General features: G+C 39.2%; 2 protein-coding genes and 1 long non-coding RNA gene across 3 annotated transcripts; all 3 read right to left on the bottom strand.

The window, feature by feature from the left end:
• Positions 1–32,547: 32,547 nt before the first annotated feature.
• On the bottom strand, positions 32,548–36,543 carry LOC134795214 (uncharacterized). The gene has a single exon (XM_063767045.1). The coding sequence runs from the start codon at positions 36,541–36,543 to the stop codon at positions 32,548–32,550; it is 3,996 nt and encodes a 1,331-aa protein (XP_063623115.1).
• Positions 36,544–36,657: 114 nt separating this feature from the next.
• LOC134795213 (uncharacterized) lies at positions 36,658–38,986 on the bottom strand. Its single transcript, XM_063767044.1, has 2 exons — positions 38,113–38,986; positions 36,658–37,049 (listed from the first exon to the last, which is right to left on the bottom strand). The coding sequence occupies exons 1-2, from the start codon at positions 38,984–38,986 to the stop codon at positions 36,658–36,660; spliced, it is 1,266 nt and encodes a 421-aa protein (XP_063623114.1).
• A 9,883-nt stretch (positions 38,987–48,869) lies between these two features.
• Positions 48,870–50,172, bottom strand: LOC134794778 (uncharacterized). Its single transcript, XR_010144722.1, has 2 exons — positions 49,627–50,172; positions 48,870–49,324 (listed from the first exon to the last, which is right to left on the bottom strand). It is a non-coding gene; the product is annotated as an uncharacterized LOC134794778 (long non-coding RNA).
• Positions 50,173–72,089: the final 21,917 nt, after the last annotated feature.

The raw sequence follows: 72,089 nt of genomic DNA, 5'->3' as shown, positions 1-72,089 counted from the left end.
CACCCAAAATTTGTATGAAAAACTGGGGACACTTTTTTTCTTTGTCTCATTCAATAGTAGGCTTTCACGTCGACGTCGACGATGACGTCCTACTAAACCTTGTGGAGCTACTACTATCCCCAAATCCTGTTTCTTGAGAGCCCACTCCCTCCGAGCTCGCTGTTCCGATTGCAGATAGTACCAGCTGGTCATCTTCGCAGACCGCTGGCACCTCCACCACATTGCCCGTCCTTCCGCGAGCACGGTTCGCGGCCCCATTATGTTGCCGGGTTTTTCTAGTTATGTCGCGCCACACATGTTGGTTCACAAACTGACACCCAAAATTTGTATGAAAAACTGGGGACACTTTTTTTCTTTGTCTCATTCAATAGTAGGCTTTGGCTCTTGGTGAGCCAACATGACGTCCTACTAAACCTTGTGGAGCTACTACGATCCCCGATTCCTGTTTCTCGAGAGCCCACTCGCTCCGAGCTGTCCCGATCGCAGATAGTACCAGCTGGTTATCTTCGCAGACCGCTGGCACCTCCACCACATTGCCGGTCCTTCCGCGAGCACGGTTCGCGGCCGCATTATTTTGCCGGGTTTTTCGAGTTATGTCGCGCCATGTCTGACATTAAAAATACGCTAATATTTAAACCTACACATTCAGTAGTAGCTATTGTTAGCCTATCTGCGCATCTGTGATAGTGGGTATTAATCTTAATAAGGACTAATGTTTTTTCATTTTCTTCAAAAAGGCGTCCGCCATTGAGGGACTTCCCCTAATATAATAAATTACACCGTAATTATTTACCACCTTCCAGGCCTGTACGGATTTGTTTGGCCCATAGTTATGTAATTCTTCGGCTAGTTTGGTCCACTGGGCTTCGTGCCTAGCCGTCCCGAGAGGCCCGCCGTATTCACCATTGGCGAATAAGTGGCTCGCCATATACTCGCATAATATTCTTTTTTGTTGCGCAGCGCATTATTTACTAATGGTATTACCTCCGAAATTGTAACACTCCTCTCCGAACTCATCTCCTCCGTAACGGCCTTGAAGTACCCGAGGATTTCGGTTGCCCTTTTTAAAACTTCCAGGTCTTCCCCCGTCAGACCATCCACGTCCGTGTATCTAATGAATGTTGATCGTTGTCTGCAGACTGTATTTTTTTTTGCTAATACGCGCTCGAACATATCAAACGGGGAGTTCCACCGGGTGACGACATCTTGTTTTAATTTCAGTTTAGGCTCTCCCAATGTAGCCTTTCGCACGCCAAAGTGCTGCGTTTAAATAATTCCACTACACGCTTCACCTTTTGATGAGTGGTCTTTATTTCATCGATAGCGGTTTGAACAACAAGGTTCAGCGTGTGGGCACAACATGACACCTGTTTCCATTTGTTTAGCCTTACGGCAGCTTTAACGTTGTTGGCGTTATCAGGACGATTTGTGGGGTTAAGTGTTTTTGGCACAAATGGAATGTTATTGGCCTCTAGGAACTGTATCGTTTTTTTGGCACAGTGCGAAGATGCTTTGTCAGACCAAAAAACATACTGTCCATCTGAATGATATTTACGAATAAAAGGCAGACTGCGCGTTAAATCCGCGGTAATCAGAAACAGTACATGTCTCATTGTCATGTTTGTCTCATTCAATTTAGCTCAATTTGGCTTTGGCTCTTGGTGAGCCAACATGACATCCTACTAAACCTTGTGGAGCTACTACGATGTCCAATTCATATACAGGGTGATTTCGGGGTCGTGATCCAGAACCACTTTTTCTGACTCTGTAAATGATCCACATTATCATATGGTAGTATTTGATTAAAAGATAATGACTTGAATTATTCTTATTTTTCAAGTAATATTAATGTTATACTAAGTAATTATGGTCACCCTATGACTTTTGACATAAGCTGTATGGAAAGCGACAAGACGTCACATTGAGTAGGGTCACCAAATTGTATGCAAAAATGTTTTTTCCTACTTGTCATCTGGAAAATAATCATCATTATTGGTGATAAACAATAATTAACAACATCATTAGGCTTATCTTTGGATTCTGTATGATGTCTGGCTCTCTTGCTCCACGACCCCGAAATCAACCTGTATATTCATAGATATGTAGGTAAACTGAATACTGGAAGTTTTCCAGTTTTACATTTAGTAGATGTTGTTTCTCTGGTCGTGGAATGTTCGATTTTAATCTTCAGCTCACTCAGGTCCACCTCCGCTTCTAACTGATATGTAGATATATTTGATATATCATCTGCTGATGGATTGTTGACGTATTTGAAGTAATTGTTTAGATCATTGGTTAGTTTCAGTAACACGCTTTCTAATCTAGACGCGACTACCTCGGCATTTAATACCGCTTCTTGCAGTGACTCCCTATTGATAGTTTCGCTTATTTGTTTAGCTGAGGCAGTAAGCTGTAAGAGTCTGTCGGAAGTTACTTTTAATATGTTTTCCCAAATTTGATCCATATTTAATTTGTTTGTAGATCTGTGAAAGACCGTAAATATTGACCGTGTGTACAATTTATAACAATATTATATCGTTTTCACATGAAATCAAGCGCAGTGAATAATGTTCAAAACGAATTCACTTTGCACTTACCATGAAAGCAATAACGCTGCGTTTCGCTTTAGCCAGAATGAACACAAAATATGTGTAGCTAGTTATAAAACCAAGTACCTCCTGCCACTTATTACTCAATGTTTTCGTTTTTATTAACTTTTACAACAACTTTGAGACAAACTTAGACCGGTAGAAGACAATTTTCGTTTTGACGTTTCGAGGGTTGTATTTTCCTAATAATAGATTGGAAATACTATATCAACCATTTTCCTCGTGTTATACCGGCATTTTTAACCACGGCTCATGGGAGCCTGGGTTCCGCTTGGCAACTAATACCAAAAATTGGCGTAGGCACTAATTTTTACGAAAGTGACTGCCATCTTACCTTCCAACCCAGAGGGGAAACTAGGCCTTATTATTCCGGTTTCCTAACGATGTTTTCCTTCACCGAAAAGAGACTGGTAAATATAATTTCGTGCATAAGTGCCGAAAAACTCATTGGTATTATTTTTACAAATAAGTACTTACATTCATTTTGATACGAGTTATAGCTTTCAAGCTACGGTGCGCCAAAGTTTACTAAAAATCTACCATTAAGAAAAATGAAACATTTAATGCTCGGGAAACAATAATGTTTATTAATTAATAATGTTTAAAAAGTAACACAACACAAGAAATGCGTTTAAGTATTATAGGTACTTATTATCTTAAGCAGATCAGTGTCGTCATCATTATCTTCTAGAGTTTTGTTGAAGCAACTAAGGCCCTGACAATATTTGCACATGGTGGAGCAACGCAATCCAGCTTTGTCACATCCACATCTTTTTCCGCAGCTACATGACACAGCCGTAGTTAAAAATGCCGGGATACCGCGAGGAAAATGGTTGATATACTTATTGTTTCCCGAGTATAAAATGTTACATTTTTGTCAATGGCAGATTTTTAGTAAACTTTAGCGCACCATAGCTAACTATAACTCGTATCAAAATGAATGTAAGTACTTATTTGTAGGAAATTTATTAATAAATAATTTAGTCTTTGACCATTTTATCTTAGCTTGTATCGTTTTCCTGAAAATTTAGAAAATCTGTAAAATGGGACACTTTTCACGGGGCGAGGGGGTGAAGCCGAAGGTGCCCCCACCTGTCTGGGGGGAGAGTAGTGTTTTATAATGTACTCACCTACAGGTATAACACAGCAGCAATAAATATTAATTACAAATTTTGCCGTAAAAAAATCTAGAATGAATATATTATAAGTAAAATATAAAAAAAAAACAAAATCGATAATCGTGTCCATTTTTTTTTTATTATTTAATTGAAGGCCCGGGTGTGTGTGACATATGAAATTGTTTCTGTTTTCCATTATATCGTCGAATGCAGGTTCGAGTTGCGACCAAGTAATTTCCAGCAGTGAGAAAAGTGTTCATCAATAAGTCTGTTTCTGAGTGAGTTTTTTCGCAATTTCATGGTGGAAAATTCTTGTAGGTATATCTGCTTTTTTCGTTTTCGTGTTGGGTATTTTTTCTAGTAACACTGAATGGTAACTGGCATTGTCAACAATTATAACGGGTGGTTCCTCAAGAAGTTTAAAAAAAAATTCAAACCAATTCATGTATACTTCGTCATTTATCTCACAATGATAGTCAACATTTTTTATTAATTTAACTGCTCTAAAAAACAATTTGGCTTCAGAGTACGAAACCAGTCTATGGCTGATCCATCATGGCAAAGAATCAATCTTCCTCCTTTTCCTGTCTTCTGGTTCTTGAGTCCACCTTCGTCATTTTCGTCGTGCCAGATACGCTTTCTTGAATGGTTTTGATTAACCCAAGTCTCGTCGAGGTAAAATCGAGGTCGTGAATCATTTGTCCTTATCAGATCTTCCATTTTTCTTAAAAAATCAATTCTGGCACACACAATATCTCTTCTCTCCATTAGATATTTTCGTCCATCGTCCCTTTTTTGTATTTAAAACCAAACTTGTCAAATATTCTCTTCATAGAAGTCGTCCTGCATTTAAATTCCAGCACCACTTCCTTATACTTATTTAGTACTTTATCCACTGTAAGATGTTCACGACTAACATAAAATGACTTAATAGTGCGCCGTAGCAGGTCGGTATCAAAGCTGTCCAAATTAATCACAATCGTGGGCTTGCATGTACAATTTTCTTGGTGTCCCGAGTCTGAAATTTCTTCCTTGATTCGGCGAGCGTGACTGAAAACAAGAGTGCAAAGGCGAAAGCACAGTGTTTAAATTTAAGAACTCATATTTGTTTAGACGTAAGATTGCTCTGCAAAACGTGCAGGCGCTTTTCCTTTTTATTCCCATTCCATGTACCAATGTGTCAATTCACACATTACACTTGTGCTAAAATCAGGAAAGCCGTTTTTAATTTATACTCCCTGTAATACTCCACAACATGGTCCTGGAACGAGCCGGATTAAGAATATACAGAAAATAATCCAGATTATATAATAAAAGGAGTTGACGAGTGAATACATTAAGAAATTCGTCCGAAAATCAAGAGATCAAGCTGACTTGGGAAAGGAGGATCGTGTTCACGTGGGCTTGCCGGACTTGAAGACAGAGTTAAGCCTTCAGTATTCTTAATTTTCACCCATCACTCGTCATACAGGTAGTAATTAAGTATAAGGATACGATTTAATACGGTTAGTATCATTTTAATTGTTTAATTTAACCACGTAACTAACCGATAGGTTAACCTTTGTCACGTCAGATTGCTACTTCACTTTAATTTTATTTCGTAATTAGTTAATCTGTATTAGTGATTCACTGATATTTGCCTAGGCTTTTAATTAACTAATAAATCTACGAACTGTGAAATAAGTAAATCATTAAATACACTGGACGATTAGACATAGGTATTAGGTGTTAAATAAAACAATAGGTTAGCTTTCACCTCGAATCATATTAAATAATTCTTACAAAACATTAAATTTATATACAATTATTAGTGTTAAAACTTAAACTAAGTAAATAAAATAAATGTACACTTAAATAAACTGTTAACGTAGTAAAAATTAGGCAACAACTGTACTTTCATATATTGCTTATACATTTAAGTTAATTTTGCATTGTATAACATTTCAGTTGACAACACACGCCTCTCAAAATGTCCGAAGAAAAGGAATTAATCAAAAAACGTGGCAGTTATAAAGGCCGGCTAACTAACTTTTCAAACTACATAAATTCTTTGGAAAGCTCTTCACTTACCTCGGTTGCCGCCAATGAGTTGCAGTTAAGAATTAGTAGAATGGAAACATTATTTAGTGAGTATGATGAAGTGCAGTTAAAGTTAGAATGTTTGTCGACAAGCATGGATATTCAGTTATCTGAGCGAACTGAGTTCGAAACCCAGTACTTCGGTGCAATTGCTAAAGCGCAAGATATGTTAACTTCATTTAATAAAAATCAAGAAGACCTGGGTAGCGAACGTGCAAGTATCTCAAGTGCTAGCAATCATAAGCTAGTTAAACTTCCCGTCATACAGTTGCCAAAATTCTCAGGTTCTTACGAAAATTGGCTCGAGTTTCACGACACATTCCTAAGCTTAATTCATTCAAATGACGAAATTGACGAGATAAATAAGTTTCACTATTTGAGATCGTCATTGGATGGTTCAGCGGCAGTGGTTGTTAAATCGGTCGAATTTTGTTCTAAAAATTATCAAACTGCATGGAAGCTCCTATGTGATCGTTTCGATAACAAGCGTTTATTGCTACAAAACCATGTTTCGGCAATTTTTAATATCGAAACAATTATCAAGGAGTCTTCATTTGCGTTAAAACGTATGATCGACCAGTTAAACAAAAACTTGCTTGCCTTAGAATCACTAGGCGAACCAGTAAAACAATGGGACACGTTACTTATTTACATTGTGTCACATAAGTTAGATGCTAAGTCGTATCGGGAATGGGAAGAATACAAAGGTCGCTTAGATAAAGATAAGCCAATTACTCTCGAAGCGTTTTTAACATTCATGCGAAATCGTTCTGATTTATTAGAAACGTTGGAACTGTCCACAAATAACACTGCCGGTCGAGTTAACACTTCTCACAAAAACACACCGAAACTGAAAACCATGTCCGTACAAGATACGAAACAAAACACTGTCGCTAAGTGCCCAAAATGCAGCGGTGAACATTATTTACCTAGTTGTTTACAGTTTCTCGCCCTTAGCAACGCTGCGCGATTGGAATTGTTACCCAGTTTAAAGGTTTGTTATAACTGTTTACGCGGTGGACATTATGCTAATCATTGCAAAAAGCCGGGGTGCAAGTTATGCAAGCGAAAACATAACACGTTAGTTCATGTTACCGATTGCAAATCTAGATCGAGCGGTGACTGCGCGTCCGGCCGCGGCGAGGAGGATAATTCAACTAAAAATAATAAATCGATTTTTCCTAGTAATCAATTATCACCTGCCGCGCCCGTCGCATCTCATTCTGGCTTAGGAAATAGTTCATATGATTCCTCGCCCGCCTCTATACAGTTAATTCGCGACAAGGGAAACATGGTATGCTTGCGACGGCATTAGTAAAGGTTTACGATAGCAACAATAAAGAGCATGTCGCTCGCGCCATGTTAGACAATGGTAGTTTTGCATGTCTAATATCTCAGAGTTTTTGTGAGAAATTAAATTTACCAACGAATCAAATTAACACGTCTGTTCTTGGTAAGTATAAATAAACAGACTACTAACATAGGAGAAATGTGTCTACTTCCTATTAAATCTTTAAATGACACATATTCAGTAACAGTAAACTGTTACGTTATGCCATCTCTTACTGATGACGTTCCATGTCGTCAAATTGATTTGACGGATCTTAATATTCCAAGTGACATTTGTTTGGCCGATCCAAACTTTTATAACCCTGCACCGGTCGATATAATATTAGGATCTGAAGTATTTTGGGACTCGTTTCCTACTCAGCCTCAGATCATCAGACTAGGTACCGGACTGCCGATGCTCTGTGAAACTCGCTTTGGCTTCTTGGTTGCTGGTCGGGCAATTACCGACTATCTGCCTTCCAGTATGCAGTGCTTTTTTGCTTCTGGTCTCTCGCACACAGGTAATAATGATTTAAAATGTAACGACGACATCCAAACCCAATTAACGCGGTTTTGGCAACTCGAAGAAGTTAGCCATAAGTCGTCTCACTATTCACCTGAGGAGAAAATGTGCGAAGAACATTTCGTTGAAAATACTACGCGGCTAGCCGACGGACGATTTTGTGTCAGGCTTCCTTTAAAACAAAGCGAAAGTGTATTAGGCGATTCATTTCAACGCGCGAAGCATTGCATGCTTTCATTGGAACGCAGAATTAAAACCAAGCCCTCATTTAAAGGTTTATACACTGATTTCATGGCAGAGTATGAAAGTTTGGGTCACATGTCGCAAGGTAGGCAGGTCTCAAGGGAAGAAAAGGGCTATTACATACCCCACCACGGAATTTTGCGTGATAGCTCCACGACAAAGCTCCGTGTCGTATATAATGCTAGCAGCCCGTCTACCTCAGGTATCAGTCTGAATGACATTCAGATGGTCGGACCCACTGTGCAAGACGACCTTCTGTCTATCCTTATTAGGTTCAGGCAGCACCGGTACATCATTTCTTCAGACGTGGAGAAAATGTACCGTCAGATATGGGTGCATCCTGACGACCGCCACCTTCAAAAAATTCTTTGGCGCAGTTCGGAGACCAAGCCACTATTAGTGCACGAGCTCAATACTGTCTCCTATGGGACAGCCAGTGCTCCGTTCCTAGCCACCAGGTGTCTCAAACAAATAGGCTTAGATTGTGACGATGAGAAGGTCAAAGAAGTCATCGTTCACGATTTTTATGTAGACGACCTGCTGACAGGAGGAGATGACCTTACTGCGGTGGAAGAGATTCGCCATAAAGTGACTCAAGCACTGTCTTCAGCAGGAATGAACCTGCGTAAGTGGAAGTCAAACGAGCCTCGCCTCCTATGTGAACCCTCTCAATCCTCTGTGAATTTGAATATAGGATCAAATGAGCCCAGCAAAACGTTAGGCTTAGGCTGGCACCCTGAGTCCGATGAGCTGTATTTTCCAATAGGAAAACTAGTTCCCAAAGGAAATACCATACGCGACATGCTATCGGTGATTGCTCAGATCTTCGATCCGTTAGGTCTTCTGTCTCCGTTTGTAATCACCATGAAGATGCTACTGCAGCGGTTGTGGCTTCAAAAGATTACATGGGAAGAAGAACTGCCTCCAGAGATCACCAAACAATGGGTAGAACTCTTGGAAGGATTGCCGGCACTGAATGATGTCAGAGTCCCTCGTCATGTCATTTGCAACTCACACGTAGCCTTCGATTTACACATTTTCTCAGACGCATCTGAACGCGCGTACGGCGCTTGTGTGTACGTACGTAGTGTAGACAAAGAAGGTCAGGTATTAGTTAGGTTATTGATCGCAAAAAGTCGAGTCAGTCCGATTAAACCTACGACTATACCTAGGCTTGAGTTGTGTGGCGCTCTCGTTAGTGCTCATCTGTATGACAAGGTCATGACTTCACTTAGAGCTCAGGTTAGAAACACGACATTTTGGACCGACTCGACTATAGTGTTAGGTTGGCTTAAGATGATGCCAAGTAGGTTGCAACCTTTTGTGAGGAACCGAGTGTCGGACATTCTAGAAATTACCGGCAGTTGTACTTGGAGGCATGTTCCAACGGACCAAAACCCAGCGGACTTAATTTCCCGTGGATTGCATGCACGTGTTATAGACTCGTTAGATTTGTGGTGGTCGGGTCCCAGTTTCTTGCAACAAGACGTCGCTCAGTGGCCCTCGAATCCTACCACAAAGCACGGCGATGAGCTGCCTGAAACCCGCGTTGAGGTTTCATTGCACGTTAACATAATTAATGAGCCATTAATAGATTTCAATCGTTTCTCTAACCTCTCGCGGCTCATTCGTGCTTTTGCGTACGCTCTTCGTTTCATTAAAAAATGCCGCAAAAATGCAACGTCGACGTCGTCCACGTACCTCAATCGGATCTATATCTGAATCCCTAAAGTCTTTTCTCCTATCTTTGCATTCCCTAATATTGTTTGTCATAATGATCAGTTGTCCTAACACTCGTATACCCTAATTTTGGTTTCCCTATTATCGAATGGCCGATTTTTTTTTGTCCTAATATGGTTTTCCCTAATGGCACTTTCCATATTGAGTATTTATCCTAATGTTATGTAGCATAATTCTTTTTTTGCCTAATTATTGTTAGGCCTAAAAATTATATATCCTAACAATCATGTTACCTAATTTTACTTAGCCTATCGTTGATTGACCTAACACTCGTATGCCCTAATTTTGATTTCCCTCCTAACCTAACCCACTTTTGTGGCAGCAATTCGTTTTTGCGAGGATCACAGTTCTAACCTAACCTAACCCACTTTTGTGGCAGCAGTTCGTTTTTGCGAGGATCATAGTTCTAACCTAACCTAACCCACTTTTGTGGCAGCAGTTCGTTTTTGCGAGGATCACAGTTCTAACCTAACCTAACCCACTTTTGTGGCAGCAGTTCGTTTTTGCGAGGATCACAGTTCTAACCTAACCTAACCCACTTTTGTGGCAGCAGTTCGTTTTTGAAAGGATCGTAGTTCTAACCTAACCTAGTTTTAACAGCAGTTCGTTTTTACGATGGTCGCAGTTCTAACTTAACCTAACCCAATTTTGTGGCAGCAGTTCGTTTTTACGAGGGTCATAGTTCTAGCCTAACCTAACCCACTTTGGTGGCAACAGTTCGTTACCATTCATTATGGAAAGTAATTGTTATAATAATTGATCAATAGGAAAAGTAACTGTTATGACAATTGATAATTAGGGCAATAGCCATTAGGTCAAAACAGTAAGAGCATATTATTTTATGCCAAACATTGTTAGGGATTTCGAAGAATATGGTAAAAAACATTAGGGATCTTGATAGTTATGGTACAAATGCTTAGGACAAATGAATCTTAGGCTAATCATTACATTATGGAAAATAATCGTTATGACAATTGATCGTTAGGGCATGTGCCCATTAGGACAAACCAGTTAGGGCAAGGGACTTTAGGATAAACGTTGTTAGGGATTCAGAATGACACCCACCTCAATCATGATGAATTAAATAATTCATTAAAGGTGATTACCAAATTCAGTCAGAGCGAATCATTTTCAGAATATGATATATTATTAAAAAAACAAAATTTACCAAAAAAGAGTAAGCTCTTGAAATTCAACCCATTCCTAGACAACGACAACTTAATGCGTGTGGGAGGCCGTCTTTCCAATTCAGAATTTCCGTACGAGAAAAAACATCCCATTATTATACAGTCCACACATCGATTCACAAAATTATTATTTAATCAGGAACATAAAAGGCTTCTCCATGCACCGCCCCAGCTGTTGTTAGCAACGATTAAAGAAACCTACTGGCCCATAGGGGGTCGTAATTTGGCAAAGGCTTGCTACCATCAATGTGTGCGATGTAAAATCATGAAGGGACAAGTAATTGCTCCATTGATGGGGAATTTGCCAAATTCTCGGTTGTCACCTGGAGGCTACCCGTTTAGGAATGTGGGCGTGGACTACGCAGGTCCACTCATGGCAGCCAGCCGTCAAGGTCGTGGTTGCGCACTAGTTAAAGTTTATGTTGCTATTTTTATATGCTTCACAACCAAGGCGATACATTTAGAATTGGTGGGAGATTTAACTAGTAAAACTTATTTGTTAGCACTGTCTCGCTTCATGTCTCGACGGGGACAGCCAGACAACATTTATTCCGATAACGGCACTGCATTTGTCGGAGCCTATAACGAAATTACAAAGTTTCTGAAGGAAAGCTGCAACTCTTTGGCTGAGACTTTAGCTAGTGAAAACACTAGATTTCATTTTCTGCCTGCTTACGCACCTCACTTCGGGGGTCTTTGGGAGGCGGGTGTCAAATCAGTTAAATTCCATTTGCAACGAGTGTTGGGCAATTGTAACTTGACTTATGAACAGCTTAACTCTACACTCATCAATATTGAAGCCCTGTTGAATTCTCGGCCACTCACGACTATCATTATAAATGGCGTGGCCGACAGTCACATTGATTATATACAGGAGGAAAAGACGGCGTACAATATGATGCAAAAAGTAGTAAAACAATTTATGAAGAAAGGTACACGCAGTTAACTGTTTTTAAGACGCCAACTTAACGACATAAAATACAAAGAAGGTACATTGTCGGAACATTTTAAGTTGCTATTTTCCTACATTTTATGATAAGGCCAAGTGACAATTCGTCTCAGGTTATGGGCCCAGTGCCACTTTTATGGAAATTTGAGAAAAGCTACACAACGAGTGTTTAAAAAGATCAAGTGTTATTGTTTGGGCTTTTATATACTCCATCATTACATCGTCATAAGGGACTCCGTCGCCGTTGCGTTGAGACCTAACCTCCCACACCACGTGTCTGCATTTGAGAAACTACAAGGCTCCCAGATTTTTTTCTCACGGAAGATTACAACGAAAAACGTAATGATTCTCGAAGGCCGTGACGCGGATGGTGATCGGAATAACCGTACGTATTTGTTTTTCATTGAATAAGGATTTTTCATATCTCATGCTCTGAAAGTTGGTCGTTGTTGTTCTAAAAGGTGCGCAGAAAGTGATACGTTTATGCTCTAGCGCAGAAAAGTGGTGTACTCCACTTTTCCCCCGTCCCACGAACAACTGGGTAGAAACAAAATGGAAAAATAGTGTCTTTATTTCCTCGCCTGGAACAATTGGTAATTGTTTAATTTTACTAATCCCACGTTGATCCATTTTTTATAAAAAATATGTAGGTAAATTGTTAAAAACAAATTATTCTTGATTTCTTTCGTTGAATTCTATTTACTCGATTTCATAATGCGGGAACCAAAATGAATACACCAAAAATATTTTTTTAAACCTTACACTTGCGTAAATGAGCAAAGGCAGAATCTTATACAGCCACAGTAAAACTTTTGTACGATATTAAATTGGTTTTTAAAGTTATTTAGCACTATATTCATGAAAATAGAATAAAATACAAGATAAAAAATTCTTATATTATTAATTAAATTGTTATTTAATATTTAAAATACTTTTATTATGTTATTACCTGGTGCGGCGCACCAAGGTCGCGGTGCGGTCCGGTAGTCTATTGCGGCTTTTAGAACGAAAAAGTATAAAATTAAAAAATAAGAGGCAATCCCGCTGATTTTCATATTATAATGAACAAATAATTTAAAAATTACTGCAGTTTGTTAAAAAATGTGTGTTTTCGTAAATATTTCAATCTAAATGATTTTCGCTAGGGATTATTAATCTCCACACATGTAAAGTCTCCGATTGCAAGTAAGTCCAAGGAAAAAAATTATGGCCGTAGGTCTATTAGGTACTTCAATTACTGATTTTGCTAAATTGCCTTGTCTTGTTTGGTTTCCTCGCATTCGATATGAAAAGTAGAGTGTTTAACCCTTGGTTAACAATCTACTATATACCAGTATGATAGAAATTGTACGACGCCAGCTGAAGCTTGGAAAAAATTATGCAGATATTTTTGAAGACAAAGGGCTGTACTACCGAGTGCTACTTCTGAGGAAACTTCACAGAATACAGTTCTAAGAACATTCGTCCATGGCGAGCTACATTGAGAGTGTAACTACAATTGTGCAACAACTGCAGGTAATCGGGCGAACTATTGAGGATGCCGAGCATAACGCTACCGTAGCTGAAATCCTGTTAAATGGCTTACCGGTTGAATATGATACTGTGGTTTCAAATCTATCAACTGCGGCAGCAGCAGACAACTTGACCAGTGAGGTCATAAAATCCCGCTTCCCGCAAGAATATAAAGTCTTCGGTTGAAACTACAACTGCTCTTATAACAAAGAAGACTATCATCTGTGATTTCTGCAAACGACAAGGCCATACAAAGGCCAGATGTTTCAAGCTTAAAGCGAAGAAGAGGAAGGCGTCGAGCTCGGATTCTGACAGAACTAACATGGTTACTGCGTTTATGGCGAGATGTCCAGATCCACAAGAAAACTTCTACTTAGATTCGGCCGCTACGAATAGTATGGTTAACAATAAGAAGTTTCTATCTAGTTACCCTACCTTGCCAGTCTAATGTCATGGTTGCAGACAGTAACTATTATATCGTGAGGTGTACGTACGCAGAGTGCGCGTGAGACCCCGCAGACTCGGGGATGACTTCCGTGATGCATACGAAGGAAACTGCAATTGACTCAGTATCAGTAAACTTATATTCGCAAATACATTAAGCAAAAGGCTTGAATAACACCTCTGGAGTTGCAGGAAAAATTGATTCGTATTGGAAAAAAGTGGACTAAGTATATATTTGTGTTTTGCTATCAAAGATGACTGAAGCTAAATAAAAATGTGTAATAATAAAAATATCTACTGACGTTTATAAAATCAAGAAACAACAGAACCAACTATACCTACCAAATACTACAATATTACAAGAGTTGTTTTTTTTTGGAACAATAAGAATTTAAAAATAATATTTTATTCATTTTTTTCGGCTTATTTAAGCCGGTTTCTTCTTTGGTTTGTAAGGAAACCGGCTTTAGAAAAAAGTCATTCAGATGACACCGAGGACGCTGGTATGCAAAAATATTTAAACGCCATTTAACTGGGGCTTGGAAAAAGTTGCTGGCGCTCTGCCCAGATTTGCAGACGATCTTGTTTTCTGTCCAGATACGGCGTCTAAAATTATTGCTTCAGCAAAGATATTGCCGACGAGATCGGAGTTTGCTGTCGCTGTCGGTTAACTTTCTGTCAAAGTCCTCCCAGATCTCGTCGGCGTTGCTTAATGGTGGTACATTGGTGGCACTCGTGTCTGCTACTGGCGGCTCAGATAGGACGTTGTCTACCTCGCGAGTCATGTAGTACGCCAATTCCTCTGTTACGTACTTAACTGCATTTTCAGCCGTGCTATCAAGGCCGAAAGCCTTTTTCTTGAAGCGCGGATCAGGGCTGCCAGTACATAATTCTTGATTATACGATCCAGTGCCCGCAATTATACGAAATTCGATTTCATTATACGAGTACAAAATTAAAAAAAAACTAAAAATTTTAAATCGTTTTTTTTTAACTGGCGAATTTCGGTTATCGCGGTAAACCCGTAAGCCCCCAAATTGCGGGGATCTTTCTCTTTTACTCCAATGAAGGCGTAATAAGAGTGTCAGAGAAAGATGCCCCCAATTTGCGTACCTACTTGGTTTTTTCGGTTATATTATAGCCCATGTTGAGGTGTATTTAAGTAGTTGCCGTTCCGTTAAATCGTATGAGTATTGGCACACTGATTTTTTAAAGCATTGTCAGCAGTTTGACATCGATGTTTTTTTTTCGTATCCAATTATACCGATTGACCAACTATACATAAAAAATTCGATTATACGAATTTCGTATCTAATTCTACGATCTGGCAGCCCTGGCGCGGATGGCTTGTTCCTCCCTACTAGGGAATGCAATAACCGGCCAAACTTCATAACCGGTTTCGGTTACGGTTATGCCCGAAAAATAACCGAATATCGGTTATAATCGGTTACGGTTATTTTCGACGAAAAATTATAAATTTACAATGAAGTAATTAAAAAAATACAAAAATCTTTATTTAGTACCTACAGTATTAGGGAATGTGAGTAAAAGACTTCGTTTTTTAATAAAACACACCAAATACAGTAAAAGTAAAATATGACCTTGGACGTGATACAATATTTGGCAGCAGGCAACAACTGGCTGGTGTCAGTATATCAACGGATGTTACGTTAATGAGTACACCGGTTGAGAGGGTATATGAGGCGCGTAATTTGGGTCTCATAATGGATTGTGGACTACGTTATGAGAAGCATGTCTCTGAGGCCATTAGGAGTTGTTTTTACAAGCTTAAGGTTTTATATAAAATTCGGCCATATTTAAGCGAAAACCTCCGCTGTCAACTAGTTGAATCACTTGTCCTATCAAAATTAAACTATGTGGATGTAGTGTTTGGGCCTAGACTTCTAGCAAAAACAAAAAGACTCATTCAACGTGTTCAAAATGCCTGTGCTCGCTTCTGTTTCAATATTCCGTTGAGAGCTCACGTAACTCCATTTCTGAACAGCCATAAGATCCTCAAAATGCAACACCGTCGTAAACTGCATTTGGCTTGTCTGCTCTTTGGTGTGCTTAAGTATGGAACCCCGCCATATCTCTTCAATAAGCTTTCTTGTATTAAGCTCCGCGAACGCCGTAACTGTGGAATTCAATTGTTAACGCCGCGCCATGCCACAACAGCTTTTCGGGGAAGTTTTCGCTATGCCGCGTCGAAAGTCTGGAATAATATACCCCCGCCTTTGAGAAACCTGCCAAGTATTCATAGTTTTAAGTCAAAGACTAAACAGTATTTACTTAATCACCAACTTAGCCAGGAAACCTTCAGACTTGATACTAGCTGCCTGTAGTTTGTAATTTTACTTATGCCTATACCTCAAGTGTTTTGTTCCTTTGGCCTGACAATCCATCCAACCATCATTCCTTATACGCCATACTTAGTAGAGTGCTGTTATGTTAGTACTTCGTACATTTTCGTAAATTCGTCATCCTACAATGCTGTTTTGTTAATAAGCTAATCTTACAAGATTTTTTAACGTAGATTTCATGAACGCTCGATACAAGCTCGATTGGTTTGGTCTGTCATTGCTTTTTAGTTAGTGTAGCCACCGTTGGCGCTAGGAGTATATGCAGCTGTAATGCTCAGCCAAGGTATGGTCGGACCGGATCGATACAGCGATTGCGAGCACGATGTTTGTTTTATGTATTAAATAATCTTAGTTGTAAATAGTAGTTATGTTGTAACTTCTTGCTGTGTAACTTTTATTATTTAATTTTTTTTTTCTTATTTGACTATTTGTTTACTGTATGTTATTTCTATGTCTTTTTTCTTCTTGTCTGTTACCTCCCGTGATTCTTCTCACTTGATGGTCTCATCGGAAGATCAGCGCTGGAAGCCACCAGCAACATGCTGAGATGGGACCATTTCGTGGCACTTTAATCTTATTTTATGTTTTCTTTTATATAATGTTATGTATTGTACCGATTGTTTGTGCTTACGAATAAATTAATTCTATTCTATTCTAGGGAAATAAATTTGGTATATTTTAGTTATTAAAGTCCACCCATGACAAAAAATATAGTCAGAGGCGTCACAGTCAAAAAAGGCAGGATTTTGTAGTCATTAGATGATAAAAACATACAATTTAAGTCATAAATAAATAAACGAAAATAACCGTAACCGGTTATTCGAGTTTCCAATATTCGGTTATGAAATTTTGTCAAAATATTCGGTTAACTATAACCGAATATTTCGGTTACGGTTATAACCGATTTGCATTCCCTACTCCCTACGTGGTCGGTTCTTCTTGAGCTTGAAACGTGCTTTTGTGTGACCTGGCCGCTAGCAGAAATGACATTTCCCTTTAAAGTGCCTATTCTTTGATAAGAATGCGGTGTTGTTCTCAACTTCGGATTTTCTTGGCTCTTCTTGTTGTGGTGTGCACTGTACGTTACACAACTGGCCACTTTACATGTATGATTTACGTAAAATTTAATGTCCTTGTAATTATCATTGGTTTAATTTTTATTTGAGACGTTATCTATGAAAAGGGACCTTATTGTCGATAGCGCTTACGCCATTATTACCGATGCTCCGATATAAATACAATGCAGCGCGACGTTTTGCGGCGTAAGGTTCGTTTTTCATAGATAATGCCCCATTTTTTCTTCTCGGCCTTCACTGGCTGGCGCGGCGCGCCGCCAGTGCAGCACAAGGCCGTACTGGCAGGGTCGCCATGTGATGTGTGGCGTCAATTGATACAACTTGTTCGTTGAAAGTATGATTTAATTCTGAAATATGATCCTTAACATACGGAATATATAGACAGATTATGTGAAGGTGTGTGTAACGTACAGTGCACATATGGATATAGTATATGGTCCACGACTACTCACTAAAACAAAGCGGCTGGTGCAACGAGTTAAGAACGCTTGTGCCCGTTTTTGCTTCAATATTCCGTTAAGGGCACATGTAACTCCATTTTTAAACAAATGCAACATGCTTAAAATGCTACACCGACGTAAGCTTCATCTGGCAAGTCTTCTTTTTGAGGTAGTACACCAGCGGTCTCCTGCGTATCTCCTTGAGAAACTTTCCTTCCGTAAGACTCATGTAGCTAGACAATGTGGGTTGCAGTTGTTAACGCACCGTCACTGTTCGGCTGCATTCCGTGGAAGTTTAATATTTGGCAACAAAATGCTGGAACAATCTGTCTCCGCCTTTGAGGAACCTGAAAAGTGTACACAGTTTCAAAGTTACGCTAAAAAAAGAGATATATGAACATCAGCAAAGACAGGAAAGTTTAAGATGTGATACTAGTTTTATCTAAGAAGCCTTTTCACATGCCTGTAGTTGTCCCATGAGCCAACCATTTCTGCACTATTTTTTGTCACTTTATTTTAATTTGTTCGTCTTTTCCAAATAATAAATTTAGTTATATAGTTTGGTTTGTTTAAAGCTTTTACGACTAGAAGTTTTTAAGTTTTCTGCACAAAATGTACACGTGGCTTGCTAGCTATGTCATATCACAACAGTGGCGGCGCGTGGAATTTTTTGCTAGACAACTCGGAGCAAAAAAAAACACCTACCTTAACGTTATGTATTTACTTATTTATTCATGATAAGCGAAGGTAAAGTAAAGCGCTAGGTGTGTCTTTGGGTGCGTCCTTTTGCAGTTAGTGTATAACCACCTTTGCCATACCTGTCATCACTGACGTCACGTAAACAGTCTATGTCGAGTATGACAAAAGCGGATTCCTACTCCTAAATTCCTAACAATCCTAACTAAAAATAAGGACTGACCTTGAAATACCTGCACGAACAATACGCAACACTTATAACACTCAAAAATTCACTGGTTTAGTCTTTATATATAAAATATATGCACAAAACTAAGTAAAATCTCATTAAAACCTATAAAACTCTAATAAAAACAACATTAACAACAAGTCTTGGCAACAACCGAGACGGAAGTGTTGTCATATTTTATTCCATTTTCACCCACGACTTTCAAAACCTATTACTACAAATTTATAAATAGTACTTTCTTTAAAGAAACGCTCGTTATCATATTACCTTAACTAAACTTGCGACTCCATAAGATTCTTGGATTTTGTAATAAAATTTCTTTTTATTTAAAGGTTTTTTGAAAATTTGGTATTAATGATAGCAAAATACAATAAAATTTTACCCATTAATTCAGTTCAATGTTTTGGTATGGCAACATTATACACATGCGCGGCAAACGCGACTCGATTCAAAATTGTGAAACATTACACTCCAATATAAACCTTACTCCGTTTTGTATTTAAGGTTTAAATTCAAATGAAGCAGCAAGTTAATACACCGTTGTCGTGTACAGTACTTGCGCCACTCGCGGACTTTGACTGTTTGTGTGCATTTTTCCAATATAAACCTTATATTGTTACGTTTAAGGTTTTTATTAAAAAGAATAACTCGATACAAAACCGAGTTACTTTGGAGCTTATTTACGCGGACTTTCTATAGCGAACTTTATGAGCGTGTGCGTGAGTTTTCGTATGTGTGTGGTGGCTCATGAATGAATAGTCAAGCTTAAACTTAGTCGCCCGCGCGCCCGCTATGATTAGTTGAAATTTAATCAATAGTGAAGCTTTAGTAAATCGTTTTATCAATTCCAAGGTAATACGTAGTGTTTTCATTATGAATTATGTAGCAATAAATTTAAGGCAAGCCGGTGGGAATCGGGTTTTTTTAAATTTGTTTATCATAAAGTTCACAACAATTTTGTAACAAATTATATTACTCGCCAAACTGCGATTCCAGTTTTGTATGAAACCGCCGCTACTGAGCACAAATATGGCCGTGCTGGTGCCGTGCCTAGGGCATGCTCCCGGGAATTCCCGGTTCTCAAATTCCCGGGAATTCCCGGGAATTTTATAGTGTCAAAAGAACCGGTACTGAAGACCCGGTACCGGTACTTCCCGGTTCTCATCCTATGGCTATTTATTCCCATTTCAATAGTAGTAATGTTTTAATACTTTAGCTCGGGACATTAAATAACATTTAATAATGGTGCTATTTCATAATAGCACTCCACCAGGACCCAAATAACCCGACATACTAACCTGGTAAAGTAGGCATTTCAATATTTCCAATCGATATTACGGATAATGGTAAATTGTAAAATTTCACCTAATTTATCTATTTCAATTTTATCTGAAACATTGCTCAGTACTTTTATGCCAGTTACATAGACGGACGTTGTTATTTATTAGCAATCTATCCGTTCTCGGGTCGAAATTTTAATTTATGTATGCCGTGCCGTCATAGTGCTGAGTGCATCGACTACGCTACGGCCGTGTGGCTCGGCCCAGGCGGAGGCAGTGTGCCGGTTAATTTAGTAAAATAGGTTGGAACGCCAATTAAAATGTTTTATTTTTATAAAATAACTCATTTATTAATAGTTATGCAATTATTTATATGAAAATAAGTCTTCATGAAGATTGTACGCTAACACAAACAATTTCTTAAAAATAATCATATGATGCCTTGAGAACCGGGAAGAACCGGGAATCCCGGTTCCGGCCATGCCCAGAACCGGGAAATGAAATTCTTGGTACCGGGACCGGTACTGCATGCCCTAGCCGTGCCGTGTGACGTGGCCATGGCGTGGCGGCCAGCTGTCACTTGGCTGTCAGGGCTGTTCGAGATACGGCAATTGCCGCAATGTTGGAGTTGTATATTAAATAGTTTTAGTTTCAATTTTATGTTTTAGGTATAGTTCTAGTTTTTAATTAGTTTAGTAAATTATAGCATAACCGCCTCGTCGTCGAACGGCGTACGCCTGGGTCACAACGGAAGAACAGCGCTGGCTTTGCCAGCTACATGCTGAGTTGTGACCCTTTTATGGCATTTTTCACTAAATGTATACATTGTATATTTGTCAACATGTTTTTGTCATCTGTTTGTCATAAATAAATGTATTTCTATTATATTCTATTTACACCACTAATAGGCGAGCCCTGACGATTTCCCTTGAGAGTCATGCCTACCGTTTCTAAATCATAAAATAAAACAAGCTAGTCATATTCCGCTGGCAGGCCGCTGAGAAGCATCTCTGTAACTTCAGTGTCTAGTTTTACTTTTCCAATATCTGCTGCACTATTGTCATCACATTTTCTATGTACTCTGACATGGAGCTAAATTGATTAAATTCTGACCTGTGCAGCTGCCGAAGTAGTATTACTCTTCTTCTCACAAGGTAAACTGCTGCCTTGTAATACCACTACGAAGTTAAATAGTGTTCATTTAGTTCTCTTTCTTGTGTTTATCAACATATGCGTTGTATTTGTTGTTATTTAGCTAATATTCATTAGGACGATCTCAATAATATTGATTTTCTCTTGTTTTTCTGTGCATATTCGTTGAACAACTCAACTATTCTTGTACGCTTTGTCTCTAAGGCAAAAATTGCACTAAGGCCAACCTCATTTTCTTTGTATTAAAATTGTATAGGCGAGTAATCGAAGCTTTAGTGTAACCTCGTGACGCTCCCAACTGTCTCAAATCTTCCGATGTCGAAGCCATTGTTGATGGTTGTGACTTAAAGAACCACATAAAACTTTACACAACTAGGTACTTACGCTATCTACGCTATGTACGCTATCTGGGTTACTGCAGTCTGTAAGAAATTGCACACTTGGTTACATACATTGACTGATGTGATGTTTCTGTCATAGGAACAGGCCGCGTAGCCAACATGCCAATCGCTTACGCTCCGTAGCGATCGAAACATAACTGTCACTGTCGCGCTAATATGGAAGAGTGATAGAGAGACAATGCTTTTCGTTGTCGAAGCGATAGCGATTGTAACCTTGGTTAAGCCGGCAGGTTCTATATCTATTCTTTCTTAGTTTTCTGCGGGCACAAAGCTCTGTTGTGTAATAATATATATATAGAAGAAGAAGCTGAAGCAGTTGTTGATGTTTGTAAAGTTTGTGGTGTCATATTTATTCGTTCCATGGCAGTTATGACTTTATCTAGAGCTTTCTTGATGTTATCTGTAGTTTCTTGTTCTGCTATTAATAATTTAACCTGATACAATACAGGTTCGGGATATATGTCTAATATTATCTCTCTCAAATAACTTGCTTCCGTATGCAGATAACACCCGTATGTGAGTATCTACATTGTTCAATATTTTGGGCACTAAGAAGTAGATTGGGCTCTTTCAAGATTTAATAGTGCTTTGTTGTGAGCATCTATTACGTTGTTTGTCTTTCCGAATCTATTTTTAAGAATTAGAGTAGTAACCTAATATTTGTCTCCAATCCTGTAAAGATCCTATTAAATATGATAACTTCTCCACGTCCGCTATATTTTTATTCTCTACGTTGGCCACAAATCTGTCCCAAAATGAGTTCCATTTCAAAATATCGCCATTAAATTTGACTAAACTCCTCTTTTTAAAGGAAAAATGCCAGGTGAACGCTGGGCTCGGACTTTCTTAGTTCGACACAATTTTTCCCAAAGGGCAACACAAAATATAAAGAGAAGTCGTGCTGCAAAAACAGTCGAGGAAATGGATTGCTAATATAAGAATCTTGAAACTTCTCTTAAAGATGTACTCGCCAGCAATATTCTCAACTTCGATTAAACTAATCTGAGTGACGACCCTGGATCTAAAAACTGTATTTTTAAAAGAGGGACAAAACACCCTGAAAGTGTAATTAATGCCAGCAAAAGTGCACTGTCAATTATGTTTTGCGGCACTGCTAACGGAAATTGTCTACCACCCTACGTTGTCTATAAGGCAGATCATTTGGTCCAGATGGTGTCAAAATGGTCCAAAAGGTGCTCGATATAACCGCACCAAATCGGGGTGGTTTGATATGATATGTTTTGAACAACTCAACTTTTCTTGTATGCTTTGTCTCTAATCCAAAAATTGCACTAAGGCCAAATTATCTTTTATGAGCTCCAGTTGGAACGTAATTAGAATAATAAAATGTACATTAGCTACAGATATTAAGTATATTAGAAGACTTTATTTACCAGCTGATGCAGGGCAATCGTCACTATCACATGTTGCATCAATGACATTATTATTTTTTTTCATCTAAGTGAACTGTCACAATATAATATTTTTTCCTTAATTTGGTATCCGGTACAACTTTAGCTCGAAGAATACATTCTGTGTTGCTCCTTTTAACTTCGACAAAGCTTACATTATTTTCCACATATCCATCTCTTGATGCCCGAAAACAATAAAGAATGAATTAAGTTAAGGTGCATATGGACAAAAAATTGCAAGTAAAATATAAATAACAAAATGTTTATTGTATGTATTACACAGATACGTACAGGAGGGCCTTTGTTCCTCTAATTTCAGCGGCATTGTGCTTATCACTGTCATGATAATAATTTAAAATCATAACTAGGTCCATGTGGGGCAAGTTTGTAGAATCTGCTCGGATGAACTCGCTCATTTTTCTTGCAGAACTCAGTGCAATGGTCAGCGCAGGGGTCGTCGTGTAGGGAAGAAAACGTTGTCCAGTATGCATTGCCAAGTTTGTAGTGAATAAAAATAGAATTTAAAGCTAGGTAGAATGTAAGGCATGAAAGGTGATGTTTTTGACTGATTTCACTAATTAATGGAAATAGTGCCACAGATAGGATTTGCCGTAAAACATCGGACTTTTGGAGTACAAGGGTCCTCTTGTTATCCTAACCTGGTTAATGGGGACTTGGTAGGATACTGAAAAGACAAAACCAAATATATGGCATGCGTTTTTAATAATCCATACTAGGTAAGTTACAAGGCACTCCGCTTCGGGGCGGGCGCTGTCAAGAATACAATTTATTTGTACAAGCCGTCAGCGGCTGTGGGCCGACACTATGGTAATTCCTATCCTACGATCGCGAGACGGGCGAAACGCGGAGTTTTGGCCAAAACCTAGGATAAAAGTCTAGTGCACTCACGGGTACCGAACGTAGCTATCATCCGCAGGCCTACTGGTACTTAACGCAGCAGGCGGATCACTATCGGTGGGCGGCAGGCGTTCCTCAAGCTCCGGCTTTGGCAAGACAGGGCGAGAACAACCCGCGGCGCTCGGAGTTCCACAAGAGGGACCCGCGTGATGACACCTTGGGGTCGTCGGACCGCGGCAAGGCTGTCCGACACACTGCTCGCGGGTCAAGGCCGTGCCCTACGGCTTGGTGGCGGCGCCAACATGTCGCGCCGTGGAGTCGACAGGCCACACCAGTGGGGGAGAGACCTGCGTGAAGCACCTCGGGTTCGCCGGGCGGCACGCCGTACCGCTCGACACGCAGTCCACAGGCCTAGAAAACTGCGCCCTGCGGTGAGAGACAGCGTCAACACGACGCTCAGCAGAGTCGGGGGCGCGCAACGACGCTCGGAGAAGCACGACTATCGGCCATGCTTGCACTCGCCGGTGACGTGGAACGCACTCGGTGGGCTACGCCCTTTTCGCGCACAACACACACACACGGCGATACACGCACTTTACATCTAAATCTTCCACCGGCCGGGCCAGGCGGCGGAAGGGGGCGAAACTGGTTTATTCCAATACTTAATTAGGAACTATCTAAATGCCAGCGAGACCCAATTCCGACTGACACATCCATCACCAAACCTCAACTACCGCAGCGCCCCGTTTCGATCCATATCAACGCATCAAACTTCAAACCAAATTAAATCTTTCTAAATCAAGTGATTCTCGAAAAATATTGATGCTCATTAATACTTGCAATATTTTAAGTGGTCAATAATAATTATGGACAATTACATCTTTTATTGCTGTTTTCTACATTGCAGTGTTGCCAGATGAAATCTGAAAGATTCAGTAGAAAAAAAATCGTTTTAGCAGTAGATAGGAGAAAAAAGCAGTAGATTTAAAAAGTGATGTCTGCATTAGGTAAAATTGAAAAAAAATATATTTTATGCTCTGACCTGACACCAACCTCCCATAGAAAATTTGTATTTTAGTCCTTTTTCTGCTGACAAACTGGGTGTGATTGAATAATTGAGTATAGCTGGCAAATCAAATTGTCAGTAACAGTAAAATGAAGAGTATCATTCTGTCTCTTACTTCTGTTATCATAATTAATAAATGAGCACAAGTTTTTTTTTCTACTCATCATTCGCTTGCCCTTATCCCATTCATTTGGCGTCGGCGCAGCATGTTTTTTCTTGCATAGCTCTCTCTCGCCCGTCATCTCATTCACTTGCATTCGTTTCATTATTATCTCTCACACAGTCCATCCACCTTTTCCTCGGTTTTCCTCGCCCGTTAATTCCCTCCACATTCATTCGTAATACCTTTCTCGTCACATGACTTTCATCCTTCCGCATCACATGCCCGTAACACGCTAGGCGATTCGCTCTTACTTTTTCTACTATGGGTGCAACTTTCAGGCTTCCTCTTATATACTCATTCCTTATCCTATCCATTCTTGTCATACCACACATCCATCTTAACATTCTCATTTCCGCTACATGCAATCTTTTCTCATCCGTCACCTTTAGGGCCCAACACTCTGATCCATACATGACGACAGGTCTTATGATGGTTTTATAAATTTTACCCTTCAATCGAAGAGGCATACGAGCGTCACAAATGGTTCCAGTGACCTGTGCTAATCCGGTTTTTTACGTCACGATCAATACTACACGTAGACGCACTGTACCAGCGAACCGAGGTACTTGAAGTCGGAGCAGACAGGCAACGTAACGCCATCGAGTTCCATGGCAGCGAAACTGGAGAGACTGCCGAAATCGCAGAACATATGTTCAGTTTTAGATCTACTCATCTTCAGGCCAAAATTCTCCAGTTTTCGCCGCCATTTCTCAAGTCTGCTCTGTACCTCGAGTCCGTCTTCACCCACAAGCACAATATCATCAGCGAAAAGGATACACCAGGGTGCCTCCTCCTGTATGTCCGAAGTTTTTTTTCTACTATTACTATACAATTCATTTGCCAGGCTATAGTGGCGACGACGCCGACCAATATTACCAACCTACCTACCTACCACAGATAGAGTAAAATGAAGCCTAATCACACTATAAATAAATAATAACCGCGGTTTCAGAAAACTTCGTATGTCATAAAGGCTAAACGACACGATACGACGGTATAAAGTAACTAGATGATCCGGTCACGATGAATAATCATTCGTTTTCGAAAAATCAGTAGCTCAGCAGCAAAAAGCAGTAGATCAGTAGATATTTTTAAAATCAGATAGATCTACTGCTTAATCAGTAGATCTGGCAACACTGCTACATTGTTTCATTCAGAATATCTTCCTTCTGATGCGGTAACTAAACGCGTGACTTTTTTCCTGACAGCTTATCTGTCAAGAATCCCGACTCCTGGACACCGTCAAAATCGCGATTTGTGTTTCGTAAAAATTCCGAAAATGATTCCAAAATACAAATTAAACTAGCAAAAAGCAGAGCTTTGTAAGGGCTCGCGGAATTTTTCTACCTATATAGTTATAATTACTAAGGTAGTTTTTAATAAGAGATTCATCTTAAAAAACCGGACAAGTGCGAGTCGGACTCGCCCGCCGAGGGTCCCGTACAAATTTAACGTATTTATTAATTTATTTACAAAAAAAATAGTTTTCAAATATTTTCCCAGAACTTGTAGTGACGATATTACTTGCCAAATTTCATAGTTCTAGAAATTCTAGATCAACGGGAATTACCATACTTAAGGGGGCCCACAGATTACCAGTTCGCCGGACAATATCAACCTGTCAGTTGTTCGGAGCTGTCAAATTTTGCGTTTAACTGACCGGCTGATATCGTGCGGCGAAGTCCGTCAGTGGGCCCCTTTATAGGTACATTTTGATTCCTTTGAGAGTTTCGAAATATATTTTTTTTGCGGCATAAACGGCATATCTTTTTTTCCGATCACTTCCACTCTTAGAAGTTTAAATTTTTCACAGCTTTTAGGACCTATGTTATGCTTTTAAGTTCAACTCGATACATCCACGCGTTCCCGAGATAAAAGGTCTTAGTAGACAGACGGACGGACAACAAAAGTGATCCTATAAGGGTTCCGTATTTTTCCTTTTGAGGTACGGAACTCTAAAAATGATATGATATGATATAAGGGCTTCTATAAATAATTAATACCCCAAATAATTTTGTATTATATTATATCAAGAGTGTTTGTATTATATTATATCAATAGGTACTTAATTTAATAGTTTAACTCCGAGCAAGCCTTACAAATGTCCGGAGCACCTATAGCTTCTTGACCGGTAGACATGAATATGGGATGTGACAACCCCATCGCGTGCTGATGGACCAGTACAATCAGTCAACGCAGGGCAGCTTGTGGAGAGCTGTTGGGAAGAAACATTCCCACGGCTCCTGGGAAGTGGGAAGTTCTGCCACCCGATAGAAGGGTGGATAAAAAGGGCCCTCTGCCTCTGTCTTGCTTTAGCCGGTCGTCCAGAGTGGAAAGCGACATCGATTTTGACATTTGAAACGATAAGGCAGTAATATCGCGCTGCAATACTGCTGCCGACTGCGATATTAGTGCCGACTATATTACTGCAAATGTCAATAATACTGGCAGCGACATCAATTTTGACATTTGCAACAGTAAGGTAGTAATGTCGCGCTGCAATACTGCTGCCGATTGCAATATTACTGCAGACTACATTACTGTCGCAAATGCCATAAACCCTGGCAGTGACATCGATTCTGTCTTCTGAAACAGTAAGGTAGTAATATCGCGCTGCAATACTGCTGCCGACTGCGATATTACTGTCGACTGCATTACTACCGCAAATGTCAAAAACCCTGGCAGCGACATCGATTTTGGCATTTGAAACAGTAAGGCAGTACTATCGCCCTGCAATACTGCTGCCAACAGCGATATTACTGCCGACTGCATTACTACCGCAAATATCAAAAATCGTGGCAGCGCCTGTCATTTGCGCGCTGCAATACTGCTACCGATTGCAATATTACTGCAGACTACATTACTGTCGCAAATGTCATAAACCCTGGCAGTGACATTGATTTTGTTTTTTGAAACAGTAAGGCAGTAATATCGCGCTACAATACTGCTGCCGACTGCGACATTACTACCGCAAATGTCAAAAACCCTGGCAGCGATATCGATTTTGGCATTTGAAACAGTAAGGCAGTACTATCGCCCTGCAATACTGCTGCCAACAGCGATATTACTGCCGACTGCATTACTACCGCAAATATAAAAAATCCTGGCAGCGATATTGATTTCGACATTTGCGCGCTACAATACTGCTGCCGACTGCGATATTACTGTCGACTGCATTACTACCGCAAATGTCAAAAACCCTGGCAGCGACATCGATTTTGGCATTTGAAACAGTAAGGCAGTACTATCGCCCTGCAATACTGCTGCCAACAGCGATATTACTGCCGACTGCATTACTACCGCAAATATCAAAAATCCTGGCAGCGCCTGTCATTTGCGCGCTGCAATACTGCTACCGATTGCAATATTACTGCAGACTACATTACTGTCGCAAATGTCATAAACCCTGGCAGTGACATTGATTTTGTTTTTTGAAACAGTAAGGCAGTAATATCGCGCTACAATACTGCTGCCGACTGCGACATTACTGCCGACTGCATTACTACCTTAAATGTCAAAAACCCTGGCAGCGACATCGATTTTGGCATTTGAAACAGTAAGGCAGTACTATCGCCCTGCAATACTGCTGCCAACAGCGATATTACTGCCGACTGCATTACTACCGCAAATATAAAATATCCTGGCAGCGATATTGATTTCGACATTTGCGCGCTACAATACTGCTGCTGACTGCAATATTACTGCCGACTATATTATTGCCTCGAATGTCAAAAACCCTGGCAGCGAAATCGATTTTGGCATTTGAAACAGTAAGACAGTAATATCGCGCTGCAATACTGCTGCCGACTGCATTACTACCGCAAATGTCAAAAACCCTGGCAGCGACATCAATTTTGGCATTTGAAACATTATATAAGGCAGTACTATCGCGCTGCAATACTGCTGCCAACAGCAATATTACTGCCGACTGCATTACTACCGCAAATATCAAAAATCCTGGCAGCGATATCGATTTCGACATTTGCGCGCTACAATACTGCTGCTGACTGCAATATTACTGCCGACTACATTACTTTATTACTGCTCGAATGTCAAAAACCCTGGCAGCGAAATCGATTTTGGCATTTGAAACAGTAAGACAGTAATATCGCGCTGCAATACTGCTGCCGACTGCGATATTACTGCCAACTGCATTACTGCCGCAATTTCGAAATCAATCACGTGTGATTTTAACCGCCATAGTAGTAAGAACGATTATCGATTCAATCAAAAAATATATTGTCACGTATTAAATTTCACCCATAATTAATTATGATTACCTACTAATAGGGTATTTGACTGTACTTAAGATACATTATTTTACACCATGCAAGAAATAAAGCACCAGAAGATTAATAGAGAAAGGTAGATAGCAGTTATTTTTAGTCACAATTTCTGTTTTATTAAAACCCGATAACAAATATAAAGAGTAGGTAATTTGCTTGTGACGTCACATGCTAGTGTTTCATATAAATTCCATAGTAGCAAATCGTTTTGACAATTCGAAAAAAGAAACTCATTTGACTAGTATAGTAGGCAAGGCAAATACCCAATTATATTGAGCCACAAAAACCCAGCGCATTTTAACGGAACAACATTTAACCTTGTCACTACTAACGCCATCTGTTAGAAAAAGAAATAACTAACATTAGTCCAACAGATGGCGTTAGTAGTAATACACATTATTTACCCTTTTATTTATTTTTTATGTTTATATAATGATAATTTTATGTTTGATAACACATCTAGACATGAATATAAATTACTATGTTAAATCTCAAACCTAACAGTGCGATAGTTTTTCCGTAAAGTGTACCACAAGAATGCATAGATTGTCGAATAGTGATAGGGCTCGCTTCGCTCGCCCTAATTAGAATGTGACCTACTTGAGCAGTTAGGGTGGATCACGAGGATCATTTTGATATGCGTGAAGCCAGGTTTGGTTCAGCAACCTCAGTACAATCTGGGTGACAAGTTCCGTTCAAGTGGCATGCTCTTTAGACTTGTTCCTTCGAAACCAGTCAGCCAGGAGGCAGGATATGTTAATCAACCTGCAGCTAGGAAGGTACGTTACCGTTTTACATAAGTATCACACTGTGGTGTATGTTATTTTGTTGGAAATGCGTCAGTCATGTTGTACAGGTTATCTTGTATGAGAAAGTATGTATCCATCATAGGCAAATATGTAGCATCGCTACAAGTTGTATTCATATTCATATTCGCATGCTATTAGAATTGTATAGGCGAGTAATCGAAGCTTTAGTGTAACCTGTGACGTGACGCTCGCAACTGTCTCAAATATTCCGATGTCGGAGCCATTGTTGATGATTGTAAACTTTAAACAACTACTTAAAAGCACAACTTTCACTTCCTTCAATAACCATCAAATATTTATATTTTAAAACGAAATATTTTTCATCAAAATGGCGTTAAAGCGTGTTGTAAAATAACGATGTGCCAAAAATAATGAACAGAGTGAAGTTATTGCAAGGAATAAAAGTGTGGAATGAAAAGAACGAACGATATTTGTTGTCCTCTAATCGCGTTGAAGTTTTTAACGATGGCCGGTCCTCTGATTGGGCGACGTCCTCTGCTGCGCGTGGCTGCGTCGTGGTTACAGTTGCACCACTTGCGTCAAAGTGCCAAAGTGATGGCAGCATTGGCAACCCAATGGCGGCGAATATAAAAAATACAATTTTTCGCGACGAATGACATTTCGACGAAAGTAGGTACCTATATCACATATTAAAATTGTAGATTTTTCACTAAAAATTGCACGATGCGACGAATGAGTTGATTTTCCCACAGTTCGCGCCGCCCGCGAAGTATCTTAGTTGAAATATGTATTTAAAATGTAGGTCCACGATGAATTGAAGCGTAGAACCGTAGAACCGACGTTATAGCGCGATGCGACGAATAGGTTTCGCGTCGCACGCTATCTTCTGCGTGAATAACTCGAAGGACCAATGTTCAGCGGTGGAGGTGTATTTGGGCTGATTCCAGATGGGCGCAGAAGTCAAAAGCGTAGTTTCGTTCTGTTGGACTTGCCAATATGCATCCTCGAAGACATCTGCTAAACTCTTCCACGCTTCCTGAACAGTTTTTGCAAACCGTATATGTATATTTGTAAAGGTTACTTTGTACTGACAAACAAATTCTGACGAGAGCGCGCTACCCACGTCGGTCGCCCTCTCCCGTATCTGTATTGTCTCCCAATTTTTGGTTTATAAGTATATGTACTTAATTTTATGGTATAGTAGTAGTAGTAGTAATCACTTTATTGTACACAACACAGGCAACTTTATTGTACATTTGGTTCTTTAATAAAATAATAAATAAATCATACTGCTACCTGGATACATAATTTGCTTACATACCTATTTCTAACATTACATTCTTAAGATAGCTACTGAATACATTGTTGCATTAACATTTATTTTGTTTACTTTTACCTGACCGGTTAGTATGATGTTTACATGTTATGCGTTATAGGACACTCTTTTAATTATGGTTTCTTATTAGGATGGCGGTATGTGATCAGATCTTAGGTTTTTTGTTACATTATTATCTTGGATTTATTTATTCACTTCTGTCGCGAAACGCAATGTCTTTATGGGAAGTTATGTAACTACAGCGGTAGAGTAAATTAGACATGACATGCGTCGCGATGGAATGAGATAAAGATGTTTGAATCTTACCTTTATCTCCTGGTCTCCTAGTCTATGCCTGGGGTTCCAACATCTATCGCCCTGATAAACTCGTCCTCCTCGCATGAACAAGGCCACGCCTGCGGGGTTCCAGCACACAACCTGAAGTTTTAAGTAATTTATGATAACACCGTTATCACTGAGCATCTCGGGATATCTTTTGGGGTTTCACAGAGCTACTAATACTAGTTGGCATGATAAGAGATATGTTAGGCACATGCGTCTAATAGAGTTTCAGTCGGTAAGTAATGTCGTGGAGACTCTGCGTGGTTACATAGTCAGTTAGTCTGTAATGTCCCGTAGATCACAGACATTGATTAGACATCATGGCATCAACACCGCATGGGTTGCCGAAATAGACATAGGCCTCGTCAGGCACATTCAAGGCATTTCACGCCGAACTGGGCTGCCGTTTCAGAAAGCCTCGTCAGGCACAGTCGAGGCATTTAACACCCACCAATGGGTTGCCGATCAGATAACCTGCATTCACCTCCTCCTCGGTGACTCTAACTAAGTTGTGGACACATCAACTATCAAGTTAAGGGAGTAAACCTTCTAGAAGTAATTCTCATGGAGGATCTTTAGTATCAAGAGTCATGAAACAAGTGGTGAGACAGATTAGCTACGTTATGAGTTATAAGTTACATGTTAGAGAGAGAGAGAGAGAATACTCAGCTTTAGGGAAACCAGCCCATGTGGTTTCCTGCTTCGTAGGATGAACCTTGATAACCTCACGAACACACTTCACTGTTCCTCACGTTACGGCGGCAAAGTCTGACTGTTCATTAGCTACGTGTACGGAAGCAGTGATGACCATAGAGTGTTCCATAGACTAGACCTGGTATACTCACCATAGATACACTACTTCCTGGTAGGGTTGCCAGCGGTGAATATAGATGTTAGACGTCATCGCAGTGCCTGGCACTCGCGACACTCCCGAAGACCGGCAGAAGTGAAGACAGGGATTGCGTTCACAGCCGGATCTTCTCTCGGGCTTTGGCGGCGGCATCCCTTTGCTGCCGTGTTCGAGGAGATGCGCCAGTGTCATCATCAGCATTTGATCCATTGTCTGTCTCAATATTATTAGGCGAAGTGACTCTCTCTAGAGTACACTCTTCACTTATACCTGCTGTATCATATAAAGTTTCCTTATCCCCTTCATCATTAAAAGGCATGTCGCCCAAATTATCGACTTCGAGGTCGATGTCTAAAATTTGTGAATCTTCAAGAACTCTTGAGTCTTCGTTATTCACCGTTGATGTAGCAGCTTCTTCGCTTGTCACATCTTCTACTTCTAATGGATACAATTGTGCTAAAGAACGAGTATATACTTTATTCCCTACCTTAACGCGGGCGACACGACACATATTGTCGCTCCCCTTTTCAAGAGATATAATTTTCCCTACTTTCCAGTCTTGTCTATTTTTGTTATCGGCCTTAATTTGTACTACTTGGCCCTCTGATGGTTCAAGCTTGGATGTGCACCTAGGTTGTTTAGGAGAGTGTGAATACCTTTCTCTCAGGCTCAAAAGGTACCGATCTATGAACATTCTTTTAAACTCTTCCAGTATGCTGATACCTTTCTTCCAGCTTTGTACTAGATCACTCTTTGTCTGTGTTTCTAGAGGTAAGGATCCATCACTCCCGGTAGTCCCGGTGTCTGTTATTATGGTTCTTCCCATAGCGATGAAATCAGACGGCCTAAGTATATGTTCTACATCTTCGTCGACATATGTTAGTGGTCGAGTGTTGACAACAGCTTCAATTTCCTTGACTACGGTACTTATTTGATTGTCCGTAAGAAGATGTTTCTGAAGAGTTGTTCTCATGCAGACTTTGACCATACCCACAAGTCTCTCGTAGAAGCCCCCGAACCATGGTGCTAATTGAGGGATGAAACGCCACTTAATCTTCTTTTCTATACAATAAGGTCGTGTCATAACTTCGGATATTAATTTAAAATTAGTGGCATTGTCAGATGTTATTACCGTGGGTACGTTCCTAGTAGCTATGAATCTTCTTAAGGCGAGAAGTCCTTCCTCTGCTGTCAAATCTCTCACGACTTCCAGATGTATGGCGCGTACGGCAAGACAGGTAAATAGGCATATCCACCTCTTCTCCGTTCCTGATTGGGTTTTAACTAGTATCGGGCCTAGATAATCTATCCCTGTAAAAGTAAAAGGTTCCGTGTAGTTGACCCTTTCAGGAGGTAAAGCCGGTATAGGCGGTAGTTTAAACGGTCCACCCCGTTGTTTGATGCATTGACTACATTTACTTATGACGTTAAGAACTCGCTTCTTCCCTTGTGGTATCCAGAAGTTGTGACGAATTATACTAAGAGTGTGGGCGGCTCCGACATGATAATTATCATTATGAGTTCTCATAATGATATTATCAGTATATGTACTCTTAGGAGGTAGTAAGATTGGATATCGTTTGTCGTACGTCCAATTAGCGTATTGGAATCGCCCCTTGCTTCTTAGTATTCCATCTTCATCTATAAAAAGACCTAGATTTCTTTTTAGGCTAGTCTCTTTTCCTGCTAGTTCTTCGGGAAAGTACTTAGCTTGGACTTCTTTGATCTCTGAAACCTTAGTATATACGATGCCGATGTCTTCGTGCGTCCCTTCTTTAGGTCCAGTTCTTAAGCTGTCATCTTTATGTGTCGTTTCTTCAGATCCAATACTTAAACTACCAGTTTCATCCTGTATCTCTCTGTCGTCAAGTTCTATTTCCATTGGAATGCTCGACAGACCCTCCCCAACCAAAAGAGAAGTGTTACTTGACGGACTGACAGGCCATTCTACTGAGTCTTTCAATAAGAACTCGGGTCCTGCCAACCATTTCTCCAGTTCCTCCTTTGGTTGTGCGGGCCTGGTAGCCACGTCCGCTGGGTTTAAATCCGTTGGAACATATCGTACCTTCAGTTCTTTGTTTTTCGTCATTTCTTGTATTCTTCTTGATACGAACGGTGTTAGAAGTTTATCTGAGTAGTACCAACTGATTACAATTTGACTGTCCGTCCAGAGGATCTGTTCAGTTATTTCGCCTTGTAGTGACTTCTTAACGTACTGGATTAAACGATGACCTATAAGAGATGCAATAAGCTCTAATCTTGGGATCTTCAAATGATCCTGATCTTTAATTGGTATCAGTCTTGATTTTCCTATAACGAAGTTTCTCTGGTTGCCCTGCACTATGTAGACAACCGCTGCATATGCTTTAGTCGAAGCGTCTGTGAAGCAATGGATGGAATAGCTCTTCAGCCGAAGGTTCTCTACACAGCACCGGGGAACACAGGTGTCCTTTAAGTTCTTAAGTTCTTTCTGTACATCAATCCATCTCTTCGCTTCATCTCCAGTTAAAGGGTTATCCCATTTTAATTTAAGTTTCCACAAGTCCTGTAGAAGAAGTTTCGCTGATAATGTAGAGGGTGCTGCATACCCACAAGGGTCGTACACTGACGCGATGCATTGTAGAACTCCTCTCTTTGTACTAGGATACTCACGTTCCTTCAGTCGCAAGTGAAGTGTATCTGATCCTAAGTTCCAGTCCAGTCCGAGTATCTTAACTATTTTATCTTGACAGCTGTCCGGAACCTGTTCTATGAAGTCACATGAGTTAGAGCTCCACTCCCTCAAGTTCATTGACATTTGTTGAAACTCTTGTTTTGTGGCGCTATATAAATCTATAGCTTCTTCTACAGTATCTGTTCCAGTCACCATATTATCCACATAGATGTCATGAGCAACACGTTGTATACTCTCTAAGCTAGATTTAGATAAGTGGTATTTAATTGTGGCGTTCAGTAAGAACGGGCTGCTGATCACACCGAATGGGACTCTACAGAACCTCATATGTATTAAATTATTATTTTTTACTGGTTTATCTAGATCCTTGATCCAAAGGAATCTAGTTACGTCACGGTCCTTAGCTTGTAAACCTATTTGTAGAAATGCTTTCTCGACATCTGCACAAATACCTATGTTATGTGATCTAAACTTCAACAATATTCCTGTTAACTCTTCCAGCATTAAGGGACCACAGTAAAGGCACTGATTTAAGCTCTTATTGTCCTTGATTTTAGATGACGCGTCGTATACTATGCGCGGAGGCTTATTCTTCTGTTTGACACAGTGATGTGGTAGGTAGTGAACGGGATGACTAGGGCTAACAACCTCTTCCTCCGGTACGACTTCTATTATTCCTAATTTCTCTTGTTCTTTAATTAATTCGTCGTACGAAGTCAATGTGTCAGCTTCTAGACGTTTAATTAAACTCACAAGTCGTCCTAGTGCCAAACCGAAGTTAGGATCCAAGTCTGGAGGGTATTCTACCCATGGCCACGAGACTTCGTATCTGCCATGTTCAAACCGGGTCGTGTCGTTGAAGTGACGTAAGGCTTCTTCCTCTCTGCTTTCTTTCGGAGAGTCCACGATGCCAATTGTTTCCAGATCCCATAGTTCCTTTAGGTTTACACCTTCTAATGGTAAATCAGGTTTATTTCTTCCTATATCCAAGTTAGTCTGACAATAGGTGATGATTTCCAAGTTATTATCTGGTTCTATCTCTGGTTTTCCTCCGAAAGTCCATCCAAACTTGGTGTTAATCATGAAAAGATCTTCCTTTACTTCTATTATCTCGGGTAATAACAGAGATAGATAGTAGTCGTTACCCACTAAAAGGTCTATCCGGTCACCGAAGGATCCATCATCAGCTAACTTATATTCCGGATTCCATAATCTACAGTCAGGTCCTAAGTATGGAACGCCTCTTGCAATCACAGGAACAACGTTGACATTAATTGAAACAATTTCACCGGTTTGTGTTACCATCTGGATCTTGACTTTGGGACTTTCCACTTCTTGAGGTGTATTGGTACCAAAAATAAATATGGTAAGATGACTATCTTCTATGGTTACCAAGTTGAATTTTCTTGCAAAGTCCTTTGTAATGTAAGATCTCATGCTTCCCCCGTCAAGTAGTACCCTACCTTTATGCCTGTTGTTGTTTCCTTCAGCAGTTATCTCTATAATGGCTGTTTGCATAACGGTGGGTCGCACATCGTTCACAAGGCCTAGTCACAAAGGAATGGTAGGCCCGGAGGCTCCGTTGCTATCCTTCTCAATTTTAGATGTTTCCGCTGTTTTCTTCTGCACTTCCGCTGTCTTTGTTTGCGTATTTTCTGGCAGTAGCCTTGGGCACAGAAGCAAGTGATGGTTTCTGTCTCCGCAGTGTGTGCAGGGTCTCTTTTCTCTGCACATTCGCCTCTGGTGCCCCTTTCTTATACATCTAAAACAACGAGTCCTAAGCCTATCCATTCTCCCTTTTATTGTCGTGTATCTGTTGCAATCTTGGGAGTTATGTTCTGCTTCACAGAAGATGCATGACTTCTTGAACTTCTTTCCAGATGGTTCCGTTGAAAATTTTCTTTCTTGATTATTTTCAAACTTCCTCTTCCGTCCCTGGTCTCCTGAAAGTGAAGTATAATTGTTTCGCTGTCCATTACTATTATTCTTAAATCTATAATTATTTCTTCCTCTTCCAAATCTAGGGTTATTAAATCTTTCACTGACGTGCAGTTAGGGCTTGCAATATCGGATGGTTTCCAATTCCGGAACTGATTTTCGATATTGGATACCAATTCCGGAATTCCGGAACTGATTCCGGAATTAGGGTTTATCATATTTTCATTCGATTTTTTAGAAAACAACAACAAAAAATGTGAAATTCTTATACTTTACGTTTATTAAAGTTAGTATTGTTTAAGATAAATTTAATTTGAAGTAGATACGTTTTTTTACCACCTTATTAAAATGGTTACTTTTATTCACTTCAATGATACGGGGTATTTATTTGGGGAAACTATAGTTGCTAGCAAACCATTCGATGCATAATTTTATAAAATAGTTAAATATAATAGCTTCCTACTCTTCCTAACCAAGTAGGTAGTGGTGTTGTTTAAGAAGTTGAAGGTCTAAGTTTGGCTTTTTCCTTCGTAGTTCCTAATTATGATTCAAAATATCATATATTATGTGTTTCTACAGGATTCGAAATCGTTAATAGAGAAAACCTCTTTTTCTCTGAATTCAAGATAAAAAGTACAAACATTATTAAATTTCAATTCTACATATTCGCTTATGTAGGATTCAGACTATTCTGACTATTCTAAGCAAGTAAATCGATCTGCTTTATTGTATTTTTATTTTTTTATTATGAGCCCATATTGTCCCACTGCTTTAGCAAACGGAAAAGTAAAATATATCTATACTATAGCTCACTGAATGACTAAGAAGCACTTAATAACGACAGTAAATACCCGTACAATGTAGTTTCTTGACAATTTTTAATAATAAAGGTATTAAAACCTACAAAAAGTACTTAAATCCAATTCCGGAATTTCCGATATTGAGTGGTATCAATTCCGGAATTGTAATATCGGAAAATTTGTCCGAGATTCCGGAATTTCGAAATTCCGGAATTCCGGAATGCAAGCCCTACGTGCAGTGTCTCAGTAGTGTAGTTGCCTGAAGTACTTTCACTTGTTTGGGAGATGAATCGACTGGCGTCTTCCTTGGCGGATATTAGCTTCTCTAGCTCCTTTCTTATTTCCGGAACTGAATCGTCCTGGACTCTTTTCTTCAGTTCATAGACTATTTCTTCTGGGAACTTTTCCAGTATTACAAACCGAAGGTAGCTGTGCGTGTCGTCTTCGCCTAAGGAACTTAACACTCTAAGATGGGTCTCTATCTCGTTCAGAACATTCCGGCAACTGATAGTGGAACTGTCGGCCGGTTTAATTTTGCTCAAAGCAGAGTAATGGGCATCTTTGACAAGCTCCACGCGTCCGTATCTTTCTTTCAACGTGTTGACAGCTATGGTGTAGTTCCTGTTGGTGGTTCCTAGCCCTTCGATCAGCTTCTTAGCTTCTCCTTTTACGGCAGAATTGAGATACATAAACTTATCTACATCACTTAGTCTTCTACTATCAACTAAGGAGACAAACTGATCCCAAAACTGGTGCCAGGTTAGAACGTCACCGTGGTACTCCGGTAGATTCAGTTTAGGTAGCTTTCCCGATACAGGCATGGCAGCTTCTTTTGATGTGGCTCGAGCTCTTCTGATCCTCACTTGCAGCTCACATAACTCTTCTTCAGCTGCCAGCTGGATCGTAGAAACCCTGGAGATCTCATCGGCATCAGGCTGATTAGCCATCCTAAAGTAGTTATTCATTTCGGCTTTTATTCTACTCAAGCTGCTTTCTAGCTTGGAGACGACAATTTCCATTTCCAGGAGAAACTCGTCCGTAGGGGAACCAGGTATGATATTCAATATCTCCCTCGCCTTGACAGACAAACTCTCTAAATGTCCAGTAGTAAACCGAAGTGCGGTTTTCAAGCCTTCTTCCATGTTGATTATTAACGTAGATACAGACCTGTAATATACACACATCAAATAGTAACACCACATTGTACACCGCTCAATGTACAATGTCCCAGGGAAGATAATTCAAGAGACAAAATATATAACTTTGTTATTCGTAGCATATTGTCGCAGGCATATAGCGCTTAGGCAGGTTCATATGTGTTAGTTGTTGATATTCCATAAGCATTGTATGTGTCCAGCATAATTCAAACTTTCATTCCATGAAATTACTTAAATCTAAGGGTTCAACGTTAGTTGGTCGAGGTCGCATGCTGACAGCTCTTGATAGGTCAATAATCGTTTCATTTATTTGTGTAAACAAACCTATTTATTAATTTAAAGTGGGCTAAATGTTCCTAAATGTGTACCTATTCCAAAATTAAAAAACTAATATTCCAAGGAAATTTTAAATACTAGCAAATTTTCTAATAATTATTCATTAAGTCATCACCAAGTCTATTTGGAAATTAAAAGGGTAACTTACTAATCATGATTTGTGTATATTCGTGTCAAAAGAATTAAATTAAGTAATTATACAGGGTGTCCCAGAAGTACCACGCCACACTGAAACCGGAGGTAGGTCAACTCCATAGGAACACAACCAGCCTAACATGACCTCAGTAAAAGTTGCACGGTTTTCGAGTTATTAGCAAAATTAAGAATTTTGATAATTTTCCCGTATTTTTACATTTTTAGTACCAGCATCGACTTAAAACGCTATTAAAAACAGTTTTTTTTATTTCTATTAATAGCTGTTGAGTTAATTCAGAAGTGCAAAGTGCTATTTCGTCTGTCACTAATTTAAAATGCTGAAAAAAAATCGATTAATCTTGATTTAAATTATCAAATAAACATGAAGATCATCTTTGACCGCCTACCATGGGAAAAAAAGATTAGAAAGGAAACAAGCAAATAAAAACACTAAATTAGGCATGTTATGCAGATTTAGAAATGGTATGACACTTGTATCTTCTACGATAACATGAGGCATTCTTATCACATTAGCGATAACCCATCCAACGAACTTAAAACTGAAATTCCGAAAGCAGTCACTGTGTGGTACAAATAATGCTAAGTACATCTGTTATTTGATCGAATTATTGTGCCTGGCTAAAATACCAACTGTTAACTTCTCATTTGGAGGCTAAGGAGTAATAAATTGTGGATAAAACATCGATGATAATAAAAAAACTGTTTTGTCTTATATTGATTTATTTGAACAGTAATTAGGTTAATAAGTATCACAATAAATGTTCGAATTGTCTTCCGTGGACCCTAATGCATAACAAACATCTCCTCATAAAATTTCGGCTTAATCTTCTTAAGTTGAACTCCGATATGGTACGGGCTGCGTCGAATACTCGTTGCCGCAATTCTGCTTCACTGCGGATTGGTTTGGCGTAGACTTTGTCTTTCAAACACCCCCAATAAAAAAAATCAAGAGGGTTTAAATCCGGAGATCGTGGTGGCCATAAAATTGGTCCTAATCGCCCAATCCATCTCCCGGGGAATTTATCGCTGAGGTGCTCGCGGACTAGCCGAGCGTAGTGTGCCGGGCAACCATCTTGTTGGAACCACATCTTACGTCTCAGTTCCAACGGCACATCTTCCAACAAACCAGGCAAGTCTTCTTGCAAAAATGTTAAATAATTTCTACCATTAAGAATAGGAGGCAGCTCGACCGGTCCTACAATTTGTCCATTAAGGATTCCACTCCACAAATTAATTTTAAATTGGTGCTGGGACCGATCTTCTCGTTTTTCATGTGGGTTTTCTGTCTGCCAACTATGGATGTTATGCAAATTAAGATATCCATCTTTTTTGCAAGCCGATTCGTCAGTCCACAATACTTCATTGAAAAAATTCGGGTTTTGTCTACACATCTGTACCATTCTTCGGCAAAATTGGACACGGAGTTCGTAGTCGGCTGAAAGAAGTGTTTGGACTCGATGGATGTGGTAGGGATGGTATCGATGACGCTTCAAAATTCTTTGTACCGAGGATTTTGATATGCCAGTGCGGCGTTGCACAATCCGCACAGAAGTCCCTGGCTCCGCTCGTACTTCTTCCAATACCGCATCGTCGTCCACAGTCTGAGGTCTTCCTGCTCGGCCATTTCCTCCGGGTAGCCTTCCTTCTCGATATGCGTTGACAACTCTTAAAATAACTTCATGCGTCGGTCGATTACGATTTGGATATCGGTCTGCGTACAATGTTGCTGCCAATCTTGCGTTGTACGAAACATTGCCTTGATTTGAACCCCTCCTTGTTTCGCCATAAATCAAGTGCATGTCAGCGTACTCACTATGCAGGTACTGGTGATTCGCCATTTTTGTTAATCAGTGTCCAAGGGGTGCCAAGTTGTCGTTCAGATCCATAAACAGTCTAGTAAAAAAGCAAATCAGAGTCCGGGGCAGAGCCAAGTCGATAAAGTTTAAGAAATCAGGAATACAGAAATAACAGAGAACACAGGTATCGCACAAAGCGCAAGATAACCAACTGATGTGGCTTTAATAAGCTACTGCTATTAATAACTACTACTACTAATACTCATGTACTCCATCCCCCCTTTCTTTAATGAGATGAGACACATCCTAAGAGAAGGCTTGAGAAATTAACATGTGCGTGAGAGGGAGAGCTATTGTTGGTCAATCTCAAAAGGGAGATAAAGATTAAAAAGACCACGTTGCACAATACGATAGCAGTAGCACTAATGATGTTTTTACTGAACAATGATGGCTTGCGGCATCTCTAAAGTGATAAGAATGATTGCGCATTTTGCAAAATCATTTGATCAGATAACAAATGGGTCATTGTTGCGACCGCTTTCGGAATTCCAGTTTTAAGTTCGTTGGACGGGTTATCGCTAATGTGATAAGAATGCCTCATGTTATCGTAGAAGATACAAGTGTCATACCATTTCTAAATCTGCATAACATGCCTAATTTAGTGTTTTTATTTGCTTGTTTCCTTTCTAATCTTTTTTTCCCATGGTAGGCGGTCAAAGATGATCTTCATGTTTATTTGATGATTTAAATCAAGATTAATCGATTTTTTTTCAGCATTTTACATTAGTGACAGACGAAATAGCACTTTGCACTTCTGAATTAACTCAACAGCTATTAATAGAAATAAAAAAAACTGTTTTTAATAGCGTTTTAAGTCGATGCTGGTACTAAAAATGTAAAAATACGGGAAAATTATCAAAATTCATAATTTTGCTAATAACTCGAAAACCGTGCAACTTTTACTGAGGTCATGTTAGGCTGGTTGTGTTCCTATGGAGTTGACCTACCTCCGGTTTCAGTGTGGCGTGGTACTTCTGGGACACCCTGTAGATTGAAAGTGCCTTTATGTTGTAAATGTCACTAAAGAAACCTTCCATCCTATTTTATGTGTCAAAATAAATGAAGTAATCATAGATTGAAAGTGTCTTTATGTTGTAAATGTCACTAAAGAAACTTTCCATCCAATAAAATTATTTTAACCATTGATGTATATCTCAGGATTGGCCTTACGGGCAATAATATTGTCCACAAAGTTAATTAAATTTCTTATGAATTTATGATGTTGAATTAACACTGACTCTAATATTGCAAATCAAGTAGATAGGTGTGTATGTGTCTATATTTATTCACTACTTATTTTGTGTATAAACCATTGAAGTATAATAACTTTCAAAGAAATCTATAATTTCAAAGTGTGTTCACTGTGTTCTAACAAAGTCAAAAGTTAAGAAATATTTCACCAAGTATTTATATCACATAATGATAATAATAGTGTAATTATTTAATTTTAAGTTTGATTTTTATTTGTATTGCTCTTCAATTTCTACAACCTACATCATGTAAAAGCACTGATATCAAAAAACACAGTCACATATAACCGCTATAAATTAACACACAAAGCATTCACAGAAATATAAGCATGGGTAAACAGGGGTTTTGGGTTTGTAAAAAATAAACACACAAATATTTATTTAATCACACATAGCAAAAGCAGTTCCCAAAATTTGTAAAACTCCTGGCGGACAATATAAAGAAATCTCAACGTATGATGAAATTACTGGAATGAAGTTGAAATTCCTTTCCGTTCACTTTTCATTCGCTTGAGCACGCATTTGACTTTACTTTTAAATAAAACATTAATATCATGATATGAATGTATAACTGATGGTCAGGAATATTACTTATTACTTTATTAAAATAATGTTGCTTTGATCATAGCAAGAATTCTACTATAAGGTTAAATTGATTATGATATTTAGTAAAAATATAGTGAAGTAGGTACTAATTTCTATAAGAATTTACTTGTTTATATTAATCAAGAAATTAATTTATTGGAACTAAACAAATGAAGGTAAATTAAGCAAATTTATCACACAATTATACTCAAATGTATTACTCTTTTCGCTTAAGTGCTCATGAATCTAATATCAAATATAGATCATTAATATGTAGCGGCGAAATAAGCCCTAAGCAAGGCGTATCGGGTTGCAGGCACATGTCTCGATATGCAGCTTCTCGGTCCTCGCATGAACAAAAGCTAGATGAATTCGTAAATAACATGTACTTACAGTGAAACAGACGGGATCTCGCCTCAGATGACACCGGGCAGACGTCGCGCTGGCTTAGTGGGAAGTAGGTAGGTGGCGGCTATAGGCCTACAGGTATCAAAAAATATTTTGTCAAACAAAGATAAAAACTAATTTAATAAGAGAGGGAGGTCTTCACCTTAACTAGCATCATCTAATTTTGACAAGGTTTTCACAAACAGGTTAAATTCTAACTAGAAAGCTTCAAAAAAGTTTGAAAAAGGAACTTGAATAGCCTATGGCGTCTACAGTAATTGGGAAATCGCGATAAATTTTGATATTCGCGTGATACCTTTATTTGATTTGTGTTCTCGAATGAACAATCTAAAAGTTTCTTTATTTAAAATAATTAAAAGAACTTACCCCGCAGCAAAATTATAAACTGCAACTTTCTCGCTGTTGTTTAAGTCGTAGTCAACGTAAAATGGCGGACCCACGCTATAGGGTGGTACGTGCGTGTACGAACTCGATGAGCCGACAATACCAACACAACAAACCAAACCGTTTCCGATATTTGTAATTGTGTCGTAATAAAATAAACCTTAGATCGATGAAAATAAAGCTCATAATGGTTATATTCTTCTAATTTTCTTATAGATGAAGTAAAATATGAAATAATAATTATTACTAGGTTTTATACCTATTCAAGTTTATTAATCATTAAATTAATGAAGACGAATAAAGAAATATATTTTAACATATTAGGGTGAGTTAAATGATTTAAAAGGAATAATAATATCAACGATTGACCAACCAAGCGCCCTGCAGTTTACGTTCTCATAAACCCACGTAATTCTAACTTAAGTACTATTACAACCATTTTACTTAATAACAATACATAATTAATTATTCCACGCTATTTTTTGATAATTTTCTTGAGTATATATCCTTTTTGCGAAAATAAGTACATTATTGTACTCCGTAGTTGTTCCGGTCCTCACTCTGGGGTTGCCGTTCTAAAAACTTTATTCAGTATCGATGATTATGATTATAAATCGAATGAGTCAAACAACATTCGATCTCTTTATTGATCGAATCGATCGTTTATCGATTAATTATATTCGCAGTTCGCCATTAAACTTAAATCAGCTTATGAACTATGTATTAACCTAATCTAGTATCTGAAATGAACATTAAATAACAAACACACTATTATTTATTCAACCGATCCGATCGATGCGATCCTGGTATCTGAAATAAATTTCTTTTATTTCCTGAAAGCTCGAAGAACAACATCGACTATTTTTTGGCCCATATCACGAGTTTTAGGCATAGATTCACACATCTCAGCATCGTTCCACCATGTCGCGAAACGCAATGTCTTTATGGGAAGTTATGTAACTACAGCGGTAGAGTAAAGTAGACATGACATGCGTCGCGATGGAATGAGATAAAGATGTTTGAATCTTACCTTTATCTCCTGGTCTCCTAGTCTATGCCTGGGGTTCCAACATCTATCGCCCTGATAAACTCGTCCTCCTCGCATGAACAAGGCCACGCCTGCGGGGTTCCAGCACACAACCTGAAGTTTTAAGTAATTTATGATAACACCGTTATCACTGAGCATCTCGGGATATCTTTTGGGGTTTCACAGAGCTACTAATACTAGTTGGCATGATAAGAGATATGTTAGGCACATGCGTCTAATAGAGTTTCAGTCGGTAAGTAATGTCGTGGAGACTCTGCGTGGTTACATAGTCAGTTAGTCTGTAATGTCCCGTAGATCACAGACATTGATTAGACATCATGGCATCAACACCGCATGGGTTGCCGAAATAGACATAGGCCTCGTCAGGCACATTCAAGGCATTTCACGCCGAACTGGGCTGCCGTTCCAGAAAGCCTCGTCAGGCACAGTCGAGGCATTTAACACCCACCAATGGGTTGCCGATCAGATAACCTGCATTCACCTCCTCCTCGGTGACTCTAACTAAGTTGTGGACACATCAACTATCAAGTTAAGGGAGTAAACCTTCTAGAAGTAATTCTCATGGAGGATCTTTAGTATCAAGAGTCATGAAACAAGTGGTGAGACAGATTAGCTACGTTATGAGTTATAAGTTACATGTTAGAGAGAGAGAGAGAGAATACTCAGCTTTAGGGAAACCAGCCCATGTGGTTTCCTGCTTCGTAGGATGAACCTTGATAACCTCACGAACACACTTCACTGTTCCTCACGTTACGGCGGCAAAGTCTGACTGTTCATTAGCTACGTGTACGGAAGCAGTGATGACCATAGAGTGTTCCATAGACTAGACCTGGTATACTCACCATAGATACACTACTTCCTGGTAGGGTTGCCAGCGGTGAATATAGATGTTAGACGTCATCGCAGTGCCTGGCACTCGCGACAACTTCCTTACTTTCGGGTGGAACTGTCCTGTTTTTAATATGTGCCCATATGGGATGTCGATGCGACCTTGTTCGCGATCTTCGACTTCGACGTTAGCTATTCCTTTGGTGCGCGGAACGCTGTAGCGTTTCTTTGCTCTGAGGACGGCCCGAGTATGTCAGCGTGTTTGACGCACCTACTGGGCACCCTCTGATGTGTTTTTTTTTTAATTCGTATTTTGTGCTAGTATTAAAGTTATTTTAATATGTTTTATTTATCCATGGTAGGGTTTTGTTCGGGACGGGGGACCCAAAGTGCGGTCCCTGTGGATATAACTACGGAGGATGCCCAAAGGTGGTGCCCAAGTATAAAGTTTACGCAATAAAGAACCCCTGGAATCGCCCAGTTCCAAGCGGCTCCGCCACTGAAGAAAAGCCAATCCAGCCACAGACTTAGTCTGTGCCACTGTTGGATGAATTCTCTCGGCGACTCGGGGCGTGGAAAGTCAAGCCCCAAGTGGCCCAAACAAACCCGCCGTCGTCACCTCCCGAGAACCGCATTAAGCCTACGCAGGCTGAGCCTGCCATAGCTCCACTACCATCCCACCCCCCTCCTAAAAATGTGAATAGACCCAAAGGGCAAAGGCCTGGTGTACAGCAAAATGTTGGAAGTACAATGTCTGTACATCCTCATTTATTCTATATAGTCTGTGGCCTTTCAGATTGCATCATCATAACATAAGCTGTGAAGATTCATTAGGCTTCATCATTAAAAATGTAAAAATACTGTGGGAGAAGATTAAATAAAACTAAATTACAAGAAGATGCTGTTTATTTAAAAAACCAAATAATCAATAGTGGTAGCAGAGCGTGGTTTCAACGTAGTTCGGGAAAAGGTTAAAAGCCGGCAAACTGGCGTCATCGTCAGAAATAAGTTTTAATTCAATAAAAATAAACAATTAGCGGGAGAAGATTTCGCGATATGGAAATTTAGAATATGCAGCATTCTAAGACCTTATGACTGAATATAGGCTATTGAGACAGCGGGTTTCGCGAGCGTGACTGAAAACAAGAGTGCAGAGGCGAAAGCACAGACTATCATTATAAATGGCGTGGCCGACATTCACATTGAATATATACAGGACGAAAAGACGGCGTACAATATGATGCAAAAACTAGAAAAACTATTTATGAAGAAAGGTACACGCAGTAAACTGTTTTTAAGACGCCAACTTAATGACAAAAGAAGGTACATCATTGTCGGAACATTTTAGTTGCTATTTTCCTAGATTTTATGATACGGCCAAGTGACAATCCGTCACAGGTCCAGCGCCGCTTTTATGGAAATTTGAGAAATGCTACATGTAGCTTTTCTCAAATGTGTGTTCAAAAAGATCGAGTGTTATTGTTTGGGCTATAATATACTCCATCATTACATCGTCATAAGGGACTCCGTCGCCGTTACGTTGAGACCTCACCTCCCACACCACGTGTCTGCACTTGAGAAACTACCAAGGCTCCCAGATTTTTTTTCTCATGGAAGTTTACAACGAAAAACGTACGGTGCGTAGCCAAATTACATTCGCTCCGTATCGATTCGATCTCTACGATCGCGAGCGACTGGTCGATAATGTTTACAATAACCTAGCCAAGAGGCAATCTTTTTAGTTAACGCTTTTTCTACGCGCCAAGTTGGTAAAAATTAGTTTTAGTCTGTGGTTCTCGTTCAAAACCGTGAAGAAACGTCAGCTGTCAGCTGTCAAGAGTGTCAAGTGAACAGCGAATCTAATTTTGGAGAAAATAATTGTTTTATCGGTAAGTAAATGAAATATTTTGGTTTTTGTTTAACTTAGTTAATCACAATTTCGTGATAAAATAACTGTAATATTTGAACAGTGCGCCGTTAATTGCATATAATTTTGACCTAAAGTTTAACAATTTCAGACAGCCGTCGTCCGTGCCAGTGAAGGCGGCGGCGCAGCGGGCTGCGCGGGCTCTTCTTCCACGCTGAGAAGTCCTCACCAACTTGGCACGCACAGTCAGAGCAGCCGCTGCAATCACGCCTTCATGGCAGTTACCAGTGCTAAGGACGTGCACTGATGGGTTACTTGACCAGAAGAGACAATACTTTAAGCGTTAGTAATGATTCAAACCGTGAAGTGAAAGTGTGGACAGGTTTACCCGAATCAGTTTAACCTCAGTGAACTCATAGACTTCAAACATTTTCTAAATTAAAAAAGTCAAGCGGACATTGAATACATACATGTTATGCATTAGATAAAAGCTGCCTGTGAAACCAAAACTAATAAATCATATTGTTACTTAATATTATTTTTTAATTACCTACTGTCTTTGCTTTTTGTTTACTCAGTAATAGAAGTACCTACCTAAGTGAGTGGAGGTTAAAAATGAATTAAACACATCTTTATTATTTAGTCAATGGAAATTTGGGAAGGTAATCTCACCCACTACGAGCCCCAATGCAGAAGAGTTCGTCAAGTCATAGATTAAATATTAAGTATATGAATCTTATATCAACTCGTTTTATTTCTAGAAAGGCATTAGCAGCAAACGATTTCTACAATATTATACTCCATAAATACAACGTTGCTTTTACACTATTGCACAATAAATACAATGTAAGAAAAAAAATCCTAGGTATATTCTTTCATGTATGGTTTCACAAAACAGTTCGGCAGGTTCTTAATTGATGCAAGATAGTTTGTACATGCCTAGCGTTAAGCCTATTTAATGTTATTGCTCAAATAAATAAAAATTATTCAAATAAATTTGGAACCCATTGTCATTTAATATGTCAAAGGGTACATATATAAGTACATACTCCAAGTATTTTTTCATTATTATAAGTAATTTAAGCCCTCTCGCGCATGAGAGGAGGCCTGTGCCCAGCAGTGGGACGTATATAGGCTGAAATGATGATGAATGATGATAAGTAATTTAGAGCAACATGGGCCGCGGAAAACCAGTCACAGAAGAAGTCAGGAAAATTATAATTTCCAGTAGTGAGAGTGGTAAATCTACCAACCAAATCGCCAGAGATTTATTACTGCCAAGATCTACTGTCCAGTCAATCATCCAGCATCGCAAGAAACACGGCACAATTTCGTGTTTGAAGAAGTCTGGTCGACCGCGTATGACGAGTGCAGCTGAAAACCGAGTTTTAAAGAAAATTATCAAACAAAACCGCCGTGCTCGTGCGGGGGAACTTACCGTAAAATGGCGTGATATGATCCAGAAAGACGTTTCAGTGGATACCTGCAAAACGGTTCTCAAAAGAATGGGATATGGTTTTTACACGGCCAAGGCATAACCTTTACTAACGGAGTTACAGAAAAAGAAGAGGCTGAAATTCGCTCGCGAGCACTCAAACTGGACTACTGAGCAGTGGCGTCAAATAATATGGAGTGATGAATCAAAATTCGAAGTAACTGTCGGCGACGAACGAAAAAAAATCGTTCGAAATAAAGACGAAGCATTCATCAAGGACTGCATTAAGAGAAAAGTGAAGTTTCCTGGGTCTGTGATGATATGGAGTTGCATGTCGGCACAAGGGGTAGGCCGCCTGCATTTTGTAGAAGGGACTGTTAATGCAGTGAAATACCAGGATATTTTGAAAACCAGTTTAATTCCATCTATTCCAAGCTTGAAATATGAAAATGTCTACACTTTTCAACAAGACGGGATCTTGCCATACTGCGAAGACCACGAAGACTTGGCTCGAATCTAAAGGAATCCCCACTATGGAGTGGCCGTCGAATAGTCCAGATTTGTCACCCATTGAAACATTGTGGTGGAAAATGAAAAAAAAATTACGCAAGTTTCCATCGAGGTCAAAAAAGGATTTAAAAGAGAAAATCGTCGCTGTCTGGGAGTCTATAACCCCCAGAAGAGTGCGAAGAGTTGGTAGCGACGATGCCATTGAGGAACAAGGCTGTTCTTAAGAGGTAAGGCGAGACAACTAAGTGGTAGGCGAACTATTTTGCGTACTCAAGATCGATAGCCGAACTATTATGCGTTGTAGTTGATAGAAGAATTGTATTTTTTTATTACAATACATGAATATTTTTTTGTTGTATTATATAGGAAATAAAGTTGATTAATTTTACAACACTTTTTTTATTTCTTGCTCCTATGCTACTAAAATTACTTACTAGATTTGACTTTGAAAAAAAGTTACTTTCAATTTTAAATAGTAGCCGAACTCTTCTGCATTGGGGCTCGTAAGCTACTGGCTGTTCATATTCGTATGCTCCTGTCAAAAATTTATCATTTATATATCAATCATAATTAATGCATTTTTAAGTTGAATATAGGTAAGTACATGGGAGCAGATCTGCTCCTAAAGTCAATTTTTTTATTCGGTAGACCAAAATGACATTTCTTAGTATGAAAAGTTATTTAATGTTCATACTACTATGAAATGTCATTTTTGTCTACCGAATAAAAAAATAGACTTTAAGCAAATAAGCATACCACCATAACCACTCCAATAAATGAAACAATGATTGGGTCAAAAAGTAAATTTATTTTACTGAAAATCTATTAATGAAAGATGCAGCAGGTAGTTTTTGCCGGCAATATGAAATCAGTAGCCAAGCTTTTCTTGTTTGTACATACGAGTATGTACAGTGTTTTAAAATAGTAAAACAACACTCGATATGTTTTTGTGGTTTTACATGTGTCATAGTTTCTTCCCTTTACCCTGGCTTTGGAGCACCATAAAGTATTGGTTCATATGCCAAGGCTGCAATGAATATCCAAGTCACCTGAAACAAAATGAATGCTTAGTTTTTCAACAAACTCGGTAACATTTGATTATAATACTTATTCTATACCAGTCATTCTTAAGAAATTAATAAAATGATATTATAGATATGTTTACAAAAAAGAACTAAATGTTTTTGTGTATATACATGTTAAGATTATTTTTTTATAGTGTGTAGGTACATACCTGCCTGCCAAAAGAAGTGATCATATATATAAAATTAAAAAACCAGAACGGGATAAAAAACGAGCGAAGAAGCGAGATGGCGCCTTACAAATTTCTAAAAAAGTTTTTGACACGCATCTCGAATACGACGCACGTATGATAAGAAAAAACTGTTTAAATCTATTATCTAAATATGAGAACTAGAGCATAAAAACTATCGCTTGCGATGCGTATTTAATTTACAATAAGCAAAAGAAAATTTCATAACAATCTTCATTTTACGATGATCGGCCATTTTCGGCAACTCTCGGTTAGTTTCGTTTCGTGACATGACAAACATAAACATACCCAATGTTTATGTTTGTCATGTTGGTATACAGTTATTACGGCGTTTTATTACACGACCTCAACACCTCAACCTTAGTCTATAACCATACGAGTGACTTATGCCATAAATGACTTATCAATCAAATTAGTATTATCGTATGATTATCGTGTTAATAATTTGTATTTTATTGTTTTAAATTTCTTTTTGAGTTATATTATTCAGATTGACTTTCACGGCTTCGGCAAACATTGCCATTCGTCCGGGGAACGGGCTGCCGAGATGGGCCAAAAATACAAAGTTGATAGCAAGTTAATATGAAGCCCATCAGTTCAAGGGATGGTGCCCGTAATAATGTGTGTATGATAATTATACTTTCATGACTTTAGAGATATAATATAACCAATTCGGGTACTGTTTTCTCGCGTAATACGATACGACTCAACCAGGTAGGATTTTTTCTTCTTGCTGAACAATCACCAACAGATATATCGGAGCGGCCGAAGTATTCACAAATATCTAAACAATGTAAATTATAATGTAGTTAAAGTGCATGTTCAGATATTTTTGAGCGACCTTGGTGGCTCCGATATATATCTAATGGCGACTACACATTAATGAAGCAAATGTACAGTCAGCAACGGCTAAAGTAGCCGAATATATCGTAATATAACTTTGTTGCCATAGAAATAAGGATGTGTTCCGTTATAGTGGTGATATATTTGGGCATTGGAGAGACCAAAGCGGCTAAGCTTCAGTGGCTCGGATACGAGAGAATCGGAGAGGATCGTGCCGTGAAGAGAGCGTACTTGGACGTCCTATAGAGGTATCGGTGGAACGACGGAATGCTCAAGATCTGCTCAACCTCGGCCATGGCGACTGGCGAGATCTATCGCAAGACCGGGAAACATGGCGTTATCTGGTGTCGGAGGCCAGGACTCATTTTGGGTCGTTGCGTCACCGTAGCCGTCGTAAGTAATGTCAATATCCAGACAGGGAAAAGGGGATTACTTACGTTTGTATGAAAATGCGATTTATAGGCGGTGGTCGTACATTCGTCTTAAGGCGGAAATTAATCTAATGAACGTTTTTGCAATTGGGCTTATAAAAATAAATAATAATTTTATGTTGAAACAAGTTTTAAATAAATACCTACGTAGATGACAAAAATACAATCTTGCCTTTTATCAAATCACATAATTTTTTGAGAAATTTGCGAATTAAGTTATCCAAATATCGGTAACAAATAAGAAGTCCCTAAGAGACGTGCGCGCCGACCTAAAATTTTAGGTCGGCGCGGCGCGGCGGCGCCGGCGTGTGGCTATTTTTTTCATGTAGGCATTACCTACTAAAAACTACAATTATTGACCGGATTTTTATTGCAAAAGTGAGCAAGGCTTTCCAGCATAACAAGCACGCTATGCCAGCGTGGTTCTTGGACCGGCAAATACCTACTGAGCAAGCTGGTTTCGTACCTGGGCGGGGGTCACGGAAGCAGATCTTTAACGTGCGCCAGATCATCGAGAGATGCTGTGAATGGAACAAACCGCTAGTCTTATGCTTCATAGACTATGTCAAAGCATTTGACTGTGTCATATGAGGAAACATGCTGAACGTGCTCCCTGAGATGGGTGTCCCCGCTCATCTGGCACATCTCATAGAAAATCTATACGCCGAAAGTACTGCCTGAGCCCGCATCGAGAATACGCTGTCAGGTCAGTTCAAGCCGGAAAGAGGAGTGAGGCAGGGCTGTATATTGTCGCCTAAGCTGTTCAATATTTACGGCGAATACATTGTACCCAAGGCCACCGAGAACTGGGACGGCGGCATAGCGATTGGCGGGAAGACGATATGCAACCTGCGCTATGCTGACGACACAACACTCTTGGCTTCCCATGAGGAGGAGATGAGTCGACTGTTCAGACGAATAGAAGCCGAAAGCATCAAATTAGCACTTTACGCCAACCATGCAAAGACCAAGCTGCTGTTCGTGTATCGCAAAAAACCTCCTCCACGAAGCTTAGAACTAAAGGATCTCGATTGTGTTAGCGCCTTCACCTACCTCGGCTCACTTATATCTATGGTAGCTGTGACGGAGAAATTATCCGGAGGATTCAAATAGCGAAGGTAGCTATGGCTCGGCTTGATACGATTTGGAAGGATAAGAGCACATTAAGACGGACGAAGGTTAGAGGCGTTCTCTGATTTTCCCAATATTTATGTGTGGTTCGGAGACATGGATTAACCGAGCCATTCTGACCAAGAGTATTAACGCGTTTAAGATGTCGTGTTGGCGCCGGTTTCTACGAATACCGTGGAAGGCAATGCGATATGCCAGGACCAAATGCTTTCATACTTCGGACACCTCTCACGTAGTGATGGGTAGGACATCAATTTAAAATGAGTTTGTATGAGTACCTCATTTTCTAAAATGAGGTGTTACAATGTCTTACTTCAAATGAGGTGAGGTACTAGTATATATTCAGCGTCGACTATTCCATTAACTCCAACGGCGACAAAAATATTTAATGTATATACATATTTATGTATTCATCACTTCCTTTATAAATAAATAAGTAGTAATATTTAATTGGACTGCAATTCTGGAGGTTAAGAATAGAACTTTTAGGAGAAAGATAATTTTAGAATCAAACTAAGAACATAAAGTACCTAACTTAATTTGCTGCTTTTATGAAACTTGTTCTAATGTAGCTCTTTTTTATTGTTAGATTGTTTAGACCTCCTCCTTGCTACTTGATATAATTTTAAGTATAATAATCACTAGCGACCCGCCTTCGCTTCCCGGCTTCGCACGGGTTAGCAAATTATACACCTAAACCTTCCTCAAGAATCACTCTTTTGATAGGTGAAAACCACATGAAAATCCGTCCAGTAGTTTTTAAGTCTATCGCGAACATACAAACAAACCCACAAACAGACAGACGCGGCGGGGGACTTTGTTTTATAATATGTAGTGATATATTTCATAAGTACCTATTAACCATAAAACTACCACATTTTTAACAAACTAAGGAGAACAAATTCAATATTTTCACTAGTCATTATTATATAGAAGTGACTAACTTCACCACCTCAGATAATTTAACAGTAATATCATCAATATGATAATAAACAAAGCACCATTCGCGCCTGCCGCACCGGCTACATTTACACTTAATTTTTTCATGCAAAAGGCACCAAGGAAGATCCGCGGGTATATTTACTGGCAAAAACTATGTCCATATTTTGTTATGATTATAAGAATTATCACTAGGTATTAGGTATTAGAGAACTAAAATGAACTAGGTAGTGAACGAAGTACGAACAAAATAAATATAAATATGTCATAATCATAACTTGACAGTTCGAAGTCGTTTACAAAGAATGTTAATAAAAAGTATTGCAAATTCAAATCGGTATAATTTAAATCTACATTTTTATTTTACCTATGAAAATTATACTTACTTTTTATTTAATAAACTTGAAACTTATTGAAATTATCATAAATTGTGTACGCTACCGTATTATATTTCAATAATATTTTAGTTACTTAAGGGATTTCTGTTTCTAAGCAAGCTTCGTAAATGCCCGCCTGGTATACAGAGGGCGTACCGCGAACCAAGTTCGTCATGTTGCCTCCCTGTCACACTTACGTACGAATTTACAAGTGCGACAGAGAAGCAACACGTCGAAATTCGTTTTGAGACTGATTTCTCGCGCCATTTTGACACGTAAGTTAGGATCAAAAAGGCGTAAGATGTATGAAAGTTTGCAGCGCTTACGCTTGTTGTCTTTCGTGTTTAATTTTTAACGTATTTTCGTTGTTGACGCGAGGCAATATTGAAGTACGGCGCGTGTCTGTCTCACTCCCTCTTTGGGTATTTCTAATTCATTGTTTCATTTTGAAAGGATTTTTGAGGTGTTCATGTCACAGAGAGGCGGTGAGCGGTACAAACTCTATGCTTTTCTCGGTGGACCTTTTGTCGTTGCAATAAGGTTTGTAGTTCGGCAGTTGACAGTGTGGACCATTACGTCCATTACTCGTTTCTTCATTTGAGTTTTGAGTGTCGGCGAGCGGGCGAGCACCTCGAGCGCCTCGCGCGATCCAGGGACTCTCTTGCGAGGTTATGAGGAGCGTATGAGTTTTGAAGGTCGCGAGTGAAATTGAAAGGATAAGAGTTTTTTTAAATTTGAAGTGTGTGAATGATTTGTGTGGCAAGAGGTGTTTGTGATGCGCGCGAGTAAATGAGTAAAATGAATAGAGGAGTGATGTAAGACATTTTTGCGGTATGAAGTACTGCGACAAATTAACAAAATGAGTGGTACAAATGAGGTGCCTCACGAGTGAGCGACTCAACACTACTCTCACGTCGCTCTCCGGATAGCCTGGAAAGAGTAATAATGACGGGCAAAGTTGAAGGCGCGAGACCTCAGGCTCCTCCCCCTACTAGACGGTGTTCTCAAATCACGGCACCTATGCAATTAAAACTGCACGAGGCCATGCGCTTGGCGGGGAAGAGAACCCTATGGAGGAACCTGGTCTTCAACAGAAGGACATGATGTCACTATCCTCAGTATTGAGGGACCGACTGAAGAAGAAGATGCCAGCGTGTTGGAGAAGATGTTTTAATGGTAGGGACATGTTTTACTCTACCGAACTCGTCATTGTTAGAGCTTAGATCGCTTGGTTCTGATGCTAGATTTGATTCTACCTCTTCCTCATCAATAACCGGGTCGCGCCGCGCCGCGCCGAGTGGACGAGCCGGCGGCGGCGGCGCGAATGAATGGCGGCGCGGCGTGCCGGCGCCGGCGCGGCGCGCACGTCTAGTCCCTATCACAGTTATAAACCCTGGCAGGGGTCAATACATAATAATATCGGTATTTAACTAAACATAAGACAAACTATTTCATTTACGCGAGCGGAGCTGCGGGCCCGTCTAGTATACAATATGTTTCATAATATGAAAAAAGTTTCCTTAATATGGTGGATAATTGATATGTATGACAAGTTGACAACAGCCGGTCTGGCCTAGTGGGTATTGACTAGTGACCCTGCCGGTTAAGCTGATATTAATCCTGAGTTTGAATCTCCGGTAAGGAAATTTGTTTGTGTAATGAGCACAGATATTTTGTACCTGAGTCATGGGTGTTGTCTATGTATTTAAGTATAGTTTGTCAAAGTACTGTCTCATTTCAAACAAAGACAGAGAGAATCATACTAGCTTTGTCATATACTTAAGTACTAGCACCCAAAAGATAAGTATGAGTATAGTTTTCCTGGTTCTTACTGACTGACAAATTGGTATCTATATATAGTTATATAAGTACCCACAACACAAGTCTTCTTGAGCTTACTGTACAGTCCGACAAGAAATTGTAGAAATTAAAAAGTGGCAACACTGTACCACTGTAGTCTCGCCCCTTTCAAATCAATTTAAGAAAATGGGATGACACTACAATATTGCTAGTCGGTAGTGACCTTGCCTATGAAGGTGATGGTTCTGCATCCCGGGAAGGGCATTTATTTGTGTGAAGAACATTTGTTCCCGAGTCTTTATATCTATATTTGTAAAGCCTTTACCTATATACCTTTGCCTTTACACATTCAATTCATTTTCCTATTGAAAAACAAGTGCTTGCCAGTGTGCATATGGGGACCAAATTTAATCTACACCGTTCATCTGTTTATATTTGAAGACATAACAGGAACACATAAGAAGTTATTTTAGCATCAATAATATATTTTATATACTTATTAAGGACTGTATCGTTTATTATGGGTACAACTTTACTTAGCCGTTTTTTCTGGTATTATATTTTTATTAAAAAATTACACATATAGTTTAATTAGTGCTTTAATAATAAGTAACATTTCGTCCTGGGAGATCACGTAAAGCATATGGTTTGGACAATATTTACCTAATCCTCCCGAGTAACTACAACGATTTTGGACAAATGCTACAAGAAAATTTGCGGTTTGCGAACAAGACGAGATATTACACAAAAAAAATGGTACTATGTAAACAGCAATTACATATGATTCGTAATGCGAAACATCTGGGCAAAGTCTAATCATTTCATGTAGTTGTAAAAAAAGTTTTGTATGTGGCCTTTTAGAGAATATGGCATGTTACTTACGACAACCCCGACTTTGGTATACAATATAACCATCGTGGAGCGTTTCTATCGACCTGTTCTAGCCATGGTTCAACGCCATGAATGTCCGTTAGGCTTTGGATTTCGGTAGATTCTTTTTAGCTGTTTACCTCATTTTGCTTGCGTCAGAAATTGACGGGAATCCAAAATGTTGCATAAAAAGTCGTTTTCATGTAAAGATAAAAATTCACCACATTTATTCTGTGGATGTTCAGTTGAGCAATCATGAAAAGGACACTTAGATGGCATATTTTGGCAGCATATTAACCTTTTGTTTCTTTAAATCGTACCAAGGAATCGGTGAAATAGTCTCAAATTAAGCTCGATAGGCTTGTCCAAATTAGGGCAGATGCCCCATTTCTGTCCACTTTAAGACAGTTCGCCTACGCAGAAGTCCGTCATTTTGTGGCAATAAGCAACTATGACTCTCTTTATGCACTAAGTCATTGAAAATATAATACTATAGTCATATAAATCTCCACTGTTAAGATTCTGACATTTCGTATATATATTTTTTAATCAAATACCAAAAAAGAGCTCGGGAGCCACTTTTGGCCACTTTTTACCCATTTGTGGCCACACGTTTGGCCACATCAAAATAATTAAAAAAACGTCAGTTGAAATCAAACAATTGTCACATTTATTTGCAAGTTGCAAATATAAAAATGTGTAACTTTAACATTAAATTAACTATCAAAATCAACTATACTCTACCATGATATATAATTTGTCTTAGGCTTGTTAATATCTTAATTAATCTTAGGTAATAATTATTTGTGAGATCTTCTTGTAGGTACCCATTAACAAACTTAGGTAGAAAACTCCCAATACTTTTCAATTTCTGGAACACGATATACATCTCTCTTCGAAACTTTTTTTGGTGTAGCGATTTTCTGTTTGATGTCATCGTAAGGATAGAAATTTAAATCAACTCTGTCTGGCCATTTCCAATTCTTTGCAGTTTTTTGCATGGACTTTATTTGTACCTCTTCTTCAATTAAGAACTCTATCTGCCCTACAAAATATTCTCCTTCATAAACAAATATTACAAAGTCCCCAATTTTATAGATATTTTTATTTTCTTGATCATCGCAGTCATTGCTTACGTCTTCACCTATAGAGTCATCTGTATCATGGACAGAAAAATTGTCACATTTTTCGCTAGATTCTTCTGAATCAGATCTATATATAATTTTTTTCTTTACACTAATCTTAGAATGTTTAGCTATTGTTTTCAATTTCTTGGCTTTAGACTCGACACAAGGCCCTTTCTTTAACGATTTTGCTCTTTTGTTATCGATTTTTGGATTTTGCTCTTTATTTTTCTTTTCTTTTTCAGTTGATTGCATAATCTCCATCCATTTGTCGGAAGTAAGTACCGCAGGAATATATTTTGCTTTTTTTGTGCTCTTAGGGATTATTTTCTCAGGCCATAAGACGCAATCCCTGACAAGGTTACTTACTATTTTATCTTTGGTAGACTCTTTGGTGGAACCGGCCTGTTCCGTACAGTTGGGGGTTGCAACACTTTCAACAACATTGGAGGTAGCATCGGGAGATGCTGAGGCTGTATTGGAATTATCCTTGTTTGGCGTATGCATTTGTCGAGCGAAGCCATCTTTTTCATCGGTTTCAAGAAAGGACTTCATGACTAGTTGACGACTCATTGACATTATTGTAATTTTTTGGCGTATCCATTTGTCGCGTGACATCATTTATGTTTAAGGCAGTAAAAGCTGAGGCAGATGGGTGGGCGGGATTAAGGGATAGCTCTGTGTCGGAATTGTTTTTGTCGCGATTATAAGAAACGACGCCTACCTAGGCCTGGATTTTCTATGCCATTGGACTGAACTGCGTAGTTGGTTGATGGATCTTTTGCTGAGGTTTCTTTGTTAGGGGTATGCATCTCGTTAGCAATATCATTTATGCCGCAAATGTCAAAAAGAGGGGAATCATCGATGTCTTTAGATACAGCTGCAACTGCATGGTTAGTAGTATCATTTTTGAAAGCCAGCAAAGTATCATATTTATTTATTTATTTATTTTAATCTTTATTGCACAATACATGAAGGTACAAATGGCGGACTTAATGCCTTAAGGCATTCTCTACCAGTCAACCAATGGGTCAAACCAGAAAGATTAAGTAGGTGCATCATAACGCATTATTGCCTCCTTTTTGCCTTCCCAGTCAGTGCCCGATTCACACGTTAAGTAAAAGTCCTTTAGCAAGCTAGGGTCTATTTTACTTTCAAGGTATAAGATAGCTTGACTCAGAAATGACAGACTTCGGTACAGCGTCATATTTAACGTTTGTGTTGCCGGTTGATTGAACAACTCTCTTGTAATTCACAAAGTCAGGACCAAATGGATACAGCCCACAGGTACTAAATCCCGCTCTAACATTGTTTGCAAAAGCTTCATTATTGACTAGTAAACTGTGAAGAGCTGTAGGAAGGCTAAATTTGGTGATATCTTTTCCATCATTTTCAATTCGTCATTTCTTCACAAGTTTACGCCAGTTTTGTTTTAAGGGAAAAAAAAACCGCAACATCCAGCGGCTGCATCATATGTGTTATGTGTTGTATTTGGGACGAGTACCACGACGATGATTCCATTTTCACGACATAATGTACTCAGATGCATTGTAAGATGTGACTTATGCCCATCTAAAAACAAGATGACAGGTAAGGCTATTTCTTTCTCTTTGAGGTAAGGAATAAATACATTTCCAATGTATTCATAGAATGCCTCTCCTGTCATCCAACCCTTGTCGGTTTTGCCCAGTCCCCATCCATCTGGTGCATTTTGTACGACTTCACTGCTCATCCGTTTGTATTTATAAACTGTCAGTGGAGGTGCATACTCGCCAACTGCATTGACTGTAAACAGAGTTGTGATATTTTCTTTGTCACTGTTATTTGACGTGTCATAGACATGTTTTCCTTTCTCAGCTAGCACTAAGGTGCAAGAAAAAAAGAAGTTTCATCGCAGTTCCACTCGCGTCGGATCTTCTAAAATTTTCAGGTTTTCTGAACCGAACAGTGTAGAAACTTCTTGGTACCAGTTTCTAATTTTTTCTTCAGTAATCAACGCTCGAGCTTTATTTATATACTCGGCGTGTTTTTGACTCAAATCAGGGTGTCTAGTCATGAATCCCTCAAACCATGACCTGGAAGGCCTATTATTTATAAAAGGTGTTTTTAAATTTCCTTTTTCCACAATTTTTTTCACAGAGTCGAATAGTCCTTCTTTATCGATTGGAAACCCAAGACGAGCACACTCTTTGATCCATGCAACGAGATCAGTTTCAATTTGCTCGCCAAGAACTGCTTGAGGTCCTACATGTCCAGAAGTTTCAGGTGCATGTCCAGAAAGCTTATGTCTCAAGGTTGTTCGAGTACTTTATAGTTTTTGCTGGTAGTAGCAACCTTCATGCCATTTCTAATTGCTTCTAACGCCAAGCCGACTTTGTGGGGCGAGTACTGAAATATTTTTTTTTACTTCTTTCTTCCTGCTTGACATCTTCTCACTCATTTTTCTAGTCTCTGTGTGGAAAACAATAATTTTGTATCATTGAATGTTGGATAGATACCTAAGTGGCCAGAACTAGGTCAGTACATACTGGCCACAACTGGAACACATGTTCCAGTTGTGGCCATGAACATGGCCACAAAGGGAGAAATCACGAATACAAGTCGCCGAATACAAGTGGCCACTAGGCATAACGTAATTTCTACTAAGCACATCAAGAAAATAACCTAACATAGCCTTAAATAATACTTTTGACATATACATTAAATAAAAAACTCGTAGAAATATAGAAGGATTCAAAAAATAATGACAGATTACTCACCTTCCAATCTTATTGTTTTAATTAAGGAAATACCAAATTTCACCTGACCCGACACAACATGGCTCCTGTCAACTGAATGACAACTAACACATGACATGACAGATGACAGCGTCATCTGTGTTGCTATAGTTTACTCGTGTATCAACTGTAGACCATAGACTTGTCAAGTTGTCTATACCTTAGTAAACTCAACTCAAGTTGAAAATGGCCAAAACCGGCCCAGTGGCCAGAACTGGGGCATCTGCCTATATTTGCTAGACGGTATTAAAATCATCATAAAGTCCCTAAAATAAAATAAATGTAAAACCTTCTTATATCAGATATGGCTTAAAAATACCCCCAGATTATACCTTAAGAACATAGTAATACAAAATAATACACACGTCAACAGTTAGACCAGGTTTTATCTGTACCTAGTGTCACGATTGATGTAAAACTTCAATGATTAATTAAGATTAATATTATAAATTAAAATGAGCAATCACGGAGCCATAAGTTGTGGAGGCTTGACAAGAAGTGTCGTCACAGATAGAGTGACGTACATAGATAACACAAATATCATAGAGGTCCAATGTGCGGTGTAGCGCGGTGTATACACGATATTCAACAGAATGTTCAAATGTCTTCACAAATGGCTACTGCAGCTGCTTGAGGGGAGTCCTCACCAGGCTGGATGGTGCAAGGAATTCTTGGCAGTGAAAGAAATCTGTGGTGGGAGATGACTGCAGGTAGTATGTTAAAAGTTGCCAAGTTGGATGCTGCATGAACCACTATGAGAGAAGTTAAGTATTCTCAACACAAGTTCTTTGTTTCACCAAGTTAAAGTATTTGCCTGTTTCATGCAAGCAAATCATAATAATACTATATCCCATTTTATTAAAAATTTGACAAGGTCATAGAATAATGGTAATAATATAATGGCATTATTTCACCCAATAACCTAGTTCATTTTAGATTCCATCAACTCTCAATAGTCCTTACACCCTGGCGGGTGCTGCCTCTGCGTGCGTCCCATGACACGGGCAAGGGCAGCCTCCGCTCGGTGTACCCCTTACATTTCATTAAAGTGTCAAAAGGGCCTCTACGTGTTGGCTTCGGCTCCGCGCACGCCTCCCAAAGGTCCGGAACACCATTGTTCCGTGATGGGAAAGACATACATAATGGCATTACATAATATGTGTTATAAAAGATAAAATATAATAAATTATTGGTGTATTGTCATGAAGGTGGTAAACCTTAGGTATATCGTTATGGGAAGAAATAACATTGAAAGATGGCTTACTAAAGCTCACACAGTATTGGTATACCTACACCAGGTAATAAATTGTCCACATGTTTTATTCACATTACTAAACTTAGTCTAACAAAACTCTTTTATATGACACAGTTATTGCCCTGAGTTATGGTTGCAGAATGTACTTCCTGAGCCGCGGTGCGAGTCTGTGCGCCTGCATGACGGTGCGGGTCTGCCTGCCTGAGCGGCGGTGCGAGTCTGCGCGCCGACCGATGGTGCGAGTCTGCACACCTGAGCGGCGGTGCGAGACTGAGGCAGCCGTGTGATAACGGGACTAAGTCCCATCTATATGCTCAAAGAGCCACCGATACAAATGTACACCGATACAAACCTATATAACAAAAAAAAAAATAACAAAAAAAATGCAAATATATAAATACACAAAAAAAAGGGAGGCTTAGCAAGCCTATGAGACGTATCAGCTTGGCGAGCCATGATACGAATGCTTAGCGAGCCTGTGAGACGTATCAGCTTAACGAGCCCATGATACGAATGCTTAGCGAGCCTGTGAGACGTATCAGCTTAACGAGCCCATGATACGAATGCTTAGCGAGCCTGTGAGACGTATCAGCTTAACGAGCCCATGATACGAATGCTTAGCGAGCCTGTGAGACGTATCAGCTTAACGAGCCCATGATACGAATGCTTAGCGAGCCTGTGAGACGTATCAGCTTAACGAGCCCATGATACGAATGCTTAGCGAGCCTATGAGACGTGTCAGCTTAGCGAGCCATGATACGAATGCTTAGCGAGCCTGTGAGACGTATCAGCTTAGCCAGCCCATGATACGAATGCTTAAAGAGCCTATGTTACCAAAATTCTTAAAGAGCCTATGTTACAAACATTCTTAAAGAGCCTATGTTACAAAAATTCTTAAAGACCCTGTGTTACAAATATGCTTAAATAGTCCATAAAACGTATCAACTATCAGCTTAAAGAGCTTGTGATACAAATGCTTAAAGAGCTAATATTACGAATCTGCTTAAAAAGCCCATGTAATAAATTTTCTTAGAGGTCATGTTACAAATCTGTTAAAGAGCTATATAATACAATTAGCTTAAAGAGCCCATAAATTAAAGTTACTTATAGAGAGCCTATGATTTAAAATTACTCAAAGGGCTGAACAAATAAATAAAAGTCCAGTTGAGGTGTGTGTGCTAAGAGCTGACAGTTTATATACGACATCTGCGTCATGTTTTCCTCCAGTAACTGTTATTCACTTTGAGAGGTGACAATTTATTACTAGACGTTTGCTTTAAGAGCTGACAGTTGTCTACAATGTAGACTCTACATGATGTTTGCTTTAAGAGCTAATATTTGTTTACATTGTTTTAATTCAGGAGTTAATATTTGGTGTTAGCTTTAAAAGCTGACAATTATTATAGGATGGTTGCTTTAAGAGCTTATAACTGTCTACAAGATTAAAAACGGTTGACAGTATACAGTTTTCATTTAGAAGTTGATATTTGCTTTAAGAGCTGAGAGTTGGCTACAAAATATTTACTTTAAGAGTGAATATTTTATTTGTCTACATAATGTTTTCCTTTAGAGGTTGAGATTTGGTTTAAGAGCTGACAGTTGCCTACAAGATGGTTGCTTTAAGAGCTGACAGTTGTCTACAATGTAGACTCTACATGATGTTTGCTTTAAGAGCTAATGTGTGTCTACATGATGTTTTTCTTTAAAAGTCTATATTTGATTCAAGAGCTGACAGTTGCCTACAAGATTTTTGCTTTATCAGCTGACAGATGTCTACAAGACGTTTGCCTTAAGAATTTATATTTGTCTACCTGATGCTTTCCTTCAGGAGTTGATACTTGCTTAGAGAGGCTGAGTATTGTCTACATTATGTTTCATTTAAGAACTGATATGTGTCTATATGACATTTGCTTTAAAGGGTCACTCTTGACTACATGATAATTCTTTAATCCTCCTAAATTAAAATAATAAGAGGTAGTACACGGTTAGATATAATATGAGCCGACGACTGCTCATTGTTTGAGAGTTGATGATCGAATTTATTTACTTTAAGAAATAGAAACCTCTGATGTGGCCTAAAGGGGTCTCAACGTCAGAATATGACTTGGCACTGTAACAGATGCAAATTGGCTTGTGTTTTGATATGTGTAGCACAGTCATCGCGGTCAACGGAGTCGCTGAGTACCAGTAGGCTACGTCACGATTCCCTTTAACCGACTTGGGAGGTGCGCGAAGACGGAAGTGCTGTGGCGCCGCTTGCTGACCTTCGTGGGCGAAGGTTTTTTCATCAGGAGGCCGAACTGATAACCGATTATGTGGTTTGCTCGAACACAGCCCTACGGTAGGTGTCAATGGTGACACTAGGAGGCGCGACCCGGGCTGTCAGAGGAGCATCGCCCGCCATTACTGCGTCGGTGTGATTTACTTGAAGCTACGCCTGTTTTCCGGGTTTTATGTATTAAATCCTTTATTTAATGATGTATGGTGTTTTCTCTCTTAACACAACATTGCAACTTGGCTAACATTTTTGTATTCGTTAATATTTTTCGACAGAGACTCATCTACGGTACCTGTCATTCCCATACATTTTTTATCGATTCGTTAGCGATATCTTTTTTCGAAATGCGTTTTGGCTAGGCCCCCTGATTCTCGAAGGTTTACGGAAGGCCGTGACGCGGATGGCGATCGGAATAACCGTACTTTGGCACGCATTTGTCTTTCATTGAATAAGGATTTATACCAGTATGATAGACATTGTACGACGCCAGCTGAAGCTTGGAAAAATTTTGCAGATATTTTTGAAGACATCTACTATCATCTACTATCTGATGAGACTATCATCTGTGATTTCTGCAAACGACAAGGTCATACAAAGGCCAGATGTTTCAAGGTTAAAGCGAAGAAGAGGAAGGCGTCGTGCTCGGATTCTGACAGAACTAACATGGTTGCTGCGTCTATAGCGAGATGTCCAGATCCACAAGAAAACTTCTACTTAGATTCGGGCGCTACAGTTAGCTACAGAATAGTATGGTTAACAATAAGAAGTTTCTATCTAGTACCGTACCTTGCCAGTCTAATGTCATTGTTGCAGACAGTAACTATTATATCGTGGGATGTACGCAGAGTGCGCGTGAGACCCCGCAAACTAGGGGATGACTTCCGTGATGCACACGAAGGAAACAGGGCTATAACCGCGAAAATCGAAGTTCGCAAATTGCGGGCATTTTTCTCTGTCACTCTAATTACGCCTTCATTGGAGTAAAAGAGAAAGATCCCCGCAATTTGCGAATTTCGGTTTTCGTGGTAGCCCCTCAGCAATTGACTCAGTATCAGTAAACTTATATTCGCGAATACATTAAGCAAAAGGCTTGAATGATTCGTATTGGAAAAAAAGTGGACTAAGTATATATTTGTGTTTTGCTATCAAAGAGGAGCGAAGGTAAATAAAAGTGTGTAATAATAAAAATATCTATTGCCGTTTATAAAATCAAGAAACAACAGAACCAACTATACCTACCAAATACTACAATATTACAACAGTTGTTTTTTTGGAACTATAAGAATTTAAAAATATCTACTTACGTTTATAAAATCAAGAAAAACAACCGAACTAACTATACCTCCCAAATACTAAAATATAACAGTTGTTTTTTTTTTGGAACTACATATAAGTATTTAAAAATAATATTTGATCCACTTTTTTTGGCTTAAGCCGGTTTCTTCTTTGGTTTGTAATGAAATCGGCTTTAGAAAAAAAGTCACTCAGATGGCACCGAGGAAGCTTACCTGGTATGTAAAAATATTTTTCATATCTCATGCTCTGAAAGTGGGTCGTTGTTGTTCTAAAAGGTGCGCAGAAAGTGATACGTTTATGCTCTAGCGCAGAAAAGTGGTGTACTCCTCTGCGTCCCCGTCCCACGAACAACTGGGTGGAAACAAAATGGAAAAATAGTCTTTATTTCCTCGCCTGGAACAATTGGTAATTGTTTATTTTACTAATCCCACGTTGATCCTGGTTTTATAAAAAATTATGTAAGTAAATTGTTAAAAACATATTATTCTTGATTTCTTTCGTTGAATTTTCTATTTACTCGATTTCATAAGGCGGGAACCAAAAGGAATACACCAAATATATTTTTCTAAACCTTACACTTGCGTAAATGAGCAAAGGCAGAATCTTATACAGCCACAGTTAAACGTTTGTACGATATTAAATTGGTTTTTAAAGTTATTTAGCACTATATTCATGAAATATTAGGTCCTTACCTATGAAATTGGCGTTTTTGTTCATAGATATAAGTCTGATCCTAGTTTTTTTTTTTTTTACAAAAGTACATACACAATTACAATAAAACTACAGTGCACTCAATAAACAACGATTTTACATACAATTAATTGTTATTTTTTATTGTTAAGTGTTCAGAATTAAGCCTTGAAAATAGGTCTTTTCATGTGCTGTCGGTTCGAGTATTAAAATTACTTATATTTTTCTAATGGTACCAATTTTCAAGAAATGGAGATATTGAAAACATACCTTAAAGGTGTCAAAAATTACTGGAAAAATTTTGTTTGGTTTGAATTAGCCATCAAAAAAATATCCGCAAAATTAATTGTATGGAAATTCGTGTTTCGTTGAAATTCTCCGTACAAAACGCCAATTTCATAGGTAATGACCTAATAAAATAAAATACAACATAAAATGTTCTTATATTATTAATTAAATTGTTATTTAATATACTTTTATTATGTTATTATGTGGTGCGGCGCACCAAGGTCGCGGTGCGGTCCGGTAGTGTGTTGCGGCTTTTAGAACGAAAAAGTATAAAATTAAAAAGTAAGAGGCAATCCCGCTGATTTTCATACTATAATGAACAAATCATTTTAAAATGACTGCAGTTTGTTAAAAAATGTGTGTTTTCCTAAATATTGCAATCTAAATGATTTTCGCTAGGGGTTATTAATCTTCACACATGTAAAGTCTCCGATTGCAAGTAAGTCCTAAGGAAAAAAATCATGGCCGTTGGTCTAATGGGTACTTCAATTACTGATTTTGCGAAATTGCCTTGTCTTGTTTGGTTTCCTCGCATTCGATATGAAAAGTAGAGTGTTTAACTCGGGTGAAAGGCACCATTTCCGTCTCGGACTATTGGCGTTCTCACTGCGTTCGAGCGCCAAACTACCTCGACAGAAATGGGTGCCTTTCAACCCTTGGTTAACAATCTACTATAAACGCCATTTGACTGAGGCTTGGAAAAAGTTGCTGGCGCTCTGCCCAGATTTGCAGAGGATCTTGTTTTCTGTCCAGATACGGCATGTCTAAATATTGCTTCAGCAAAGATATTGCCGACGAGATCGGAGTTTGCTGCATAACGCTGTCGGTTAACTTTCTGTCAAAGTCCAACCAGATCTCGTCGGCGTTGCTTAATGGTGGTATACATTGGTGGCACTCGTGTCTGCTCCTGGCGGCTCAGTTAGGACGTAGTCTGGTTCGCGGGTAATGAAGTACGCCAATTCCTCCGTTACGTACTTAACTGCATTTTCAGCCGTGCTATAAAGGCCGAAAGCCTTTTTCTTGAAGCGCGGATTGGCATGGCTTGTTCCTCCCTACGTGGTCGATTCTTCTTGAGCTTGAAACACGTGCTTCTGTGTGACCTGGCCGCTTGCAGAAAGACATTTCCCTTTGAAGTGCCTATTCTTTGATGAGAATGCGGTGTTGTTCTCAACGTCGGTCACTTGAGAGCGAGCGAAGCGAGTCATATCGGAGGCGCAAGTCGACGGCTTTGCGGCTATCATGCGGAAGCGGTGCGCCTCTTTACTTAGCCGCTGGCGGGGCAGCGCTAACAGTATCATGATAGCGTTGTTGGATAGGTGGGACTCCCCTCTGCTGCAGCAGTGGACAAAACTCCACACTGTAGTAAATAAGTAGTTAAGTACTTAGGTTAAGATTACATTGTAATTCTACTAACACTATTTTATAAGTTAATCTTAAATGTAACTAACAACTATGGATTTATATCCGAAATAAAATGATTTTTATTTATTTATTTTTTTTATATTCCGCTGGCAGGCCGGTGAGAAGCATCTCTGAAACTTCAGTGTCTTCTATTACTTTTCCAATATCTGCTAGCTGCTGATTGTCATCACATTTTCTATGTACTCTGACATGGAGCTAAATTGATTAAATTCTAACCTGTGCAGCTGCCGAAGTAGTAATACTCTTCTCACAAGGTAAACTGCTGCCTTGTTAATACCACTTAGAAGTTAAATAGTGTTCATTTAGCTCTCTTTCTTGCGTTTATCAACATATGCGTTGTATTTGTTGTTATTTAGCTAATATTCATTAGGACGATCTCAATAATATTGATTTTCTCTTGTTTTTCTGTGCATATTCGTTGAACAACTCAACTATTCTTGTACGCTTTGTCTCTAAGGCAAAAATTGCACTAAGGCCAACCTCATTTTCTTTGTATTAAAATTGTATAGGCGAGTAATCGAAGCTTTAGTGTAACATCGTGACGCTCACAACTGTCTCAAATCATCCGATGTCGAAGCCATTGTTGATGGTTGTGACTTAAAGAACCACATAAAACTTTACACAACTAGGTACTTACGCTATCTACGCTATGTACGCTATCTGGGTTACTGCAGTCTGTAAGAAATTGCACACTTGGTTACATACATTGACTGATGTTTCTGTCATAAGAACAGGCCGCGTAGCCAACATGCCAATCGCTTACGCTCCGTAGCGATCGAAACATAACTGTCACTGTCGCGCTAATATGGAAGAGTGATAGAGAGACATAATGCTTTTCGTTGTCGAAGCGATAGCGATTGTAACCTTGGTTAGGCCGGCAGGTTCTATATCTATTCTTTCTTAGTTTTCTGCGGGCACAAAGCTCTGTTGTGTAATAATATATATATAGAAGAAGAAGTTGAAGCAGTTGTTGATGTTTGTAAAGTTTGTGGTGTCATATTTATTCGTTCCATGGCAGTTATGACTTTATCTAGAGCTTTCTTAATGTTATCTATAGTTTCTTGTTCTGCTATCAATAATTTAACCTGATACAATACAGGTTCGGGAAATATGTCTAATATTATCTCTCTCAAATAACTTGCTTCCGTATGCAGATAGCACCCGTATGTGAGTATCTATATTGTTCAATATTTTGGGCACTAAGAAGTAGATTGGGCTCTTTCAAGATTTAATAGTGCTTTGTTGTGAGCATCTATTACGTTGTTTGTCTTTCCGAATCTAGTTTTAAGAATTGTAGTAGCAACCTAATAATTCTGATTAGTTGTCTCCAATCCTCTAAAGATCCTATTAAATATGATAACTTCTCCACTCCGCTATATTTTTATTCTCTACGTTGGCCACAAATCTGTCCCAAAATGAGTTCCATTTCAAAATATCGCCATTAAATTTGACTAAACTCCTGTTTTTAAAGGAAAAATGCCAGGTGAACGCTGGGCTCGGACTTTCTTAGTTCGACACAATTTTTCCCAAAGGACAACTCAAAATATAAAGAGAAGTCGTGCTGCAAAAACAGTCGAGGAAATGGATTGCTACTATAAGAATCTTGAAACTTCTCTTAAAGATGTACCCGCCAGCAATATTCTCAACTTCGATTAAAATAATCTGAGTGACGACCCTGGATCTAAAAAATGTATTTTTAAAAGAGGGACACAACACCCTGAAAGGGTCATTAATGCCAGCAAAAGTGCACTGTCAATTCTGTTTTGCGGCACTGCTAACGGAAATTGTCTACCACCATACGTTGTCTATAAGGCAGATCATTTGGTCCAGATGGTGTGAAAATGGTCCAAAAGGTGCTCGATATAACCGCACCAAATCGGGGTGGTTTGATATGATATGTTTTGATGATTGGTTTAAAACTATAGTTTTGCCATGGGCAAACTCTCGAGAAGGCGTAAAACTAATTATTATTATTATTAACCAAGCCCGCGAGAACCTATAACCTATAGATATTGCGTCAGTACCGGAAATAGAACTTAAGAAACATAATTTATACATCCTCCCGACTGTAGGATTTGGTCAGTATAGTGTTCTAGATATTGACCATTAATTTTTTGAAGAGCTCAATTACGGCACTCGGGATTATCGTACCGTGGGCATCTGATGTAAACCCTAAATATTGATTAGAAAAAAGGTTTCGGAACTGTAGGAACTGATGCAAGGAAAATCTTTTCTTTCCCCGCCTATAAACTTTTGAGTGGGATTGTCACCCCAAGACATTTAACGGACAGCGAGAAGCTTCTCAGCTACACCGGGACCAACATTCTTCAACTTCAACAAAATATTGTAGATCAGCATCCAAATATTTCTAGGGAAACTTTTATGAGCTCGATCAAACTAAGCCATAAATCTGGCAAAAAGGACCTAGTAGCCACATGCAATTATATTTTAGAGTGCTCAGCCGAAGTAAGACGGACACTCATTCAGCAACAGCGCGTATTTATCAACTGGACTTCCTGCCCTGCACGAGATTACACTCTCTTGAGTAGATGTTACAAATGCCAGCTCTACGGCCACTCTGCCAAGTACTGCAGGGAAGCTGAATCCACATGCAGTCACTGCGGATTATCAGGACACACCATCAAAGAATGCACTAAACTGTCTGAACCCTCGAAATGCGCTACGTGTATGCGTTTCAAAAAACCATCCGACCCCAAAACCGGAGATGAGCAGTGCCCAGCGTAAAAAAGTGCCCAAATAAGACATTTAAATAACATAGACTATGAGAGCGCCTAAAACGCCTCACTACTTATCTCTAAAAAAACGACATATTTTGTTATTTATATTGTCAAAGTTGAAACGTTTTAATCAATAAAGTACGCAGCGGCCCCCTTTTTTAATACCTGTCGTTAATTTTAAATAATCACGATTATTTAGCAGTGACGCTAGTGTGCACGTTGATGGGCTCTTATGCACGACGGATTATGGGAAATTGTCAAAAATGGCCGACAGCAAGCGACGCTCGTGACCATGCAGCGTGCGCTTGCTCGTATCTGTCTATATATTAAGCCATGCTTGTAAGAAACGCCAAGACTACATCGTATTACACATGCTAAAGATACACGGAAATGCTTAATAGCAGATGTATTTGAAGACTCCGGTTTGGTTCGTCGAGTATTACTTCTACGACAACTGCATCGGATTGATTACGGTACTTTTTCTACAATGTCAGACTACGTTGAAGCCACGACAAAGCTAGTGCAACAATTGCCGACATAGGCAAGGTAATAGAAGACACATAAGTTGCGGAGATACTGCTCAGCGGGCTATCTTCAGAGTATGACTCCCTCGTGTCCAACTTAGAGACCATGAATATGACGAGTACATTAACTAGTGAGGTGGTGCGTGCTAGGCTTCTCAGATGAGCGAACTGCGCTTGCATCAATGAAAAGGACTACGCAGGCCAGGTGTCATTATTGTAAAAAGCCGGGCCATATCAAGAAGAACTGCTTCAAGCGCAAACGAGAACGGAGAGGCTCTTTCTGCAACAGCTCTGGTGGCCGTTCACAGTGATGTGATGTGTGTAGACTCGGGCGCTTCAGTGAACATTTTTAACAAAAAGGACTACTTT

This window comes from Cydia splendana, chromosome 11 (assembly GCF_910591565.1).
Source record: "Cydia splendana chromosome 11, ilCydSple1.2, whole genome shotgun sequence".
Lineage (NCBI taxonomy): Eukaryota > Metazoa > Arthropoda > Insecta > Lepidoptera > Tortricidae > Cydia > Cydia splendana.
This window is presented reverse-complemented; position numbering and strand designations above follow the sequence as displayed.

Excerpts from the sequence above, each read along its gene's own strand:
- LOC134795214 (XM_063767045.1), bottom strand. The coding sequence starts at position 36,543 with ATGAGATCTTACATTACAAAGGACTTTGCAAGAAAATTCAACTTGGTA.
- LOC134795213 (XM_063767044.1), bottom strand. The coding sequence starts at position 38,986 with ATGGAAGAAGGCTTGAAAACCGCACTTCGGTTTACTACTGGACATTTA. Across the intron at positions 37,050-38,112 it reads CATCTCCCAAACAAGTGAAA|GAGACCAGGGACGGAAGAGG; the intron begins GTACTTCAGGCA and ends CTTCACTTTCAG.